The following is a 72,089-nucleotide window of genomic DNA, read 5'->3' as shown; positions in this document are numbered from 1 at the left end:
ATAAAAGTTTAAAAACTTTAGAGATGTGTAAAAGTTCCAACAAATGTAGAAATGACGCAGCATGCTATTCCAGTAAACTGCAGACGGTGACGTGCATCTGTCGTCTTGGATTTCAAGGACCAAACTGTTCTGATGGTATATTTCAACATTATTTCTCATGCTCTATTGACTATTTATACAATCAGTTTTTCTTTTCATAGATACGTCCACTAACCTTGATATAATATTCTAGGATAATTCTCAATAAAAGATATATTCCTTTTTGTTAAAACATTTAACTTCTTTTGCTTGTTCAATACAATTCTGATGAATAAAGAAACAAAAAGATATTAAATAAATAGGAAATAAGAAAGTGACTATTCCTTTAAGTATAAAGGTTTTGCATATCAAACTTTAAGGACTGTCTTAGAGAAAAAAACATTGAGGGAAAACATCTTTTGTAAATTCCAGTAACAGGCGGGAACCTTACGAGCCCATTTTACATAGGGGTAAGTTTTTAATACGATACTATCATAGCAACCGAGCAAATATTTATACTTCATCAATGAAATATAACTGACAATGTCCAGTGAAAGTGAGTGTGAACAATTGAGTACATTGAATTCATTTGATAATATTTACATTTTTATGTTTTTGTCTTCAAGATTCCTTACAAATTGGAATTTTGTTCATTTTTTTCATGAACTACAATGGATGAGCATGAATATTTCCATTGTTACGTCATAATACCATGCTTGGCGTCAAAACTTTAGTGCCAACTGTTTTGCTTTAAAAATACAGTTAAATGGCATAATTTATAGAAAATCATCAGAAAAAAATGTAAATATAAGAAAGGAATTTCATTTCTTAAGATTGATGAGGACATAAACTACGACGCTACACGCCGGTGTGAAGACGAATAATGACCCCCATCGAATAATGACCGGGGGTCATTTTTAAACGACAAAAAATGACCACCACACGTAGAAAATAATCATTTTTTTGTAGAAAAAGAGTCCTAGGGGTCATTATTTTATATGTTAGTCCTTTAAAAAATTGACCCCCATTGAAAAATGACCCCCTTTAAAGTGATACAAAATTTATAACAGGTGAAAGGGGAAAATATGCTGCATATTATAATTGTTCTTCCTTCGAGTAAATTATGCATTTGTTCGAATAAATTTGATCTTTGATCTTCTTAGCACGTAGGGTAATAAACACTTCCGGCTTTTAAAACCAATTTATTTTAAAAATACAAAGTCACTCCAAGTATTTCATGGATTAAACAGGTGTTAGCAAAAAAAAATAATGCAATAATTTATAAAAAAAAAAATAGATAGATAAATACTTTCTGAAGCAATGATTTATTAATTTTTCAGTTATATTTCAGAGTTATGACAGAACTCAATAAGTCTTGTCACAAATAAAAAAATTACTACCATGTGTTTCAAATCTTGTTAAAAATTTCACAGGTAAATAACTCGGTGTAATTAATTGATAATCCCACATCTTAGGTAACCATACAGTGCTCTGGGAGTGTGTATACTTCTTCCTTTTGCTTCGTCGCCCGCGTGGCGCAGTGGTTAGAGCGTCTGCTCTAGAGTCAAGAAGAAGTAAGTTGTCAAATCTTACGTCGCGGGTTCGAATCCCAGTGCGGGACGTGGAGACCGGTCCTTCGGAAGAGACCGTATAATCCGAGATCCCGTGTCGCAGTAGGTGCTGACACGAAAAAGATCCCTCCCTACTTAATGGCCCTGAGTGACGAGTTAAGGACAAAATTTGCAGCTCTCCACCGGCAAATGGTGGCGTCTCCATATGAATGAAAAATTCTCGAGTGGGACATTAAACAGTATACAATCAATCAATCAATCTTTTTGCTTCAATGAACATATACAGGGACGTACTGGGGCATATACTGGGGATTTACCGCAGGTGTCTGTAGGAAACAGTAGCTATACAGTGGCATATTGTAGGCGTATCGGGGCCTACTGTATGTAACTGTGGCATGCTGGGGATACATACAGTGGCCGATATTGCTATTGCTGGCATATCGTACCATACTGTAGATATACCGTTGATTACTGTGAACATGCTGTAGGATACAGAGAAAGACAGGGGATATTCATACGGACAGGGGTTTTAAAGGCCAGTAGTGAAAGTTCCCCATTTCTCTCTGCCGAAATATTGACAAATTATTTTTAAGCAATTAACAATCAATCAATTAATCTTCATTTCTGTGATAAAGGAGCAAACCTAGAAAATCAAAGATGCTACATGTAAATGGATCAAACGCACGCTGGAGATGAAATTTATGAAATAATTTTTTTTTCTTTACTGACTCCGTTGAAACGTAGTTTCAGAAAAAAATTATTTGTTGGGAAAAAGTAGAAATTTGTAGCAGACGAAATAATATCGGTGCGTACAAAGAAGTAATTTTTTAGGATTAATCCTATTTGACAATGAAAGAGGATGAAATTTTTATCCTCCCCCTCCCCAAAAAACAACATTATATTAAATCAAAAGAAATAAAAAAATAAAATAATAAATAAATAAATGAAAAGCAAAAATATAGATAAAACTCTATATCTTTCAATAATACTGAAAGAGGCTCTAGATAAAATATTGAAATGAAGTTAAGCCTTCACACAAGTACTATCATATCATAATTTACTTCGCCATGATTAAAGCATACTTTAAATGTTGGTTGGAGTATACTTGAAAGTATTGTGGCAAAGTAACAGCTAAAAATTAGTAGAATTATAGTAGATTATTTTAAGCTAATTTTTAGTCCCTCCTTATAGAAAAATAAAGGTAAGGTAGTTTTTTTTCGTGCTTTTGTTGATAATTGACTTCCTCCGAAATAAGTAAGGGGGTGGGATGGGTATAACACCTAAAAATATGCTCTGTAAAGCTATGTGCTAGTTTAAAATACACATTCTAATGAAAAACTATACATGTAGACATTACTATTTGATTTAGCACACAGTATTCATTACATTTCTTAATTCTTGTTTTACTCCAGTTCTGAGAATATTTTTCAGAGTATATAATATGAAAATCAGAACAAACATTTTCATTTTTGTAACGTCTTGTTTATACTGTTTCATGATATGAAAAGTTAATTGAAGACCATTTCTTTTTATGTCCCCGTAATCGAAGATTCGGGGGTATATAGTTTTATAGTGTCCGTCTGTATGTCTATCTGGCGGTCTATTTGTCCACAAAAACTTTAACCTTGACCATAACTTTTCATTTATTGGAGCTATGACTTTCATATTTAATATGTGTATTCCTTGTGACACGACCTTACTTTGGGTACCATATTTTAACCTTTTAACCTTGGAGATTTCTGAACTTATGAAAAAAAACTTTAACCTTGGCCTTAACTTTTGAACGATAAGATCTAGGGTTTTCATACTTCACATATGTTATCCTTGGTGCATTAAACCTTTCTTAAGAAACCATCAACTTTGATCCTTTGATCTTTGAGTTTGACCTACCTTTCAAAAACTTACCCGTTACCATTACTTTTGAAAAAGTGGTGCTAGGGCTTTCCTATTTTGCAATTGTATTTCTTGTGAGAAGACCCTACTTTGGGTACCAATATTAAATTAAATTGCATTTAAGAAAAGTTTAAGCTTCGTTATGATGCCATACAGGGGCATAGCTGTTTCACAAACACATCTTTTTATATATATAAGTGGAGTTGCGGATAAGAGATGGATACCCCAAAGCGTAACAGACGGACGGACGGACATCCCGATCACTATATACCCTCCCGCTTTTCAAGCGGAGGATAAAATAATATATAATACTGCTGATTTTTTTCTGTCAGTACGATGATTTCCACCATCGAAAAGCAATGTTTACATAACCATTCGATAAATCTTTTACTCCTTTAGATTCTGAATATTTCTAATTAGCTCAGGTGAGCATTTTGGCTAATATGCTTCTTTATCTCATTTTCTTTTTTTGCCACCCTAAAAATTTCAGCTTTAATTCACAGGGAGTCATTTTTCTACGGGGTCATTTTTCTTCACGTAGGTTCTGCAAATTTTTAGTATGGTGACACTTTTTCTACGGGCAAAAGGGTCATTTTTCGACGTCGAAAAATGACCGGGGGTCATTTTTCGCCGTAGAATATTGACCAGGGGTCATTTTTCGCTGTCGAAAAATGACCCCCGGTCATTATTCGATGGGGGTCATTATTCGTCTTTACACCGGCGTATTTCTTGCAGTGCTTTAGCGCTTCATGATAAAAAGTGCGTAATCGCTTCATGATAAATATCCCGGCGTGAAGCGTTGTAGTTCATGTACCACATGAAGCTTCAAAAATGAAATTCATTTCTTAATTTAGGGATTTACGAATGAATCTAATATGCATCCATCTGGCGCTAAATAAAATTCAGCATCATACAATTTATTACTTTATAGAAAGATTTATCCGACCACTATGTCACTCTATTAAACAGACCAGATTCACGGATAGCGCGCTTCCAAAGACAGTCATCTGTTTTCTCTCACTACCCTGCCATATTCCTTTCACGGTCATCCGTAATACTCATCATATGTAAGTAAATAACATGAAACATGAAGCTTAACAATTGCTTATTAAATTATTTTTTTAACAAGCATGCATAAAAAAGAAAAATACTTAATACTACTTATCACTCTTTCGATATAATTTAGTCAGTGTAATCAAGCAAAAGCTTTAAAGGGTGTAATATATTTCATATATTCAAAAGTTTTATTTTAAGCTTTTTTGAAACTATACTGTTATTTCGAACATCTATAAAAGACCAATAAAAAATTTAATTTACTCAAGAACATACGAGGGTTAATCCAAAAGTAATCTCACAGTGTCCATATCTTTTATATTTGGCGTCATATTATCAAATATTATATACCAAAAGATGCACAAATATAAATCTAATTAAACTTTAATTTTTCATTCAATAATGTTTAACTGAATTTATTTTATAGATTTTTAAAACATATAAGATTGGGGGTGTCGCCGCGTCAACACCGAACGTCACAAATTAAAGTGTACTTTTTTTAGTATAAAAAAGACAAACACTTACAAAGCATTTTTTAAAAGCGCCTAAACGCAAAATACTTTAAAAGACAAAAATTTGCATCATTTTCTAGTCTTAAATTAAAAATTATATGACATCACCGCTATTTTTTATGAAAAACATCGTTGATTTATTCCGGTGCATTGAAAAAAGGAAATGTCAAAATGGACAAAAAAGCCAAAACAAACTGTAACTGTTCAATGAATTTTGACAGAATTAATTTTAAAAAGAGTGAGTGTACGATGGGTACTAAGGGTAAGAAAGTGAAATTTTGTGAACGTGTTCGTGGATATCAAATCTCAAATATTTTTTCATGAAACGAAGGGAAGCGTTTAAATCTATGACGGCGCGTATCCGTCATATGACGTTATTTAGCTGCGGCGACTACCCAAATCGCACGTTATATATAATCCGATATTTTAAAAAGTATAAATCATGTTGAATTGAAATTTCAGGTCTGATTTGAAATAAATGTTGCTTTCATCATTTATAATTTTGTTGTTTTACGTCGACGGATAGCGATTTTATCGAAGTTGTGACATTACTTTTTGATCAACCCTCGTAATACATCTTGCAATTTTTATAAATTGAACTCACCAATATGATTTTAAATAGCTTTGCTAGATGTCAAGTACGGAAGATATTTGTAATTTGAGCATGAAATACTAATACTTGTATTTTTTAGCACGTATAAAGTTTATAATAATATTTTTTGCTCTGCTGTACACATAATAATAATAATAATAATATTAATAATAATAATAATAATGATAATGCTTTATTTAGAGAAGGTTAGTCGATTAGTACAAGGTACTATTCTTCCCCGGGGCCTTCTGATTTCAAACAACATATTAAATAAAATGATACAATCAAAGATAAAACATGTAGAGTTCGTTAATGCATGAATAATTAAATGTAATGTACAGCTAAATGAGATATAGATTCAAAATAAAGAAGTCAATATTAATTGTTCAGGAGACATTGTCTTAAACAATAGTAATAATCAAACATCTTGTACAAAGGACATATTCAAACATTTATTTACAGACGTTGGCTAATTATAATTTTTTCTACATTTCTTCAAAAAATAGGTAAGGTTGGTGATAATTTTACATGTAATGGTAGGTTATTCCATAAATTTACACCTGAATATTGAATAGAATTTGTAAATAAAATTGTTCGATGTCTTGGTAAACGAAGATTATTATTTAATTCTGAACGTAAGGAATAGGAATCATGGCTATGAAAAACAAAAAGGTCCTGGAGATATTCAGGGCTCATACCATAAAAAGTTTTGTACAATAAAATACACTTATGTAGTGTGACTAATTCAAACACATTTAGCCATCCCAGTTTTTCAAACAATGGTTTTGATGGTTCGTCGGGTGCTGAATCAAGAATAATTCTAGCAGCCCGTTTAATTTCTGAAGTTTATGAATTCTTTCGATGCTAGTTTTAGATGCATTGCCCCAAACTGTAAGACAATAGTTTATTGAAGGCAAAATATATGCATTATAATAAAGTTTTCTGGTATTTAATGGAAGAAATTTCTTAATTTTACGGAGTGTAAATAACTTGTATGTTAAGGATTTACAAACTGAATCTACATGATAAGTATAATGAAGATTTTGATCTATATGGACACCTAAGAGTTTTTCAACATTAACATTTTCAAGCTTTTCTCCAGAAATTTCTGTATGAAGTTCTGGAATATCTAACTTTGACCTCTTTTGTTGTGTACACATAAACATAGATTTTGATTTGTTCGTATTCAGAATCATTTGATTCTGTAAACACCAGTTTTCAATTTCGCATAAATCATAATTCAAAAATGTTTCAATATCATGTACATTGTTATCAGATAAATGCAGAGTTGCATCATCTGCAAACATATCAATATTACAGTGAATGACACATAAGGGAAGGTCATTTATATATAATAAAAATAGCAGTGGACCTAAAATAGATCCCTGGGGCACCCCTGCTGTGATAGGTAAGATATCAGAAGAACATGCTCCGATTTTAACACTTTGGGTTCTTTCATTTAAATAAGACTGAAACCATTTAATTGTAAGTGAATCAAAGTTATAGTGCCTCAATTTCTCAATTAAGAGATCATGGCTGACTAAATCAAATGCTTTACTGAAATCTAGAAATGCTATGCCAGTGAGATTCCCTTGGTCCATTGCATGCAACCAACTGTTAGTAAGTTTGGTTAGTGCTGTTTGGCAAGAATGGAATTCCCTAAAACCACTCTGTGAGTTTGTAATGAGGTCAAAAGCTCTGGTGAATTCACGTACTTGATTAGCAACATGTTTTTCAAAAATTTTTGATAAAGTCGGTAAGATTGATATTGGTCTGTAATTACTTGGATCATTTATATATAAGTGTGACTTTAGCTTGTTTCAGATGCAAAGGAAAGATGCCATTAGTAATGCTAGTATTAATTAGATGAGTTATAGGCTTAGAGATTATATCGGCAGAAAGTCTTAAGAGGCGGGGACCAATGAAATCTATACCTGCCGATTTATTAATGTCAAGTGTGCATAGCATTGAGAAGATCTCGTCTTGTCTTATAGGAAGTAAGCTAAATACATTTTCATCACAAAGTTTTGATTTTGTGAATTCTTTTAACTTTTCTAGTTTAAAGTTACGTTTTGGTAATTCAGTTAATAAATTGCTAGAAATTTTTGTAAAGTGTTCATTAAAAACATTGACAATACCTTGTGTATCGTTAATTTCTGATCCGTTGTCTTTAATATGAGTAGGAAAAAAATATTTTGGCTTTGAGGATAAATGGTTCAGATAGCTCCAGAGTTCTTTAGGATTAGAGCTCTCCTCAATTGCTGATTTATAATAAGTACATTTTGCATTATTAATCAAAAGCGTAACTTTATTCCTCCAATGTCGAAAATTTTCAAAGTCTTTGTGTTGATGATAGTAATCTCGTAATTGTCTAGCTTCATTAATTTCTTGTGTTAACCATTTTGGACGAGACTCAGTTTTCACACGTTTAGTCTTTACTTTAGCGTGTCTATTTAGAATAGTATTAAACATATTGTAAAAGTTCGTTAAGATATCGTTAGGATACATATTTACCAAGACAGTTGATTGCTTCTTTGATACTATACTTGAAGTATCGTTCATTTATTTTAATTTGTAGGCCTTCCATTGTCCCTGGATTCATAACTAATGCAATAAAAATAAGAAGAATAGACTTAAACAGCACAGAATTATCTGGCAGAATTATCCACGGGAATGTTGATATCATCGGTTCATCCTTGGGACTTGCAAATGTTTGTCTAGCTTCTGTAGGGAAAGCTGGGTAATTTTTTCTATTATGATATGGAGGATATTACAGATACTATATATTTTCAAGGAGTCCGTCAAGAAGTTGATCTTGATGGCAATTTCAGTTTGTGATATGAATACCAATAGTTTGGCAGTTATGATGTTAAAGTGTCTGTTGATTTGCAACTGAATAAGTTAAGCAGTGACAATAAATTGAAAATATGAAACGTCTCGACATACAAACTGTCATTTCAATAATGATACTTATTATAAATTGTAGGAATGTTAAAACCGAGGATGAAATATGCTTTGAAGTTAAAGTACTCAATGGTGAGTTAAAAGGTTCTTACTGAACTATTAAAATATTATCTAGTATATATATATATATATCTTTTTTTCAAAAACATATGTATCATTTTTTTACCATATATCCAATGTTCTATATATGCAGGTACTTTAAAATATTCTTTTTTTCAAAGTGAGAATGAAGATCGTCGAGATAAAAATTTGCTTTTTTTTTATATATGTAACTGTATATAATTGTTCACTCTCTTATCAAGTTTGAACCATTTACCACACAACAAAACAAACACAAATACGAAGCACAAATCTCTGACAAAAGTTCTCATTGATTTGATTTGGTTAAGCTAACAAAATGTATGACATTATTTGTTTTTTATCTATTTTAGGTCATTATAATGACTCCAAGGTGAGTGAATTGGAAGTGCGGTCTATTTTGAGTTTTTTTTCTTTGTGTTCATTTCTTCGTCTATCTACTAAGATATCCTTAAAAGAGCTTTTTAAGTAAAAGCAAATTTTAGACCCTGGACTCATCCAATGACATTAAGACAACTTAACAAGAAATACTTTGCCTATTTCATAAATTTTTATTTGATATCAGTATAATAAGAATGATTAACGCAATGTTTTTTCTAATTTATTTATTGTTGATAATTTTAGGTTTCCCCTCATTTTTTAAAACCCACCTATGAAAATAACAGTACATTACAGTGCCTAATTGGAAAACATTGTCATTTAAAACTGTCAGCTGCATCGGAAAGAGATTGGTACATAATTAATTGCATTTTTATCTTTACAATACAAGATAAGAGTTTTCTGCCATTTTTTTTCAAACATTTTCAATATGATTATTGCAATATTTCAGCCCAGATTTGAAATCTGACAAGAATTTTGATAATGGCGTCTTCATCATTCCTCCTATAAATCAATCAAGGTCCCCTTGCACATATGATGTCGTATTAAGAAAGGAGAAACCAGCGAGTATCAATGTCTGCTTTACTTTGAAAGGGTATAAATTTTTTCTTTTATTAAGGATTTTACTTTGATAAGGTACATGTATGAAAATGCACTTTTTTCTTTCCATCAATGAACTAAATAAATCTAATATACATGTACTTAGATAAATACCGAATTACAGATAGCTTAAGATGATTTTGTGACTGATTTTTGTATTTTGTTATTATGATTCATGAGTATTATTGATTGTAAAAGTAATTTATTTTAATCGATAAACAGGAATAGCAGTTCGCCTTCGAACAAAAGATGCTACACAGTTCAATTCTCTTCATCTTTGAGTGGTAAATATATCAATGTTTTTCTGAGAACTTTTTTTTTATTTTCAGATGATGCAACTTTATATTTTAATATTCTTTAAAAATTTTCTCCAAATGTAAAAATTTCTAAATGATATCAATTCAGAAAAAATATTGATTTTAGTACAACAAAAAACAGGATTTTTTTTAATCTCTAAGCATTTGTTTCCCTCTTCCATCCCATCTCATTTGTTTAAGGTGATATATACTAAATGTTTGTCAATAGAATCGTTCCTATTCATTTCAAATATAGGGGACAAACTAACACATCTTATATTTTAAGAAACGTCATTACAGATCAAGACCAAATTTATAATTTTTCTATCAAATGTGTTGCGACAAAGAGCTCGAATTATTTTTAATTAATACATAAAAAATAGGGATATACAAAAAAAAAAAACAACAACTGTGAAATACTCTCATATATTTGATTTAAAGCCATGATCAAAATCAACAAATCTAGATCAAGTCCTCCTGCAATGTAATAAACGACGATAACTTGAGTTGTGTTAACCCATGAATTCTGTATTAACGCTTGTGTGATGCCTGGAACAGGAAGTGTTTTTAATAAAAGAAAATATATTTTTTTCCTGTTTATGACTAGAATAGAACGAAAAAATGTATATATGGTAGGACAACATCACTACGGAATTCGTTCCAAATGTGCAAATATTTTTTTTATTTCTCTTGGCATATATACGACTTTTTGAAGTCATATTTACCATTATGTAGAAAAATTGACTTTGTCTGTCTCCCTTTTTACTTCAAAGAATACATATCGGAATTGCCAAAATGAAACATAAACTCAATAATAATTAGTTTTTGCATATATTTTGAAAATGAGGGTAAGATAGATAACATAACATAACATTATTTTTTTGTCGATAGTTAAGGGATCGTGTATAAAACAGTCCTGCTGCAATGGTGGTCTTTGTGATGGTCATGCGCCTCAAAGGACATGTCTATGCCGCCTTGGGTTTTCCGGCAAAAGCTGTTCCTCAGGTAAATAGATTTTATGTTTTTTAAAACCATATGATTTTCCTTCATTTATGTTGTCGTAATATTTTAATGGCTAAAACTAACAAAAAAAAAGAGAGAGAAGTACAGCGTAATATAAAAAAAATATGGATGAGGTATTCAATGATGTCGTAGAGGCAAGTGACTTAATACTATATTTTTTCTTTGTTTACACAATTTCGACAAGTTAGGATGTTGATTAACACACGTTATTTAACAGAACGAATAAACCATCAACACACTTCGGCTGATTTTAAGCTATCTTAGCTGTTTCTTGTAAAACACTATTGAACCGGGCTATTTTAGAAACAATATAGCTGTACTACGTATAACCTGCAGTATATAGTGTGCTTATTTTCATCCTTACACAAACATGGCATCCCCTTTACCATGAATATCTTTAATTGTTTGATAACCAATGACGTATCTTTCTAATAAAATATCCATTTATATAACAAATATGTCAGACTCTGTGATATCTTTTATCAAACGCGCTGGAATACATCGTGTAAACGTATGGTTGGAAATTTAAAAAAATTAAAAATACAGAAACTGATAACAAGCCATCGACATATCTAAATCGCTACAGGAACTGTTTATCTATTTTATTATGTTTACGAATTTGAATAAATTTATGAATATGAAAATAAGAAAGGTAAGATAACAACGGTATCCATGGGAATTCTAACATATCGTTGGAAGACCTTGTCCGAAAAAACATATGTTGGCTATCAGAAACTCAAGAATCTTTTTCATATTAACATTAAAGTACTTGTGTTAACCATCAGAATGTTTTTAACAAAATATTATTGCAAATGACCAACGACAAGGTGAGGTTTACGAGCTCAATCATTATTTAAAAATCATTATTTAAAAAGGTCCTGTCAATGATATAAAAATATCTTGACTTTGATGTAGGGAAGGGAATGGTTGTATACAGTGTTAAAAATTCGTAGCTATATATTTATTATATGGTTTCAATTTTTTTCTTTTGTATTCTTCATCTCACATTTGGTTCTCATGGATTTTCTCTTTCACCACATTTAATATTTTAGTAAAAAGTAATAAAAGTTAATTGGAAAAACATTTACTGGGCATTGCTATGTGTTGTGATGTAAAAGAAATCAGTATATGTAATCTGTAGTCCATGTTTTCAAACAATCTATTGGAATTCCCATGGATGCAAATTGCGCCCAGTTCTTAGCAGACCTATTCTGAAGAAGACTTTGCAGAATAGTTACTAGTGCCTTCAGTTCGACATTTGGATATTTCGACAACGTTATGTCAATTAACAATGGTTATTTCAATTCTGATGTCGATAAGAAATTTTCCCGTAAACTGGAGATAAAAGATACAACAGAGTCTGGCATTGTATATCTCTTTCAATGGTAATCTAACAACAAAGCTATATGACAAACAAATTCCATAAAAAACGAAAATTTTTACCCTCTCACCAATAATGTAATAAACGTATTCTTAAGACTTGTAACAGTAGAAATTTGTCATTTTGCATTAGTTGCTCGGTGAATGTTTGTATTTTCTTTCTTTACTTAGAGTTTAGCATACCTCAAGCAAGAAATCAAAATGGTTTAAAATATGTACGTATATCTTTATATTTGATAGCACTATCGGGGTTTGATAAATCACTATTCAAAATAAATTGACATGAAATAAATTACTTTTTCTCCTTTTCTCTAGCACGAAAGATCTAGTTTCATGCATGTTTGTTTTTCTTAACTTTTTAAATTATATTGACCCAACTGCTTTTTAAATAACTATGTGGTTGTCTCTTTTTGCATATGCGTGTGCTGTCGTGAAGTCGTCCTATAAACATTTTTTTCTTTCACAATGCAGCCTCTATTTGGTAACATGGTAATGCCGAAGCGACTGAGTTGCCCTATGAATGAGGATTGTCATGCACAACTTCTAGTGTCTGAAAGAAATGGGTGAGTTAACAAAACGTTTTACCAGCTTATACGCTCTATTGAAATAAACATCAGGGTAAGCTCTCTTGCCTTTTAACCTAAGTAGCAATGTCAATCTGTCTCGTTTTACTTCAAGTATTTCACACTTTTGATATTGCTCTTTTTACCAAATTTGCATTAAGATACCAGATAAATGCGCAGACATAAAATGACATAAAATAACAGTCTGTAAACTAAAGGTTAAATATTACATTTCATTTCATGTTTTCAATTTGTAGATATTTCGTAACTACAACGACAGATCCTTCTAGTATAGAAGTTGCAGAAACAAAGGAAACCTCAGTGTCCGGTGACTACCTCGTTACCGTAAAATTTGTCGCTAAGAAAACTGGCTCACATCAACTATGTGTGAATGTTTCTCCAGATAGATACAGGCAAGAAAAACTCATTGAAACCAAGTATTTTGCTCCTCCTTAAAATGCATGTTTTTTTTAATCAGACTTTAACGTCTTGTATATCAATATGCATATCTATGAACTTTCTTTGAATCTTTAAAGATTTTATTGCTGAAAACAGTTACAATCGTTTTTAAAATTGTTTATTCTTTAAATAAATCACTACATTTCATTTGAAAAAACCTTGTTATTAACAGTAATGGAACTGACAAAGTCTGCTTTAATATTTCAACGGAAACCTTGGGTATGTTTGATTTTATATCAAAGGCTTCCACATAAACCATTTAATTTTGCTAATTTTGTATAAGAACTATGTTTAAGGTTAAGAATTTGACCTTGTTGTAGATTCTGATGGTGGTACATGTTCGGATGTCTCTGTGGATGACTGCAGGGACCAACGTGCTCTAATCAATGTTTGTTCAGACCCAACAACTGCAACATATTGCCGTAAATCCTGTAAACTCTGTGGTAATAATTTTTTATAATGTAGCATTTCATATTATTTCTTTTATTGTTTTTTCTTTCTTTTCAAAAAAAGTTTTTTTTCTCTTTTATTTTAGGTAATCCGTCAATGAGCCCCCATAATGTGGAGCAGGTATGACTTTTAAAAATGTTTGAGAATGCAGTATTTTATTATATAAGCATCGAAATAAAGATTACTTCTCATTTTGTTCTCCTGGAAACTCTCTACAGGTTTTCTGATGTGTTGATTAAAATTAATGAACCACAAAGTTTGGCATTATTGTGTCTATCATATGTCCAGCAGTATCTACAGCTCCACGCATTTTAAAAGCTTATGTTTTTCCTCACAAATTAAGGACACATTCTTCTTGCAATATAACTTAATATCATTATCGAACTTCAGAACTTCAGTACAAGATATAAGCCTATAGCTCTTGTAAAGGTACAGATATGTTTTATTTGAAATCACTAATCTTAAAAGTTTTCAAAGTCGATATTTTATGGACTGTGAAATTGAATACTATTCGTTATCTCCACATTCTTCTTACAGAGGACTTTATGAATAAATGGAATTATGTTACATTTGTATGATTCACCACAGATTATTAGAAATAAAACCAATCGAGCTTTCTTTGATACATGCACTATTTATTTGAAATTTTCAAATTGACTGACTTCTTACAGTTGAGTATATTTCTAGGTACTTTGCACATTTTTCATACTTGTCTGGGATTTGTCGAAATATAGTTCCGAAAAATGACAATTATCTATTACAAATTTGGATATTTTACTTGAAAAGTACGTTAATGGTAACCTATTAGACAAAATTAATAATAGATGTAATGACTTTAACTTTTCAATCGTCAGCTTCCTTTACTTATAAAGCAATATACCCTCATCATCTGCATATGGGGTTTATATCTCTTAGTTGATTTGATAAGAGAAAACTTCACGTATGAAGAAATTTTAACACGAGGTAAATTGTTGACAAAAAAGTTGCTGAAACATAAAAATCAGCAATCTCGTTTAAAGTCATTATTTTGTACGTTCTATGGTCGATATAATGACCTTGTCAGCAAATACAATTTATCATTAAGTCATACGATTGTTTTGGTCAAATTTTAAGATAACTTGATATAGTCAAGTTTAAGTTTCTTTGGACACAATATTCTGTATATCAGTTTTTTCCATGAACAGTTGAACACCTACAGTTTTTAGGACTTTAAACACAAGTTCACTAAGATGCATAATTTTGTTTATCAGTTTTTGAATTTGATTTTTTTTTAACGGTGTGTTTATGGTTAGTAAAGGATTTGTGGTGAAATTCACTTAAAATTCAACTCATCCAAAAGTAAAAAGATTATTCATTTTCACACAAAGCCTTCGCAAGATATAATAATTTTGAACATTGGTTTCAATTCCCATGACTAGTGTATTCATTGCTCCTAAAATAACGCAATGTCTGTTAAATTCTTCAATATGCTACACTAAACCCCTATACCTTCAGTCTAATTAGAATAAGATCTCCTTTTCCATGTACTTAACAAGCGTGCTTTATTAAGATATATATTTATTTGATTTTTTTTTGTTTTATTGTGTTACGTGCTAAATTCTTTTAAACACTTTTTGTCCTACAGTTTTATTTTGTGTTAAGTAAAAATATATAATAATTCATCATTTTCTTAAATGCATTTTTCTGTATTCCTTTATTGATGACCATTTCTGCAATAGTCACTTAAATGGTGTTTTTATAAAATTCTATAATAGTTAGTAAATTATTTTTAATTTTCTCGCGGGCAATCCTTTTCTACAATAAAATGCTTTGGTTTAATATCAGAATATTTGGTACTTTTAAGAGTAGAAATTTTGGTCCTACTGGGGATGGAAATCCTTAACGTGATTTCTTTAATGAAATAAGATAACAAACAGTGATCAGTCTCAAATGCCCACTGAAATAATATAATTTTAAGCCTATACTACGGTACTTTTATTCGTTTATTTTTCATTTTGATGAATGGTTCTGCCATAATGACTATGAATAGTAATTTTTATAAATTGGAGCTTTATTAGCATTGTTGCAAAGAACTTGCAACACTGAGACAACCAATGATCATTATTCTGTGTTTAAAGTTTAATGTCCGATTGCCACCTTTCTTTCGTATAACTACAACAAATAGAGTTACAGTCTGCTTTGAACTTCTGATTCTCAAGATTTAATCATCATTAAGTATTGCACATGTTATGCCCAAGTCGTTTTCCAGGGACTCTTTGTCGGACCTTCTCCAACAAATTCCTCTACTTTCTCTTGTTCACCGGGTTTGGAGTGCCACATGCTACTTTATCTGAAACAAAGCAACAATAGTCAGTGGTAAGCTTGCTTTCCCATTTGATACATGTATATAATCCCTGAAAGTATAATAATAGGAGGGGGACAGATCGTCAATGCCCCAAATTAACAATTCTTGGAGATTGCCGTTTATTTAATTTTGGAGAATACTGAAATGGTGAAGCATATGAAATAAATAAAAATTTATGATCATAGCATGTGTTTTCAATTAAAGTTTTATTTTTTTGTCTTTATTATTTTTTACTTGTTCAAATCTAAAGAAATCAGACAAGCTTTCTGCATCTGTTAAAATCTAAATTTCTATTCACAGCCCAAGCGTCTCTGTCCTGCCTATCACTGGAATCATGGTGCATATTTTCAACAATTCTGACAGAAGTGGATGTTCCATGGATATTCTTATCAAACCCTCTACCACTCTCAGTGGACAAAGAAAAGATCTATGTATCCAGGCAACACATGACGAATCCAGGTATAAAGGGTTTATAAATATATGTGTAAGACTCAAAGTGCGATGAGATTCCAAAGTCTGATACTCGAGCCAGATCAGCTGGTCTGCGCAAAACCCCGATGGTTCGACACGCCAAAGTCCGATGGTGCGGAAAACAATTACCGTTTATGAAGTCATAGCACTACTACTGCACCAAACTACAATGCCACGCATTGCCAAGGTCCTAAATAATTATTAAAATATATAACTATGCGAAAACTAACCTTAATCGCTCAAAAAATGTATAAAAACTATAACCTAGATAAATTGGATGGGTGCGAAACTAACTCTAATCGCTCAACGATAAATAATGTGCTAAAACTTACCCTAAATCTTTCAGGTTGGTACGAAGCATAGACTAACTGTAAACAGTCGAGTGGCTTGTGAGGACTAATCCTAATACCTCTGAAAGGTGTAAGCAATAGGCAATATATATCAATAAAAATGTTTGCGAGGATGAATTCAGAAATGATGTCTTTGAATGCAGAACAACGGCGTCAAGGATTGACGTCGGATTATTGTGATATCATAAACGTTCGATTGTTTCTCAGCCCCATAGGACTTTGGCATGTTAGACCATCACACTTTAGCGCAGCTTTGGTGTGACGAGCTTTGGTGTGACCATCGGACTTTGGTGTCTTTATTGACAACATACCATCGGGGTTTAGCGAGACTATCGGACTTTGGAGTTTTAAATATATAAGAGCTAGACATTCACTAAAGAAAGCTATCTAATGTCCATTTACTTTGCCACTAGAGGTAAAAATAAACCTCGCCTTCCTAAATTATTCAGCATAAGTTACGTTACATGTATCCTTTAGGCTAACTTTAGGTCACCACAGGAGATATGACTTGACGTACCATAAAAGGATCATTTGGTTAAAATTTATATATGATCATTCTTTTGAACCTTTTCTCTAAACATATGGAATTCAAACTGCGTGTGTTATTGTTGATCTAAGCTATGATATCTGAGCTAAAAAAAAAAAACTAGTCAAATTTGTACCTTAAAATAATATTTATGCAAAGGATCATATAATAATAATATTAAAAATAATAATAATACTTTATTTAAAGAAGGTAGCCCGATTAGTGCACGCACTATTCTTCCCCGGGGCCTTCTGTAGACAAAAAAACAATATACATACATCTACAAATATACACAATCAAATAAATCATCATAAGTTATTTCGACATTGTTTTACAAATATTTTGATTTGATGTTTGAAAGCATTCAGTGTTTGAGACATTTTTATATGTACAGGTAAATTATTCCATAAAATAGCACCAGAGTATTGGAAGGAGTTCTAAAAAAATTTACAGCTACGAGCTGGTACACACAGGTCTAAATTAGATTCTGATCGAAGATTGTATTGATTATTACACTGGAAGTTAAACATACTATTTGAATAAGTAGGGTGAGAATTAAACAATGATTTATATAACAAAACATATTTATTTACAATAAGTTGCTCATACACTGTGAGCCAATCTAGTTTCTCAAAGAGAGGTTGTGAGGGCGCATCAGGAGGAGCATCTAAAATACATCTTGCAGCTCGTTTTTGAACCTTATATACTCTGTCAAGATTTGAGTGCGATGTATTACCCCAAATAGTTAAACAATAATCATACTTTTTAATTCTACGGAGGGCTGAAATGTTACGTGACAGTGTTTTACAAACATGGTCAATATGTACATTGTATTGTAAAGAATTATCTAAATAAACTCCAAGAATTTTTTTCATTTGATACTATATCAAGTTTTTTGTTTGATACAAATAGATTAATTTCATGCTCAGGAAAATTTGATCTCTTTTGATGCGTACCGACTAACATGCATTTGGTTTTTGTAGCATTTAGAACCATTTGATTTTGAGAACACCATTTTTCTATTGAAGCTATATCCGTTGATAATGTATCTACAATAGTTTGAGAATCTTTACTTGATGTATGTAAAGTGGCATCATTTGCAAATAATTCTAATTTGGATTTTGTAATACATAAAGGAAGATCATTAGTGTAAAAAAAAACAGAAGGGGGCCTAGTATAGATCCCTGTGGAACTCCCGCTGTGACTTGCTGATAAGATGAATGTTTGTTGGACAGATGGACACTTTGAAGTCTTTCACTTAAGTATGACCTGAACCATTGTAAAGTTGTTGCATCAAACTTTTAACATTGTAGTTTTTTAAGTAGAATATCATGATTGACAAGGTCAAAAGCTTTACTGAAATCAAGAAAAACAGTACCAACAAGTTTACCTTGGTCCATTTCATTTAACCATTCATCAGTAATTTTAGTAAGGGCTGTTTGGCAAGAATGTAGTTCTCTGAAGCCTGATTGAGAATCTACTATGAGATCAAAATCCGAAAAAAGAGATCGTATATATTTTGCAACATGTTTTTCAATAATTTTTGATAATGTTGGTAAAATAGAAATAGGCCTATAATTATTTGGATCTAATCTGTTTCCTTTTTTAAAGACTGGGGTAACTTTTCCAAGTTTAAAACTGTCGGGGAAATTACCAGTTAAGATACTGGTATTTATAATGTGGGTCACAGGTTTATGTATTATTTGTGAAGTAAGTTTCAATAGACGTGGCCCGATGGTATCAACACCTGAAGATTTACTTGTATCTAGTTTATTGAGTAAAGTTAGTACTTCGTCATGATTTATGAGTCGGATAGAAAACTCGTCTGCGCCCAGTTTAGACTTAACAAAATCTAAAAGATTTGTAAAGTCATTTTCCTCCTTATTTATGCCTGCAAGAAGTTCTACAGAAATATTTGAAAAATGAGAATTAAACAATTCTACTATTTGTTGTGTATCCTCTGTGATATAATTATTTTTAGCAAGTGCAGCTGGAATATAATTACGAGATTTAGAAGCTAAACTGTTTAATACATCCCACATTTGTTTTGAATTTTTATTTAGTTCTATAGCTGTTTTATAATAATTAATCTTGGCATTTTCAATTAGTATATAAATACGCTTATAATTTTCTCCACTTTATAAAACTCATATAACACAAGTCCAAAATTCCACTTCCGGAGATATGGCTGATAAGGCCATTTCAGAATTAATACATGATTCTCATGACTAAGTAGCTTCTTCTTTTCTTGTAGACTTTCGGAGATGAGATGTTATGCTGTTGTGTACGAAGAATCCCGTAAGTTGAAATAAAATCTATAAAATGAAACAATCTAACCAGGTATGACATTTGATTCATTTGCTTGTTGTTGGATCCTTGTAATTGTTGTCATTTCTTTGAAGTTATTAATGAGAATGACGCGCCACCTATATAAAAAAAATAAATTTTCAAATTTCAAACCTAGAAAAAATATATTTAAACAACAAAACAGAGGGTATAATTTGTTAGAAGGATCCAATTACCAACATTTCAGCGGCTCTCTCATACTGTCCAGGTTTTGTGTTGTTTTTTTCTTAAATCAAACCTATTCAAGATTAATAATCATCCCAAAAAGCTTAGAAAGCTAATTAAAACATATGTTCCCCAATTTAACCTTTAGCTTTTTTGGTCACGGGAAATTGATGTCCATCTCTGATATTTGATATTATGAAGAAAACACATCAAATTATGATGATTTTTAAAAATAAAGATATATTATTGATACACTTGAAGGTTTTGTTAAGAAGAGGGAAAAGGAGAAGTTGCCTCTAATAACAACAATGTACATCACATATCTTCCTAAGAATAAAAAAATTATTAGAAATCTAAACAAATGAATTTTCTTTTATTTGTTTAGCACTACAACTACATGTATGCAAATTTATCCGATTTATTTACAATTTACATGACTTGTAACAATTTTAATTCGATGTTGTTAACTAATTAATTTGAAATGAATCCGGACCATTGTTAATCTGGTTTACTTTGGTGATGCGTGATTTACATAAAATATTATATTTATTATTGCTTATTAATCTCTACGATGTACTGAAGCGTCCACATTATATTCTCTGCAACATAGTGCTTCTACTAAACCTCAACAAATTAGTTTTAAAAAGGGAAATATATTAAAGATGTATGAAAAAATTTTTAAAAAACAAAACATTTTGAGTCCCACAAGATTTGAACTATTCTAAAAAGTTATCAAATAGAAGCATTAATAAGTAACCTTCTTTAATAAGTTATGAGTAAATAGTGGTTGATGCAAAATAGTTGGTAAATTTCTCCTTGTAGAATCATTCCAACAAACTTTGAATGTACTGAAGACAACTACAAGAAGACCACAGCGAACAACTGACATCAATAAGACAACTACGACCAGACCACAGCGAATAACTGACATCATTAAGACAACTACGACCAGACCACAGCGAACAACTCACATCAATTACGGAAATGTGATTGGATGAAATACGGTGAAATAATGGAGAAAAAATTATGGAACTTACTTTTCAAAATCTTTTTTATCGGAGTTGAATGTCATCTAAGTTGATTGTCATAATATGGAATACTGTATAATCACATAACTTAACGAATTCCCACATAATTGTTGTATATACAGTAATTTTTTTTTCACTTTTGTTTTTTAATATTTGCAATTTTAGAGTGCATAAACTATACTGAGCAAACATTAATATTTCATTTATTTCGTTACTTCCATTTCCACTGCGAAGAAAATAGTAATAAAAGGACACTGGTACCATAAGGTGACTTTTCTAATAAGTAACATAATCAGTAAGTTTAGGAAAATTAGAAAGAGAAAGACAATAAGGATGAAATACAACAAAAAAAAAATAATTGTCTAATGAAATATAGAGAAAACAAACAGTATTCATGCTCAAAAATCCACGGAACAAATACAAATCGAGAGTAGAACAAACACGGGCCTCTAAAAACATCAGACAAGTCCATAGAACTTACGAAATAACGACTTTGAACGACACTGCTGACATTCTTGTTTCATCAACTTGTTTGTAAAAGAATTACCTCGTTTTCGAAATTTTTTTTGTACAGCATGCTCTGGCGTATCGAATCAACTGAGATACATAAACTCCGTATGCAGGTGATGAAAATATATTACTGCATAAGTAAGGGAAGTTGATGATAGAAAAGATAAAGTCATCACGTTTATCATAAATCTTGATAAACACTGCAGCAAAGAACTTGCGAGGTTCTCCACATCATTTGATATTTTTTGTGAAAAGTATAGGATTGTTTGTTTGTTTCATATTGTTAAACGTCCCTCTCGAGAATTTTTCACTCATATGGAGACGCCATCACTTGCGATAGAGCTGCAAATTGTGGTAATATATTCGACACTTACGACTATTGATCAGTGATGGATCTGTTTTCGTAGCAACACCTACTGCGACAAGTAACCTCGATTTATACGCTTTCATCCGAAGGACCGTTCCCCACACTAGCCAGGTTCGATTTATAGAAAAAAATACTTCTAACGACAAATAATTATTATTTGTCCAGCATAGTTTTTTCACCTATTTCGAGTATGCTGAATCCGAAAAAATATGCTGGCCCTCATAAAAATGGGGTTAAAGAGGTCAAAATGGCGATTCAAAATGGCGGACATCCAATTTTTCAAATTTTCTCTTAATATCGTTCAAAAAGGAGAAATAATGAGTGAATATCTCACTGAGTGTAAAAGTATAAAAATGATAATAGAATACTAACATTATTAGTTTAACTCAGAAAATTAAGCCGTTTCTACACTTAATTCGATTTTTTCTGATTTATTTGACTTTTGTTTTATATTCTGCTTTGATCAGAATTTTACTTATGCAAATATCCATACACTGTAGATTTGTATTTTTTCCTCTGCATTTCACTATTCTACAATTGAATGATGGTGCAGCTGTAGGTTAAAAGTCAAAATGGCGATTCAAAATGGAGGATATTCATTATTTTTTCAAATTATTTCTATATGTCGTTTACATAGAAGAAAGGATTTTTGAATATCTTACTGAACGTAGTACAACTATGTAAAATTCCAATAGAACACTAATATTATCACTTTTATTCGGAAAATTTAGTCGTTTAAATTTAAAATGTGTTAATTAGCTCAAAATGGCGTGTCAAAATGACGTCATATTCACTCAAATTTCGAAAAATACCCAAACTGCTCAACTCTGAGTCGTTTTTTAGAAAAAAAATATTTTTAAAAATATATATAGTATAAGTACCGGGTAGTATATTGGTTAATCCATTAATTATGAACAAACAAGAAATACCAGAAAAGATTCATTTTTTTTCTGGAAATGGTTAAAACAAACTCGACTAAAGAGTTTTCAATTTTTTCCTCTCGTACATATTTTTGACCGTGTTCCAAAACCTTTGAGCCTCCGTCCACCTAAGATCAATCGTTGTCATTATCAACTTGCACTTCTACTTTAACATCCCTCAGTACACCATTAAATATAACTGAAGAAATTCTTGTCCGATTTCATCAAACACTTTGTACTAGCTTTTGAAATTAGCACTTAAAAGAACCTAGTATTATCCCCTAACATCTTCTATTCCAGATTTATTTGCTCTATGTTTAATTTCAATTTGTCTTCGGAATTTTGGTATTTTCAACACTCAAGTAAAATGGTGCCCTGCGTCAAGGATGACACCTCCCCCCCCCCCCCCCTGGAACGTAAAAGCTCATTTTTATGGAGTTCGAAAAAGAATAAGCTCACTAGGGGTCGCCAGAGAAACCAAAGTCCTTCAAAAGCCGATTATTTAAACTGATAGTTTAATAACAAAATAAGGCTGAAAAATTGCCGACTCGGAGTTAAACAAAATAAAATCAATCAATCACTCAAGGAACAATACATTTATGTTCAAATGTTAACAGCATATTTTGTTTTCCAAAACCTTATGCAAAATGAACTAGAAGAACTGTTAGCAATAAGCTTACTATAAATGATACCCCTGCCTCCCATATGAATAAAATAACAGTGTCAAGGTTTTCCTATGGAAAACCCATAATATGTTTCGGATCAAAAGTTAAAATAGGAGGTGCAAAATGGCAATATTTAATAAAGATTCTGTGAAAGTTTCATCAAATTTCATTCAGTGGAATGAGAGGATTTGCGGATAAGAGATGGGTACCCCAAAGCGTAACAGACGAACAGACGGACGGACATACCGATTACTCTATACCCTCCCATTTTTCAATCGGGGGTATAAAAAAAAATCTTTGATATTCAAGACATGTAGCTCTTTATTTTGTGACTGCATGTAGATTTGCTCTCTTTTAGGATAGAAAGGTCATTCTATTAGCAAGCAAATTCTCAAACTGTATCATTTGGAATCACATTTTGAGCATATTTTGGTGAGAAAAGTTGTATTATACTTATGCAATTTTAAAGCGCCTGTAGATTCCTCATGGTTCCTATCACGTACAAGCTTTCGTACCAACAACATTTTCCTGAACACTCCAAGAACTTTACATGTACAAGGCAACGTTGATTTTTTTGTTGAGCTTTTTTTTTAGCTTCTTTGTTAGGATAGTGGAAGGTTGTATCAAGAATCGAGGGGGATTGAACAGAAACATTTTCTTCTTTCAGATTTTGTAAGTTTCAAAAAAATTATATACACTGGTCAATAAAAAATTATCCGTTCACAACATGAAATATTTGAGAATGCAGTTGAATTTTTTACTGAGAATAACAAAATGCAAATGTAGGGACACAGAATCAGATCTGGACAATCAGGAAGTTTATGGTTTACGTAACTATATTTTACTAATAATTCTTAATAAATATGTTTATATTTTGATATTTTGATATATTCAGATTCATTGGCTGTAACAATTACTAGCCCTCTAATTGGCCGTGGTCTATCATTTTAAAAATCATATTAAGTTGCACCAGACCTTCCACATGAACTTAAACATTAATATTTTTCTAACCTGGACTAAAAATAGATCAAGAATTTCCAACAACTATATGATTTAGCAACCCTCGAACTACAATATTCACTCGCCTTAATGCGCAGGGAATACTGCACTTGGGGTAGCTTAATTTTCATATTGTCCTCAAAACAGCAATTATTGTATAATATTATTAACTTTTATATGAAGAAGCATGTTGAGACAAATAATAGGTAAAATGTCTTCGGAATTATTGTCAAGAATTATATATCTTATTGATAGAAGTATAAAACAAAAATCCATGTTATAAAAATAAGTCATTTACAAAAATATTCCCCAACTTTCATTTCATATTTGAACACTATTTCATAAATTAAAAAAAAAAACTTTAATTTAAAGCAGTTTTGGTATTTTACGAAATTCGAGTGTATGTGACGTACTCACTTGAATTGCCAGTTTGAGCTAATTAACACAATTCAAATTTAAACGACTTAATTTTCCAATTTAAAATGATAACATAAATGTTCCATTGTCATTTTACATTGTTGTACTACGCTCAGTAATATATTCACAAATCCTTCTCCTACGTAAATGACGTTAAGAAACGATTTTTAAAAATGAAAATTCACCATTTTGAAACACCATTTTGACTTTTCACTGACAGCTGCACCATCATTCAATTGTAGAATAGTGAGATGTAGAGGAAAAAATACAAATCAGCAGTGTATGGATATTTGCAAATGTAAAATCCCGAACAAAGAAGAATATAGAAACAATAGACAACTAAATCAGAGAAAATTCGAATTAAGTGTAGAAACGACCAAATTTTCTGAGTTAAACTAATAATGTTAGCATTCTATTATATTTGTTATAGTTTTATTTCACTCAGTTAGATATTCGCTCATTACTTCTCTATTTTGAACGACATTAAGAGAAAATTAGAAAAATTTTATGTCCGCCATTTTGAATCGCCATTTTGACCTCTTTAGCGTTATTTTCATGAAGGCCAGCACATTTTTTCGGATTCTGCATACTCGTAATAGGTTAAAAAACTATACAGGACCAAATAATAATTATTTGCCGTTAGAAGTTATTTCTAGCCTTCTTTTTAAAAATCAGGACCAGACTACACCTCACATTGGGATGCTAACTCGCGATGTAAAGGTTATTTCTCACTTAGGGACACAAAGCGCAAAGTTAACGCTCTAACGATTGCGCCATGAGTACGACATGGACTTTGGATAGAGGCTTGGTTATGCATTTGCTCGTTTAGACAATGCATCTTTGTTTGTAAAGATTTTTGTAAAATTCAGGAATTTTGTGTACGAAGGAATGATCGGAGTCGCCTTGGTTGACTGAGATGTTGAATTTCAACATAAGAATGTCAACTCTCTGTATAAGTTGGATTTTTTGATGCTGAATTTGAACCAAGCTCTACTAAAATACATTTATACATTTATAGTAATGAGCCTTAATACAAAGTGATACATCTACAGGTGAATATAAGTTACATATCAACATGATCAATGAAAAAGAAAGTATATACATGTGTTTATTCAACGAAATTGAGACAAAAAAGATAGTAAAGAATAATTGTAAATAAGTCGAGGAGACAATGTAACTTAATGTTTTGGAACGATTCATTGATATATTTCTAAAACACCTCATCCAATTTTACTAAGAGCTCGGGTTTTCAACGTCTGGCTTATCTCAGACAGAATTTATAATAGAAATCAATTCTGCCGCCCATTGTTCTAATATACATTCGATACAAAAACTGATAAAAAAACATTTTAACACCGTGTTATCAGTAAATTGTGACAAGTAACAGCTTTTCAAAAGCTTGCCTGACTTAATCAATCAATATCTGTAAGAGAAGTGATAAACCTTTTGAGTAATATTTTTTGGGTTTGAAATATGTCTTTTTATTTGAGAACCTTGTAAGAATATTTAATTATTTAACTTGTAGAAGAACGATGCCTTTGCTGCGTTCTGAAGAGTTGTTAACAGAATGGTTAATGTATGTGGGTTTTCTGCCAATCGCAACTCCTCGGTCCCACTCCTCGGGCCTTATCTAGGGAAGACCATAAATGTATTGTTAATTTATACGCCATGACCCCCCCCCCCTTTTCACAAACTTTGAAATAAAAGCATGGATGATGTATATATATAGACCTATTAACTGTGGAATATGGAGTTAACTTTATTCAATGTAATGATATTATCTAAAATATACTATAGAAGGGACTTCTAACTCCGTTTTTACTATGAACAGGAAATGTATAAATTTTTAACATCCGATGATGTCGATACATTCGAGTTTGTTTTTCGACCTCTGACGAAAAGACTTAAGATGATGCGATTAACTTTTCTGCAAGTAGATTGCTCTACCCCTGGATCTAAATATAAAGCTACACCTATTCTGAAATTGTCAAATCATTCATTGTGAACATTATAGAGAATGGATATAACTAAATACATATGTTGTAGGAAAGTATTTACTCCAATGAAGTAAACAGTAGTAGTTTGTGTTCATTGATTTTTTTTTCCTGAAAGGTGGGTACTATAAATTTTGGAGAACGAATTAGGAAAAACCAACATTTAGGCCTTTGTGGAAAAGAAATCCAAGATTTCGCACAGGTAATTTCTTTCGTCAAATCGTCTGGAATCTGGTTAAAAGCGGATGAGTGCGTCGATCGTTTGTGGTGATTGGACTAGTCCATTAAAATTTGGAATAAACCAACAGAAGGGAAACAAATGAGAGAAATCATTTCTTTTGTTTTGCATGTCCATATTCTGATACATACGATTCATATATTGTTTTAAGGAATAAGATAAAATTTGTAATCAGAATTTCTGAATCATAAGAAGGTGGAGGTTACAATAACAAACTTTATTTAATTCCATGGAAGTTAGCACCCCCATTCTTACAATAGAACAATCCAAGAAAAGGCGCGAAGATTGCTTACTCGTGACATTTGGCGCGAAAAGAGCGATTCACCCTTTTCGTAGAATGTAAATGGACTGATCCAGTAGTATAGAAATGGAGAAAAAAAGTTACACGGACACGTTGAAACGGTAAATCACTTGGAATGATCTATTTCATGCAAACAGAGTAAACAAAGTAAATACTGCATTATTTTGCATCAGTAAAATCATTGCTTCCCTAAAAAATGTTTCTTTTAAAATACAGGTAAAAGATTTCCAATGTAAATCAGCTTGCACAAAATCTAGCTCTCTGGGTATGATCTATTAGATCAAGCAATTATCAATCCTTATACAGCCTGACGCCGTGACGTCAGGCGATGATGATAACATTTTCATCGGCATTGATTTATGCTTTATATATCTTTTTTTCTCTTTTTCCTAAACACTTGCGATTTATGAGTACCTGCCAATTCTTTATGGAATCTATAATATGTCAAAATAACAAACAATATCATTTCCAACTGTTTGCTTTAATTAATAATTTCGATCGTGAAGTTAAACGTTTTCTGAGATATCCCTGTATTTCGTAATATCAAGTGTATTCTAAAAGAGATACATGCCATAAGCAATAAAAACAACATAAGGTATTGACTTGGATGAATGTTAATATTAATATACACTATTAAACAAGAGAGAACGAAGAATTCATCCTATTTGTGCAGTACATGTGTTCAAAGAATGTTTGGAAATAGCCGCCGCATGAATCGATCTATTATATCTCATTTATTATTTGCCTTAAACCAGGGTTGACGGAGGATATTTTATAATTGATTAAGGATCGTCTTTATTGTCATATTATGTAATAAAAGGTATTTTGATTCTGTAATTTGTTTTGATAATCCATGTTGCCAGGTTTTTTTTAATACAAAGGGATAAACTACTTTCACTGAAAACAAAGAATCTTTTTGAGATTAAGTACAAATTTCTCAGAAAAAATATCTTTTATTGCAAATAAATGTAATTGATATGCATTACTAAATATAATTGTGTTGATGTGTCCATTTTGATATAACATGCCATTCAAATGAGAAGGCTGATGATCAATCATCAATCATATTAAAATGATAAAGTAACAAAATTATGTAAACAGTTGAAAGGTTTAGTATAACTACAAATTATGAATACCTGAAAGTGAGGTAGTTTGAAGCTATGCAAAAATGAGAGTGAAAAATTTATTTAGAATTTAGAACTACAGATTTTTACCATGCTTAAGGAATCATTGTTATTTACTGACCTTGATTGTAATCGACATACAGCGACCCTTTATAGAACCAAGAATTCCAACAACATCTGAAAATACATACAATAGGGAACCAACGTCTATCTATAAAGGTAACAATATTCGACCGTCTCTCAGTCATGCTAATACATAGTTACATACAGATCAGGGGAGCATTTTAAAAACCTACAATAATGAAGTGCAACGTCCATTTCCAGACCATATCCAGTTCCGGACATCTATGGTTTAATAACGTTCATTGCTTTCACCCCAGTTGTCGTTTTACACGACACGAAATCTAATGTAAGATCGGGGAAGTGCATGCTGATGTGTAGATCAAGTTGCTTGTAATTCAGGAGAGATTGCTTATTATAATCATAAGTCTCGTATGAATAATACTTAAAATACACATGTAAACGATTACCAGCCTTCAAAGTTTATACATGTAACACTTCCATTTCATAGTCCTGATATACGATAATATGCTTTGTTCATTTTAATTTTACAATGCTGATTTATCTTTTTTGATTAAAAATCTAAATGTTAAGTCTAATGAAAGAATAACGGTGAGATCTATTCTAAGAATAGACTTGTAGAATGATCCGTGTTTGCTCTGCTTTTGTAGACTTTAACTTTGATAATTGTTTTATCATCATATTTCATTTCTAGGAGAAATAAGTTTATTTCCTTTTTTAAATTGTTAAGACTTGGTCCAATAATTGGCTGATTTTTTGACATGTTACGACGAAGGGCTTCAGAAAACATTACTAAAAAAATTGTGTTGATTTGTCCATTTTTAAATTTTATGCCATTCGAATGAGAAGGCTTGTGATCAATCATTTATCAAATTAAATTGATAAATAAAAGTAATAAAATAATGTAAACAGTTGAAAGGTTTAGTATAACCACAAACTATGAAACCCTGTCAGCGAGGTAGTTTGAAGCAATGCTTAAATGATCTTAAAAATTTATTTAGAATATAGAACTACAGATTTTTATCATGACTAAGAAAGCATTGTTATTCACTTACCTTTACCTTGATTGTAATCGACATAGGAACCAAGGAGAACTCTTACAACAGGTAAAAATAGTCGCGCATGGCACGCATTCAATAGGAATTCAACATCTATCTATAAATCTAAAATATTCGACCGTCTCCCAGTCATGCTGATACATACAGGTCAGGGGAGCATAAAAATTCTCCACACAACATTAAAAATCCCCCTACAATAATGAAGTGCACCGTCCAGTTCCAGACCATATCCGGTTCCGGACACCTATGGTATAAAAACTTCCATTTCCTTCACCTTAGTTGTCGCCAACTTTTATACGACAAGATATCTAGTGTAAGGTCGGGGTAGTAGATCAAGTCCCTGTGATTTCAGGAGAGATTGATTATTATGAGTCTTGTTTGAATAATACTGAATACACATATAAACGATAACCAGCCTTGTCCATTTATACATACAATACTTCAATTTCATAGTCCTAATATATATACGATTATATATTTTGTTCATTTTAATTTCACAATGCTGATATACCTTTTTAAAATTAAAAATCAAAATTTTAATTCTGATGAAAGAATAACGGTAAGACCTATTCTAAGAATAGACTTGCAGAATGATCAATGTTTGCTCTGCTCGGATTGACTATATTTTTAATATTGCTTTATCATCATATTTTATCTAGAGGAGAAATTAGTTTATTTTCTATTTTTGATTGTTTAAAATAGGTCCAATAGTTGGCTGATTTTTTTAACATGCTACGGCGAAGGACCCCCCCCCCCCTTACATCCCAAATCATACAAATTATATAAATTATATTTATAATTTTGTTTTTCGCGCATCAAAAAGAAATTCTTGTATTATGAATTAAAGTTACCGTATATAAGTCCAAAAAGCTTTTTTTTCATATTTATGTGTTGCCCGCCGAGCGGATCTCTTTACCTGGCTTCTGTTTGTTTGTCTAGCTGTCTGTCCGTCTAGCTGTTCATCTGTCACAACCTTTACTGTAGAAGGTACGGATGTGATATCATATATTAAACTTGTGATTAAGGCTTTTGTATTTTATCTTGGCTTCTGACATACTTATCCTTGAACTTGTCTTTCGGTCCATGGTATGAGACCGTTTAAACCGAGGTCCTGTGTTGAAGAAGGTGCTAACTGGCATGAAAAAGATTCCTACCTGCTCAATGGCCCTGAGTCACGGGTATAGGACAAACTTTGTAGCTCTCCACCGGCAAGTGGTGGCGTCTCCATATGAGTGAAAATTCGAGTGAAAATAAGAGAGATGTTAAGCAACATACAATCAATCAATCAATAGAACTTACCTTGCCTAAACACTTGCAGTTTTTAATATGCTCTCATTTTGAAATTGTAGTCATATGACAAATATTTCGGCAGGGTATATAGAATGGTTTAACTTTTGCAATGCTCTTTCTTCTCCAAAAGCCGTATGTGTAGAAATGTTATGTAACAAAATATACATAAAATATTACATGATTTTGTCAAGACTACAATTGATCTGATTCCTCTGCAAATTTAAAACGTTTGATATTTATTCTTGAAGTGGTCAATTTATTGAGCCAAATGGAAAAAAAAGAATTTTCTCATTAAATACAAATGTTGCCGTTCTACCATGGACTATTTTTTATGTTGGTCCTCAAATTTATCATATGCTTTCAGATTCGTAGTCAAGATACTTAATATCATAAGATCTTTTTATCTAATTTTGAAATATTTTGTATGTCCTTTTATCTAATCCGATTTTTTAACTTAATTCTTGTTAAACAAACTTGTCGTACCGAGGTATCCAATGTATACCGGTGTTCAACTTTATCGGGGTATTACCAATTATTCTTAATGCATGTTGGAAGGTCTAGATCTGTACAGTTAAGAATTATCTGATGGACATTTCACTCGATATAGCATTCCATTTACTCCGCTTACTTTTTACAAGTTAAAGGGCATAATGAGTGAATACTATTTATTTTTATATATCCAAGAACTATGCATATATATAATGATGAAAAGATTACATTCCTTAAAGTTGAAATGTACGGTAGAATTCTTTTTTTTTTTATAAAAGGATCTATCGTTTAAACTACTTGTATATCAGTAGTGATTTAGTTTATGAAATTTTATATTACGGAATGTTGAAGTATGAAATGCAGTTGCATAATAAATGGACCAATTTCTTGTCATTAATTTGAATATTATCAGATAGTTAGGTCGACATAAACCATGTTGCTCATGACCAAGATACGTCTTTAATGTCATTTACTGCGAATACATAAGACTTTGATCTGGTAATTTGTTGTCAGGGTTTAGTCTTTATATCAGGTAAAATGATAAATGATGAATCGATTGGACGAGACACCAATCTCGTCCTTTAACATGGTTTAAACAGAATTATTAGGTATCAAGAGTACGCAAGGAGGATCGAATCGATCTTGTAAACAAACGTTATAACAGATATAACCTGCACGATAATGTAATTTTCCGTAATTGTTCTTTGGGTAAGTCTCATGTTTTTTGTGATATTTTATGATGATAAAAAATTTTGAATTTTACACTGAAAAGATCTTAATTGAGAAAGAAATTCGTATTCTTTCAGTAGATTTTAAAGTATTAGGGCTACAAACGCCATATTTACTCAGATGAGAATTATCTATTCCCAAGGAAAAAGCATTTAAATTTTCCAGGAACATATTGGTTTTCTTCATACTCTGGTTTATACGAAGAGTAAACATCTACTGTTAAATCATATATTTTGTGGGTTCAAATTTTCGTGGGTTAAGAAAAAGCTATTGCGACGTAGGGATTTGATTTCACAGATGAAGAACTGTTTAGTACTGTTTTGTATTTTAAATGTTAAATTTTGTGGTGATCTTGAATTCATGGGTCTCTGTATACCTCGAAAAACAACGAAAATTTACCACCACAAAATACGTTTTTTCACAGTATATACCATTTTATTTTCATATGCAATATTATACGTTTTCTTGTTGACTAAAAAAATTGATTATCCTTCTAAAAAGTATTTTAAAATAAAGGATGAATAAACCTTAGTTCAATTAAATAAAAATGATACATTTGTAGCGTAAATGAATCACTGGCCAATTAATTCAAGCAAATTCAATGAATGCAATTTTTATTTTGAAGTGAAATTTCATAATTTCGGGACATTATACAGTCTATTTGAATTAGTGTAGTACCAACAGTAGAATAAGACAAAGGTTTGTCCTGAGTAAAACTGTTTTTATTAGATAATCAACAAAGGTTATTATTCGTGATTAATTTGCTCGAAATATAAAAAACATATGGTGAAACTTGATAACTATAAATAATGGTTGTTTGTAGTGAAATGAAGATGTTAATAGTGGTCCTTCTACTAAGTTTTGGAGCTCAGAATGTTGCCGGTATTTATGGAGGATGCATGAGTTACTCCACAACAATAGAGTCTTCTGGGCATTTGAAGGTAAGAGAGTGTATATGTAGTAAATTTTATGAAAAAAAATTATCATTTCAAACCTTTTCAAATTTGCTTAAGATGGTTGTATCCTTGTTTCCTCAAAAGTACTAGTAATGATTTTTTTTTCAAGTATATGTTTGTGATCTATACACATAGCTTAACTAAAAATCAAAATCAAAACAGGGTCAATTCGCTTCTTTCGGCGCAACGTTGCATTTAATTTGACCGTTTTGCACTGTAATTCCATATATGTCAAACACATGAATCAATTTTTCAAAATCTTCTCTAATATTTTTTACCCAAATAAAAAATGGGAACAAACAATTTCCTCTTTCGTCTTGAAAACTCACTTTAAAATTTGTGACAACAAAATATGTTTTAATTCCTTTGCATGGTTAATTATTTGATATTTTTGCACTCAAAAATGTCAAAATGTCACTTTTCTGGCATAAAAAAATTAACAAACAATAAAAACATTTGAAAATAATGAAAGCAGAGTGGTAAAAATTATTTCTTATTATTCAGAAAATAAAATTAAAAGTGGACTTCTGTGATGTTAAGTTTTATATTATTATTTAACAAAAATAGTGCTAATTTTTATCCTAAAATAATATATTTTTTCCACAGGACTTTAACAATTTATTTCATTTGTTATATTATGAAACATTTCACATAAAAATATCTTAATTTGTAAGCTGCATGTAAAAGAGGATATAAACTGAACAATACTGTAAATATTTCGAATGGGGAAAATTGATCATTTTCGTATATGAAACTTTCAGACACAAAATATAGTTCATATTTTTAATTATTGGGTTTTGACTGAATACAGTTTAATGAGCATTGCAGAAATCCAAATTTATCGTAAGAACTGAAACATTATGCATGATTTTATAAATACACTATAGAGGTATAGACGAAAATCTGCTCAAAAGCTCAGGAACCAGTCTCTTTAAAGACCCCTTGGGAAGCAAGGGAAGGAAAATCTCGATACATAGACCTAGTAGCCTTAGTGTTTGTTTACATGATGTTCGAGTTACTGTTTGACGTTAAAGGTAAATCTGGAAATTGTCGATGAATTCCGAGGACGGAAATGATGGGATTGCATGGATACAGATGATTCAGCAGGTAATCAGGGGTGTGTCCCCATACCAAACCAGGTTATACAGAAATAATTTGAATTGTGTTCCCTTTTGGATATTAACCAGTCAGAGACTAGAATAAGCAAAATTAGATTATATAAAATAGAACAACACAGACCCCCGCTTTTTTCACGTATTTCATTTTCTAGATATGTAATTAAGATAATTTTATCCTTTCTTCTTAAATGCTTAAATTCAGATAAATGTCATTACATTCAAATGATTTTATCAGGGACTTGATTTTATTGCTTTGAAAAAAATTAACATAGATAACATTTTTTGAGTACAGAAAAGTCAAATGATTGATTATTTCGAGGTAATTGAAACTATTTTTGTTGTCAAAACTTTTAATATGACAATTCAAAATGAAAAAAGACTGTGTTTGTTCCAATAAGTCATTAGGATAAAACCATTCAAGGTAAAACCTGATTTAACAAAAAAAAAAAATAAATAAATGACTCATTTAGAGTGAAAAAAGGTGATATTAATTGCTCCATATTGCTAACACAGGCGCACTGACCCCTACTTGACACGAAAATTTAATACTTTTGAGAACAGTTTCCCGCCTCCTGAAAACTAAATGTTCATTAATTTTATTAGTTCAATATTCAACATTCTAGCACTATGAAATCACTAATTTTCGTTGGGGTATAGGTTTAATTGATTTTCTCGAAATGTGAAGAGACCCATGAATTTATGACCACCACGAATTGTAAAATTTTGCATGCATAACTTCTTATTATGCAACAGGATACCTTCATCACCTGCATACGGAGTTTACATACATTGTATCTCAGTTGATTCGATACGCAAGAGTATGCTCTACGTATGAACAATTACTAAAACAGGGTATATTATTAACATTGATGAAGTTGATGAAACAAAAAATTTCAGCAGTCTTGTTTAAAGTCATCATTTCGTAAGTTATATGGTCGATACAATGACCTTGTTAGCAAATACAGTTTATCATTGAGTCAAATGCTGACTGAGGCTTTTCATATGAATTTTAAGTCCATTATTTATACACTGAATTGACGACGGATTTTTCCGTTATTTCCCGATCGTGACAAGGAGCACATGGCAGGTGTGACCGGTCGGCAGAGGATGCTCACTCCTCCATGGCTCCTGATTCCACATCCGAAATTTTTGGAGGTACAACTTTACACTACTCTTATTTTGTATTTTTTACGGACTTTTGATTTCAAATACTGTTCGTTATCTGAATATGTTTCATTTAAAACCATTGTCCAAGCACAAAATCAAATCCGTAAAAACCAAACTTTTATCTCAGACCTCGAAATCTGACTTCACGAAATATTTGATATCCTCACTTTGATGTGCGTAGCAGCATTTCTAAGCATGTCCGATTGCGTTTGTTGCCGCATATTAACAAAATGATTTTAAAATAATATTACAATAATAGACCATGTTTAAACAATGTTTACTGAAATGAATCATCGGATCCACCCAAAAATTTAGGACCACAATAGGTGATAACATCTGTGTGTCTAAATAGTAGGAATAATTGGTTGTTAATCACAGTATACACAGTCACATGCGAATGTTTCACATGTCTGGGTGACGACAGGTTAATTACCGTATGCATAGAACATTTGGAATTTTTTCTGAAAAGTTTTTGATAAGAATATGTACTTTAATATAAGAAAAAAAAAAACACCCCAGTAACTGAGTTCGATCGAATGCCCGGTAAAACGGGTAGTCGTTGACATCCCTAATTTTCTGCTAGTGTGATTATTTTATTTATTCATAACAGGTAAAACTATTTTTCTTGAATGGTTGGAAGATAGATAAAGGTCCGTGTCGTACATGTACTGCGGCAGATAAAGGATCAGATGTGACACAAAGAAGAAAGCTATTAATACAACAGACAAATAATCAAGAAATGTTTGGAAAATGGGAAGCCGAAGTTTACAGTCAGAATGGGAACGCATCATATATTGATAAAACAAGAATAGTAAATAATGTTTCTACAGACGTAGTACTCATTGTAGGTGAAAAAGAGGGATGGGAATTGATAGGTTCCGAGATATCTCTTGACTTTGATTTAACAGTCAAGGAATTTGACATCACGTAAGTTTCTACTGAAGTTAGAGATAATTGAAATAAATCTTACAAATCACGTACTAGCAACCCTTTGATGTATTAATCTTTAGTTTAACGTGAGAAATATTGTAAAATCAACTTTGACGATTTATCTGAGTTAATGTCGTTATGAAGTCATCTAAATATTGTTAATTTCCTTGAAACTGTTATGTATCTTTTTTAATAGGCTCAATAGCTCTTTAGATGTCTCAATGACACTTTTACCTGTAATTCGTCACATCAACCTTCAAGTAAAGGTGGAACCAGGAATAAGAAATGACACAAACAGACCTAACAGAAGTCCAATAGTTCTTGTGAAACCTTTATATAGGTAAATTTATCAATGTTCTTTATCCTATTACATGCTTATATAATGTACATGGCACAATCAGATTGAATAAACCTATATAAAATGGCTTCTTCAAATTAAATGGTAACTAACTAATTACATTTTTAGAATCGTTTTTTTATGAGTAGAAACTATTGAGAATTCGGAACATTTTCTTTTTCCTTCTATTAAAGCAGTAATTGAAAAGAACAATTCAGCTCTTAAGGAAGGCCCATACTTTTACGGATCCGGTTTTAATTTTACACATCAATATAAAATTCTGATTATCACTTATCTCTTGAAATAAAATCTTTATGGGTGATTGAAAATAATTTAGCAAGTATTTTTTTGTTTATTATAGTGTTATTGTGCATACAAAGCATTTAATATACATTTATGGAAATTAACACTTTGCACTCTGTCCATAAGATCTATATGTCATTTGGTACATACACAGACACAAATTTCTAAATTGCTTTTATATGAACCTAAATCTTTTTAATTTTCTTTTTAGCCATGGCCAACTAACCTGAGATCTATTTTTCTTAATTTGAAGCCTATGTCATCCATTTAATTTTTACTTTTTAAAAATTTTGCAATGAACGATTGAAAAAAAATTATATTCCAAAAATGGGGATATACGTCTTCAAAAGACTTTTTGTTAAAATTCTCTGGTCAATCATAATAAAGTATGTTTTTTTTGTTAACTTTGAGATATAATTCTTAATAGTTTTAAAGAAAAAATGGCATCTAAACAGTTTGAATTTTGAGAATTATAAAAAATAAAGATATTTTGAGATTTTTTCTGGAAGACATGGTCAGATTCAACATCAATTTGCTGATGTTTTGCAGTAAAGATTTCAAATATACTCTTGGCAAATGAATATTTTTGATCTTCATAAGTTTTTACATAAATTTGATGTGATTTGGTGCATAACTAAATAAAATATGATATCACACTTCTTTATGTTCAATTGTGGCTGTAGAGTTTTTAGAGGTATGTGCTCTGAGACAAGTTGTATGAAATTAACCTGCAAATATACACTTAACAAAACTTCTAAGTGTTCACTTTAATAAATGTTTTTATTTAAAAACTACTTAATAGAATTGTATGATATTTTCATATTATTACAACAAATGAGTCTTCTCAACAATTTTAGAAAGAAAATAAACTATCACCGATGAAAACCAATGTTCCGTGTACTTTGCGGCACTTGTTCTGTGTAATAAGCATATTTTTGTGATCATTCTCAAATTCTAAAAACTGGTTTCACTAAAGAACACAAAACATTGGAAAAATGACCATTGAGATAGAAGGGAGAGCCATTGGAATGTTGATATCTGGACGATCATTGCACCACTTTTACTTACTTTTATTTTAGTGCTTAATTGTCCTTGATATTACTTTTAAAAATTAAAAACACGTATCAAAATCCATTAAAACACATTTTTCAATAGGCTATGCGTCATTTTTCATCGCCAATTATAACAATTTGAAAGTTTTGGACAAAATTTGACCAAACCGGAAGTGACCTTGATTTTCGTCTGAGGTCAAATTTTCGCGTCACACTGGGTTAAATGAGTGTTTAATTGTCCTGAAACAATCTTAGAAACATGAAAACAAACAATTTCAATCGTATGAAAATGATAAGAAATCGGTGTTCGTGACAGTCAAATATCATCTCAAGCAGTCTGAATCATGCTCAAAGCGGTGCACTTGCGTGCTAAACGCGCAAGGATATTGTCCAAAAGGCATCTGTGTGATGATGCAATGTCAAATTCCCAGATCTGAATCCCATTGAACACATTTGGGATTTTTAAAAGGAATATCAAAGCCCCCCCCTTCCACAAAATTTCAATGGTTTGCAAAGATCTATGCAGTAGGTGTGGCAGCAGAGGTGTCAATCTCCTATTCAGGGGTACATGGTATCCAACAGTAAAGGATGTCATGCAATAATTAGAGCAAGTGGTGGTCTTACTCCATAGAGATTATTTTGTGTGAATTTTCATTTTGAGGGTACGTCATTTCCTTAACACTTTGCTTAAAATTCCGACGAGATACTTACATGAAATTTACGTAACATCGAACTGAAATATGCATCATTAACCATGAATTAAAGAAATTATTTATTGTATGCATTTGTTCTTTAAAACTAAAAAAATGTCAGGTGAACACTTAGAAGTTTGGTTCAGTGTATGTCTTTTATGGGTGTTTTAGTTAGTCTAAGACTTATTCAAGTTATTCAAATTAAAAAATTATCAGTTTTACAGAAAATTTTGAAAGTACGGACCTACCTTAAATCGAGGCAGGCCACTGACAGATCAGTTAATGTTACAGAGATATCAACAACCTTCTTAGAAATGACAAAAAAGGAAAATAATGAGTTTTTTTCAAGAATCATCGAGTCTAAAGAGGCGATGCTTATGTGAAAGCTTACATACATAGAAAACATATCATATTATTCATTCTAATACGCTCTCTAAATAAGGATTGGTTTACACTAAAGGATCATCAAATTATTAAAATAATTGTATTGAAAAAAACATAACATTTTTTTTATTTAAAAAAAAACCAACAAGATTAGAAATGGATTTTTTTTCAAAGCTTTAAATAACAATTTTCAATCTCATGATTTCATTTAACAAAATGAATATTGGACTAAATAAGGATTTCTATGGAGACACCCGATCAGGAGTAATTTCCCCTTATTGACTGGTCACGCCCTCCTCATATACTAATTTGATTAATTGATTTGGGGGCAAATTAGTGGATAAGCATTTTATATAATATAAATAAATGTTTGATGAAAAAAGAATTCCAATCGAGGTAAAGCCAGCAACAACATAGATAGTGAAAACAATTTCCTTGTATGTATATTGGGAAAAGTTTTTTTTTTAAGTTGTGGACCTCAGGGTCAAAATAGAGGAATCAATTTTCATAATGAATGTATACAGGACAAAACTATTTTCGTTATCTCCATATCCTTCTTGATTCAAAAAATATCGTTTATGACCGATAGGGCCAAGGATTATGTTATTTTTAAGGGAAAAAAGAGTAGAAGAAATTTGTTTTCTTTTTAATCTTCCTCTGAGGAACTAGATGGCCAAAGTTACTCAGATGAGTGTTGAGGATCACCGACATCACTTGTATTTGTGATTTATTTTTATGCGCCCGGATCGATAGATCCAGGGCGTATATTGTTTTTGTCCTGTCTGTTTGTCTGCTTATCTGTTTGTCTGTTTGTCTGTCGTCAACTTTAACCTTCACCATAACTTAAGAACCATAAGAGATAGAGCCTTCATGTTTGGTATGCATAGTAGAACTCCACTAATAAAGTTCTTTCAAATGACATCAAGGTCAATGACCTTGTGACCTTGACTGTGAACTATATGCTAAAAATATCTTTTTCGAATTTTTGCCATAACTTTTGAACCATAGGAGATAGGGACTTCACATATGGTATGCATACTCCACTAATAAAGTTCTTTCAAATGACACCAAAGACAATGACCTTGAGACCTTGACTGTGACCTATATGCTAAAAATAGCTTTTTCGAATTTTTGCCATAACTTTTGAACCATAGGAGATAGGGACTTCACATACGGTATGCATACTCCACTAATAAAGTTCTTTCAAATGACACCAAAGTCAATGACCTTGTGACCTTGACCGTGACCTATATGCTAAAAATAGCTTTTTCGAACTTTGTTGCTGCCGGGCGCATAGTGTTTCACAAACACATCTTGTTTAAATTTTAGTTTAGAAATAGGGATGATACACACGATACATCTTACTTCCGTTGACAATGATGGAGACGCAATACGCTGTGAGAATTCGGAATATGTGGAATCTTCAGGCATGGGAAATTTTGTAAAGAGCTTAACAAATCAAAGTCTTATTTCCCTTAATCGAACGGTGTGTATAAATTAAATAAGATACTGGAAATGAATCATATGTATAATATATCTAAAATCTTTCCTATTTCATAAGTTGTACTTTTTGGCTTTTCTTCTAGACATGTGTAATGAATATAGATGTCAATCAAAGCTATTTTCATGAGAATGACACATTCGGTGTAGCAGTCACGGTAAAAGACTACGGCACACATCCGTTAACAATTCAGACTACAACACTGGTGCCTCATATTCCATATAAAAACGTTATTGGAAGGGTTGTGGCATTGGTATGTTTAACGATAAAAGAAAAAAAATCATTCCCATTTCATAAACGGCATAAGATTGTCATGTTATTTGGTATCTTTAATGCACAAATCGATATTTTGGGATTAATCTTTTTTTTTTTTTTTTTTGCAAAACTCAAATTTTAGATGTACTTCAAAATTACGGGAAAAACAGATCCCCCTACCATCATTCCACCTACACCAGGTAATAACCAGGAGTACACTATTTATGTTGGAGGAGATTTTCATGTCGATGTTTATGCCAAAGCAACAGTTGGCAGGTATAGTTTGGAAATATTTGAAAAGTCTCCATATTTTCAAAAGTAATCACTTCTTGACCACTTCTTGTTTTTCTTTTGAAGGAAGATTGTGCGATTTGATTTTCTTCGACGGGATGGTAAACCGGTCAACCATACAGAAATTCAAAATGCATCTAATATCAGTGATAATGCTGTATTTATATCAATGAGCTGGTCTCCAACAAAAGTTGACAAAGGCCATCATATCCTATGTGCAAATGCTGAAGATAATGAAAGGTGACTTCAAAATACTAAAATATAACAATATTGGCAGAGATTATGAAGTATGTTTGAAAAAAAGTGTTCGTAATATTCTGACAGATACTTTCGTACCTACTGGTAAACAATTTTTAAAAATATAATTCGACTGCACCGTCTTTTTGAGCAGTAAATGAGATTCACGGTGGGTTTAATCGACCGAGAGGAAATTCATTCTCTCAATAGAGAAACACCGACATCTTACAAACGAACGTAACTCGCCCTAACTTCCCGTATAGTTTTCTCGGGACCAGTGGTTGCACCCATATAAATTTTAAAATCGGAAGAAATAAGTATATGTGTAAAATAGAACAGATAGTGTTTTAACCACGTTGTATTTGAAAATTGCTCATGTCAAATTTATTGTAATCACTTACAAAGTTTTAAAAAAGCGAACAAATAGTATTAGTTACACAGTCAGTTAGTGACCTAATACGGATTCATACAGGGTGTGAAATGGACATCCGTATTAGGTCACTAACTGACTGTGTTACGAATTTTTCCCGCTGAAGACCTTTTTCAATATAAAAAAAAATATTTGTATATTATGAAAATATTAAGTTTTAATCCAATAACAATCAACATATAATGTCGTTACGGTAACAAGAAATTTAACTAAATTACCTACGTAAACCGTTTCAAAGACGCCATTTTCATTTACAAAAGCAACGCTTCGACCGTAATCACGTGGGCGATTTTCAAATTACTCCTTGACGGCGACGTAATACGGAAAATTTCAGGGCGTCATGTGATCAGCCTTTATCCAATCAGCAATTTACAAATTTGTCTGAAGCGGGATAAAAGAAAATACACCGTAATACTTTAGACGGATTAGGAAACACGTTTGTCATGCGTCAGTGATTTTACAAACTACTCGTAGTGTACGCCTTATGGAGAAAGATTAATTTTTACAGCTTGAAAATAAATAAATCCGTGCAATCAAGTAAATAAGTAGTGCGGTACATGTTTATAAGAAGAAGCTTTATCAACGACAAATTACGAACGGGCTTCCCCTTGGATTTATAATATGGCTATAATACCTGTGTATTAAAGCCATATTAATTTTATTTTTCGCAGCATGTAGTATTTTGAACAAGAATTTCTTTTAAGTTTTTAGTTTTATGCAATTTAGTTTTAGACCATAACTCCTTACTGTCCCGACCGCCCTTCATAAAGTGCCCCCCCCCCCCTTTTCGACCCCTACTAGATCCGCACATACTATTTTTTTTTATTTCATGCCACAGAATGACATTTTTAAAATTTTCCTTTCATTTCCCTTCTCGAACCCCTTTGCTCGTTTATATGTCCATTGAAATGTATTGTAGCGTCACGGTAGCGACTACGACAAGACGTGGCTTTGAGGTATCTTGTGGGGATTTTATCTATCGAAATCCCAATAAAATTGAAGAATTCAATAATGCAACCGTGAATACAATAGACTACAATGACTGATCCCCGTTTTTGGTTACGTTCGTTCGTAAGATGTCGGTGTTTCTCTATTGGCCTTTGATCCCAGCTCTGAGATTTCCGGTTGTCCATGTTTTATGCCATGATCTCGTTTTACGTAACCTTTTGGTTGAACTAATGCCTTCATTATCAAGTTATGAACCCTTTCGATGGCAAATGGGTTTTTTTTCCCCCAGAGAAACCATATTCATCATCGAAAGAGATCATGATTGCTTGATATATAGTCAGGACGTGAATGATATAGACACTGAAAAGTACCTGACGATTCAATTTATTTACGAACGTATGTCGTAGAAAAACAATATGCCCATGGGCTTTATAGGTCACCTGAGCATCATGCAACAACTTTCCATGCATTGAATTTGGTTCCTGATTTGAATTAGATGCCATGGCATTCACAATTTTGAAAAAGGCACCATTGCTCATCATAACTTTATACTAGCATTCTTATTTTGGTTACTTAATACCCATAAGCAGAGTAAGGGATCAACAAATGCCTTCCAACTAGTAAGTGATATTCAGCATTATTCAGAAGTATCCCAAACCCAAAGAATTCCCCTACCCTGGGTCAGAATGGGCACCTTTGTTCATCATAAATATTTGATTGATACCAAGGGGCAGATTTCAATGCATTAATTATCTTTCAGTATATATTTAGAGTCCCCCTCTACAGTTCCCTTGAAATTCACAATTCTCACAGAGGAACCCTTGTTTTTTCATGGCTATATAGATAATTCATCTGCTTAATAAGCAGGAACATAGGGATATACTTTCAAAGAATATTGCATTTTCATTTTTATTTAATCAATGGAGTCCCGCCAAAACACCAGAACTCCTGACCCTTTGGCAATGCAATTCATAAATTTCGAAGAGGAATCTTCCTTATCATGACTATGTATGTAGTTAGTTTGTTAAGTTATCAGGAGCAGGGACTATTTTCAAAGAATTAATGTATTTTGACTATATAATCAATAGAGGCCCGCCCTAAGACCAGTTACCCTTCATCCATACATGCTTTATTCTAAAATTGGTCGAAATTGGTTGAGCAAATGCAGAGAAGAAGCTGAAAATGTAAAATATTTAAAATACAACGCACGACCGACGACAACAGTGTACTCATGTGATCTTATAACAATAATATCCAGTTTACAATTCTTAACTTCTCTATGTAGATGATAAATAGAAATTTTAGGAGCTAGGTCCGGATGAAAGTCATCAACTTCTTTTTACTCTTGGATCTTTCATACTTAAAATATTTGTATATTTTGCCTGAAAAAATTGCACCCCATCCCTTCTTATACGACTTTAAATACAACTCGATATGTTTGGACGTTGCTGTGTTGACTTTGGTTTTACGGGACTCTCATCCCTCATCGATAAAACACATTTGATTTAATTCAAATTTTCTTTAAGTTGATACTGGCAAAGAAAATATGAGCTTGTTTAAAGATAATTAATTTTAATCATATTGTTCAAAAAGTGAAAGTAACTAATAAAAAATAACATAATACTTTATTTAATATTTTGTCATCTATTCTGAACAGGACAATGACTGTGGATTTACACTGCTTTCGCATTGTTGTCAAAGGTTTGTGAATTCTAACAAGATACAAAAATATATTTTGGTAGGGAAACTACTGTGAAAGTATGACATTTTATAAGTCACTTGGAAAGCAGAGAATATTGACTATTTGATTTATTGTAAATTGTTTTACGTCCCATTCGAGAATTATTAACTTATACAGAAAAGTACCCATATACCGGGCAATGTTTTCAAAATTGACCTTTAATCGGCACTCAGGACCACTTAGCAGAGAGAGAACATTGTAAGAAAATTTTGAAATTTCTGTTTTCATCCGGAGTCAACTATTGGCAAATACTGACGATTTTTTTTATGAAAACTTTGTTTGAAGAACCTGTTTCAAAAATGTGAATAGTTATCTAAAATTATTTTCACTTTTTTAAAGAATCATTGCGGCTTCCTATAATAACAAGGTATTCGATAACTAACCTAACCCTAACATTACATTTTTTAAATTCAGATTTTAGTTTTTTATGCATAATATTTATGGTATATAGTATAAATATGGTGGTTTCCTTTCTGGTTTCCTATGTAAGATATATATATAGAATATATTTTGGTACAATACAAATTGTCATTGATTCAAATGCTGACTTTTTAAAAATTTATTGTTAGTCCATTATTTATACACTGAATTGACGACGTATATTTCCATTATTTCCCGATCATGGCAAGGAGCTCACGGCGTATGTGACCGGTGTGCAGGGGATGCTCACTCCTACGTGGCACCCGATCCCATCTCCGATGTTTTGGAGGTCCATGTTTGATATGCTCCTATTCAATATTGATTTATTGACTTTTGATCTTGAATACTGTTCGTTATCTTCTGTGTTTCATGCAAAACATTTTTGGATAGAGCAGTAATTTTTCAAATACTAAAGTATTAAAATGATCAGATTTCTTGAAAAGAAAACGATATTTGAAACATGCCTTTCTGTATTTCAGAAAATATATTTCGTCCAACAGCTAAAGAAACAGTAAGTCCAACATTTAATATAAAATAATTTTTAAAAATTTGACTCATTGGTCTAATTTGAAATATGGACCAAGAAGTATTGAAAATTGAGCTTTACGGGGAAAACAACTATTTTACATTTTGCTTTCATCTTACTTTTTAGGAAAAGCCCTATTTTGTGTCATTCCCAGAGCCAACAGATTTAAAATGCAAAAAGGACACCTATTGTCGATTTCCTGTTTATGCGACTACTACACATGCTGGGTATGTACATAAGCAAAACATAAATGTCCTATAATCAAGGTTTAAATAATAATTTTATGGTAGGATTCTTCTCACATTTCTTGTATTTAAAAATTAATGAAATTTTCACAAAATCAAGAGGACATTATCACTATGTGATGGTATCAGTGAGATTAAATTTGATCGTTTCATATTAGAGGCAAAGTCAGGTCAAAGTCATTACCTTTTTCCTGGACATTTAGAATAAAAAATTACTGTTTCCAATCATCCCCATCTGTAATTCAAAAGCTTGAATGTTTTTCTTTTTGCATAAATAATACTACCATATAGGGCCTATAAGATGATATTATCAAATTGACATAGATAATTTAAATAAAATGGATATTTGCTAATCCAAATATCCTCTACTTTTCTTAGATTATTAGGATAGTTCAGTTATTTTCATATGCTGCCTATATTTAACTTTTCCTCATTTTCACATATAATAAAGTTGTCACATAAAGGTACAAAATGATGCAAAAACTAAAAGTTTTGATCGTTTACTAAGATAGAAATAACACTTTTTAAGGATTTTTGGCTCAAATGTGCACTTGGATTTGAAGCATTTAAAAGCCAACATAGTTTTAGTATGTGTGAAAAATCTTATTTATTTGATGTATTTTAACACTTTAGTCCCTTATCATTATTTTAACTTACATTTGAAAATTTCGTCTAGTCTTTGATTGCGTAAAAATTATAACTAAATTCAAAGTTCTATAATAATTTTGAGAGGCAGAAAAGAAGATATTTTCATACGTCACCATTCCGCCAAAAATATGGTCCCTGCTAGTTTTCAAACGCAGTTTACAGTTTCTATTTAAAGTGGTACAATTGTGACTAGGGAAGAAAAATATGGTCTTTTAAATTTCTTACACTTAAATATATAAGAAATATAATCAAATATACTTTAAATATTCCATCCAGTCAGAAACTAGAGAAGAATCCTACCTTAGACTTGAAATATTTTCGTCAGTTCTAAATTCAATTTTTTTAGTTACTTTAACTAGCTTTCTTGCTAATGTTAAAATTTCCTTTCTTAACATTTGAAAAGGAATAAATTAAAATAGACGCAGTTATTATTATTATTATTTTCTGAATTCTAGATAAGCTCTCCCCAATAATAAAAAAAAGTTTAAAGGACATTTTAAGCAAAATTCATCGAATGAATATATACATATGAAGTGTATCTAGTTCATTTTTTTCGCAGAGTGTACGTGCTTTTTTAAAAAAAAAAAACTTGTGTTGAAACGTGTACATTCCCATTTGTCCCCTTTCCAAAGGAATTTTCAGCCCTACAGGAAAAAAACTACCCTACCAATAGAACACTTTTGTGTCCAGTAGAAGTCACTTTTTTAGAGCATGTTAGTACTTTAAGGAAAGGTATAAAAAAGATATAGATTTTTTACAGAGTCAAGAAGACAATATTAACTAAAAACTAAGGTAGCATTCAATTAGATATCATCAGAAGCTACATGCATGTAGGTCATATCAAAACATTTTCAAAATACTGTTACTTATTAGTTGATACTGTTCCTTTTTCAAACATCTATTCTTACATAAAAAGTTGATACAATAGTGATCTATCACATAACAAATTCACAAGGTTACCTTGACTAAATTGAAATTTACTAATCCTATTTTTTTCTCTACCTAAAAAATAATAGGGAGCATGAGTTATTTTTATATCTTTTGCATTACTGCAAAATAATAAAAAAAAAATTATTTTCAGATATAAAATGACACAAAGATAAAAAGTTTTGAATATAAAATAAAAAGAAAAGCATTTTCCCCTTAAACATGTATTGAGATTAGGAGTTTTTCAAAGGCTGACAGAAAGGTGTTTGATATATGTTGTTTGCATAATATCTTACTCTATCTACTTCCAAAATGTCTGTTTGCCTTATTTCCTTTTTTTCAAAGGATATTTTCAAAACAGTAGTACATGTAAATGGGGATGTTTTCATACGCCGCCATGCCACGCCAAAAATTATATAGACGTCTCTTGATTTCAAAACACGTTCACTATTTCTATTTTATGAAAAGGAAAACAAAATATGTTCGAAATCCTTACTTTAAAGTATACATTTAGTAGATACCTAAGTAAATATACTTCAAACACTTCGTTTAGACAGAAACCGGAACCGCTCGTAAACAATAGGCATGTTTATATATCGTTATTATCTAGAGGCATCACAAGTATCATTAGCACACCTGAGAGCAAGGAGAACGTAACCATTCAATACAGCAGGGAACTCGTTGATGGAACAATTGATGCTAAAGTGGCCCAAGTAGAATTTTTTGCCAGTCAGGAAGGTGCCCGGCAAATTTGTTTAAAAGCATCAGACAGGTATTTGGAGTATTTTGCATATATAATAAACTTTTTAATTTCCTTTTTACCAGTACAGAAGGCTTTTCCTTTATTTATTTGTAATTTTGTTAAATGATTATTCGCTCCACATGAAATGTTTTTTTACACAATGTCAAACGTTAAACAAATTACGTGTTAAAATAATTGTTAACTTTAAGTAAAGATGTTCCTTAAATATTTACATTTTACCAATAATTTGTTGTTGAAGTACCAATTGTAACTATATTAAAAAGTTTCCTCCCAAAAAGCATTTCAAATATGGTCATTTGAATTAAAGAAATACAATTTTTGGTATAGTATACAGTCTATGCATGTGTTTTTATTTGATGATGCATTTTGAGAAAGTACTTTAAACATTATGCACAGTGTGACACAATAGAAGACTTTAAGGAACATTTGTCAGATTTTAAACGCAAAGTTTTTTTTGCAATTAAACACATACTGTACTAAGAGAAATATTTACGCCCGAATGACGACATAATAAACACGAGGGCTGGAGGAAGTACTGACTTCATAATAAAACATAGGTTCTCCGAATTTACTATCGTTATCTGTCTTTCTGTCAAACATGCCGTTTACATTCAATTAAAATGACTGAATCATCCAGCTGATTGTTTTTCATTTTCTTCATTTTTATTTCAGTCATGCTTTCTCAGACAGGTGTCTTTATGTTACGGTAGAATTACCAGGTAGAAGCTTCTTTTCAATCTGAGATAAGATCAAATATTCATTTAAAGTTATATTTACAGTTAAACAAAACATCATTCATTTTATTCTTTAGATCCCTGTGCATCAGAACCTTGCCAAAATTTGGGAAGCTGTCAGTCATTCGATAACAACACCAGATATAACTGTTTCTGTAGGAATGGATTCAGTGGAAATCTTTGTGAAAAAAGTAGTCTGACCTTTTGCACTAATGTCAAGTAATAATTCAAAATTAATGTTGATTTAAAAAGAAACAGTGGACAGTAACTGTAACCTCGGCAAAAGGGATACTAAATTTCTTTTGGTTCATCTAATATTTTTAGATCATCTGTATAAACTCAGCTGACCTATTGCTATTCGTTTTTTCGTCCTCGTGCATTGTGCGTCGTTCATCGTGCGTTGTGTGTTAATATTTGAACATTTTTAGCTTCTTCTCTGCAACCACTCAACCAATTTCAACAAAGTTTAGCATAAAGCATCTATAGATGATGGGGAACGAAAATCTTTAAAAATCTTCTTCTTTACTCCTGGACATCAAACAGTCAAATTGTTGGCATGATTGTAATAAGCATTAAGTCATCTACCACAAATTGTGAAATTCATGGCCCCTGGGTCAGGGGTTCTAGTGCTAGGGCGGGGTTAAGAAGATTATATAGTGAAAATGCATTAGTTCTTTGAAACTCCTGCTCCTAGATATTTCATAATCTTTTCAAGTACATAGTTATGTTGAATAAGGCTGTCTGTTCCAAACTTTTATGGCCCCAGGGTCAGGCTTTCTGATGCTAGGGCGAGGCTGCTTTGATTATATAATGAACATGCATTCTTTGAAAATCTTCTTCTCTGCTCGTAGGAATCAAACTATCCAAATACATAGTTATGATAAGCAAGAATATCTCTTCTAAACTTGTGAATTTCATGGCCCCAGAGTCAGGGGTTCTGATGTTAGGGCGGGGCCTTATTGATTATTAAGTGAACAGGATTGAATTCGTTGAAAATCCTCTCTGCTCCTGGGTATCAATCAAAGTAACCAAATACATATTTATGTTGAATAAAACTGCCTTTTCCAAAACTGTGAATTTCGGGGCCCAAGACAGGGGTTCTGGTGTTAGGTTCTAATGACTAAATACTGAAAAGTCTGAATTCTTTGAAAACATTTTCGATTGGTCCTTCGTATCATGCCAATGATATAAGTACATATTTATGAAGAAAAAAGGTGCCTCTTCCAAAGTAGTTAATTTCAGGACCCCTGCAAGGATCAAAGGTACAGGGCAGGGGTTGCATAGTCTGAAAATAAATTAATGCTTTGAAATCTGCTTTTTGGTATTTATCAACCATTTTTTCAAGAATTAAGGTATCATTTTAAAACATCTATTGTGATATAAATATGGGTTGGTCACGAGATTAAATCCATAAATCCTGAAGGGCTTTATAATGAGTTTGATCTCGTACCAACCCGTATTTATAGCCCGATATATGTTTTAAAATCTAATGATACCTTATCATTTATATTTACATTTGTGACTTATTCATACTTTAAATTTGCCTGATTGTGACTTTTAACGTGTGAAATGCATTATTTTTCAAACCAAAACGGCATGTATGTAATCCACTGAACGCGCGTCGACCCTTTATGACGTCACTGAGAAATTACATCGAACGTTTATCCATACGCACATCTATGACCTTTTGACCCCTTACCGGTATTTATGCAGTTATAGATACGCATTGCTTTCAGTAGTGTTATATAAAGGAAAACATTTGCAAGGGTAAATAAAATGATATAAAATTTATATTAAAACTTCCGAAATCTTAAAATATGTGGCCCCAGAGACAGTGGTTTGCCTGATTGTGACTTTTAACGTGTGAAATGCATTATTTTTCAAACCCAAACGGCATGTATGGAATCCACTGAACGCGCGTCGACCCTTTATGACGTCACTGAGAAATTCCCTCGAACGTTTATCCATACGCACATCTATGACCTCTTGGCCACGTACCAGTATTTATACATTTATAGATACGCATTGCTTTCAGTAGTGTTATATAAAGGAAAACATTTGCAAGTGTAAATAAAATGATAAAAAATTTATATTAAAATTTCCGAAATCTTAAAATATGTGGCCCCAGAGACAGTGGTTCCTGTGGATTGCACAACTGGTTATAAATGGAAATTTATTTTCTCTTTGTTACTCTGAACTACCTCTGGGTATTAAGTACCCAGAGTAAGAATGTTAACTGTATACTTATGATAAACAATGGGGCTTCATTCAAAACTGTGATTGTTCTGGCCTCTGGTTTAAAACTATGGAATCCGGATAGGGCCATGCAGTTAACTATCGCACCATCGAGTATCGACTAATAGGTCGATGGCGCGATAATGCGATGGTGCGATAACGATGATGCGATGATGATGGAGCTATGGTGCGATAGCGCGATGACGATGATGCGATCAAGCGATAATGCAATGACGATGGTGCGATAGAACGATAGAGTAAAAGTGAATATTGCTTCATCGTCATCGTACCATCGCGCCATCGTCATTGCACTATCGAGCCATCACTATCGCACCAACATGTTATTGCACCATCGCTTCATAGTGCTATCGCACCATCACCATCGCATTATCGCGCCATCGCTTCATCGTTATCTCACTATCGCAACGTAACTTCATCGTTATCGCATTATCGTGTCATTGCATTATCAGCCCAAACCTCGATGGTGCGATGATGCGATAGTGAACTGCATGGCCCTATCCGGATTCCATATAAAACACAGACCAAATTCTATTGCTGGAAAGTTGTTGCATGATACTCAGGTGACCTTTCAGGCCCCAGGGGTCTCTTGTTTTATATTTCTAGATTCTCAACACACTGTTGTTAAAATTGAAACAGGTTTATTTGATTAAACGCCTATTTTTACATAACAGTATTCAATGGCGTTGTACAATAATAGATAAAAATATCAACATTTAATATGTACAAATTTACATGGAAAGTAGTCGTTATAATAAAGCGTTAAAGTCCCTGAAGAAGTAAGTTTTAGGATATTTTTGAAAGTATCAATTGATTTCGATAATAAAGAATGGTAATTCATTCCACAATTTTGGTCCAATGCTCCTCAAACTTTAAAGTCATCATTTCGTAAGTTCTATGGTCGATACAATGACCTTGTCAGCAAATACAGTTTATCATTGAGTCAAAAGCTGACTGACGTTTTTCATACTAATTGTTTGTCCATTATTTATACACTGAATTGACGACGGATTTTCCAGTTATTTCCTGATCATGACAAGGAGCACACGGCTGTCAGCAGGGGATGCTCACTCCTCCATGGCACCTGATCCCACCTCTGATGTTTCGGAGGTCCGTGTTTGCTCTGCTCTTATTTTGTATTGTTTTATGGACTTTGAGATTGAATACTGTTCGTTATCTCCATATCCTACTTCTACTTCTGTTGTATTACACTTAGGTGACCATTTACATGTAGGCCCTTTGACCTCTTGTATAAGCTTTTCACTGGTCTGGTTGAATTTTGATATCTTTTATTGAACGTGTCATTTGTCGTTATTTAAGCATTTTTTGTATATCGTATTTTTTTTGTACTTTGACAGGAAATAAGCCATGTGACCCCAATCCATGTCTTTTTAACGGATCATGTCATGAAGTTCCGTTGCCTCCTTATTTCTTTTGCATATGTGTTGACGAAAGAAAAGGCGATCTTTGCGATATTGGTAAGATTATGGTTGTTCCTTAATTACGAAAAATCTGAGATGAAGAAATATATGACGACATTTTCTTATACATTACTTTCATTGTCCTGCTACATTGCGTTTTAACGTAAATCTATTAGAATAGTTTTATACATGGATCAATAATTTAAAAGCCTTATTTATTACTTTAATCCGTCATTCATGTATTTTCATTTACATCATTTGTCTCGTATGTGGCATGATATTATTTATGAACAGTTTTTCTATGAGTACATGTAATTATTTATTTACTTCCCTTGAATGTTGAAATATCTTGCTTACATTGGTTTCAATATGGCAGGTGACTCACAGTTATATTTCTATACAGGCAATTTCGCCAGATATGATCCACCTATGATCCTTATTTGAAAGACAATCATGTGTGGCGAAATTGCCTATGGTATGTCCGGCATGCGTTGAGAATAATTATTCAGCAGACGCATTGCCAAATAATTTTTTAGTATAAAAAATGTTTCTGAAACCTTTCCTATAATATTCTCAAATTAATTGAAAATACAGTAGTGGAGCTCTTCAAAAAAGTTGACTTATTATATATGCAGCAGTTAATCAAATATTGATCAATCAAAATGGAGCAGAGCCGTCTATGAGATTGACCAATACGAAATATTTCTGAAGACAATCAGTAACAACCCAATAAGTCATAGTAAACAGTCTGCGTTTGCCTGTTTTGTTCATCGTCCTATTGAGAATGCTTTAATCACATTGAGTCCCCTCCACTTACTGGAGGGCTGTACTCGGTACTTAAGGCTTTATACCTTTTTCCTGCCAGCACCAAATGTGACACGAGACTTCAGTGATACAGTCTTCTTCGAAGGATCGGTCTCCATCTCCCGCGGTGGTATTCGACCCTGCGATGCAAGGATCAATCCCTTACTAACACTATTGTGAGGGGATAGTAGTAGCATTTTCCTCCTTTTTTATTTGATTCTGTTTTGAATCATAATATAACATATACTATAATAGTATACTTGAACAGTACTAATAAGTGATCTGTTTATGATAGACCGATGCCAGGCACATCCATGCAATGCTACTCAAGTTTGTCAGACGTCTGGATCCGATGTTTGTATTCCCAGTAAGTTTTTAAAGTAACTTCAAAGGACATTTGATGGGGAAGGTGGTTTTATAATTAATCAATCTATACTTTAGTTGGCAAATTTACAAGTTTTATTTCAGCGATGGCTTTTGTAATCTTTATAAAACTTCGCAGTAATAACACCTCAGAGTGCACTTAACATTCAAAATGTCGCTGTTGATTTTCTATTTGTAACTGGTCGACTCGACAAAATATTCATCAGAGAGAAAAAATCATACATACATGTATTTTGTGAAATATATATTGATGTTACTTTAGAAGGTGTTAAAAAATATTTTAACCTTCTCTAGGAAGTACGTAGTTATGAGAAAAAAATTCTCACTGTAGAATAAATTTACCTCTACTTCATTTATATAGCTCACTTGCATTGAAAACCCTAAACCTAGCCTTCTCTAACTTGTATCATAAACTTTGTCAACAGAACAAGAGCATGGACAAGACACAACAACAGTAGCATCTGGTACTCATGACCAAGGAACTCCAGTATCAAATGTTTATTATAGAAATAATACAACAGTTTCTGGTTCTGAAAACCAAGGGGCAACAGCACGAACAACATCTGGTCATAACGCAACACAAGCAGCATCTCGACCTGTTGTAAATACACCAACAACATCTGGTTATGGTTCAATAACACCAAATGCGTCTGGTTCTGGTGCTATTACATCAACACTATCTGGTCATGTTGCAATTACATCAGTAGCATCTGGTTCTGATGATGTTACAGCAACTAGATCTGGTGTTAGTACACCAATAGGATCTGGTCTTGGCGCTAATATACAAATATCATCTGGTCAGGGACAATCTGCACCAACATCAACTGATCATGGTGCAACGACATCAATATTATCTGGTAATAGTGCAACTATTCCAACATCAACTGGCCATGGTGCAACTACTCCAACATTATCTGGTAATGGTGCAACTACTCTAACAACATCTGGTTATGGTGCAACTACACCAACATCATCTGGTCATGGTGCAACTACATTAACATCATCTGGTCATGGTGCACCTACATTAACATCATCTGGTCATGTTGCAACTACACCGACATCATCTAGTCATGGTGCAACTACACCGACATCATCTGGTCATGGTGCAACGACATCAATATTATCTGGTAATGGTGCGACTACACCAACATTATATGGTAATGGTGCAACTACTCCAACATTATCTGGTCATGCTGCGACTACATTAACATTATCTGGTAATGGTGCAACTACACCAACATCATCTGGCCATGGTGCAACTACTCCACCATCATCTGGTCATGGTGCAACTACATCAACATTATCTGGTAATGGTGCAACTACATCAATATTATCTGGTAATGGTGCAACTACTCCAACATCATCTGGTCATGGTGTAACTACATCAACATCATCTGGCCATGGTGCAACTACATCAACATTATCTGGTAATGGTGCAACTACATCAACATTATCTGGTAATGGTGCAACTACACCAACATCCTCTGGCCATGATGCAACTGGAACAATCACAGAGAGTCATTGTGATGTTTTGAAAGGTACGTATGTGTTTAGAAACTAATTTTACTTTAACTTATATCATTCGAGTATTACGATCAAATATTATATGTCCATCAAAGGTACATTTTTATATTCTCTTTTCAGCCAAAGAAAGAGCGGTATGTCCTTTTTAGCTCTACTTGTCAGAGCCCAGAAGAGTTTATACGATAGTAATGCGTCCGGCGTCCGTCCGTTTGTCTGTCTGTAAACAATTTTTTTTAATGCTACACCTACAACAGTTTTGGACTGGTTTCAATATAACTTGGCATACAAGTAAACTACACTAAAATACATAATTCTGTATATCGGTTGTTGATTTCAATGAGCGGTGTTGTCATGGTTACTGAAAATATAAATTTCTGTAAAATACTTTCAAAATGATACATCTCCTGCATTTTTGGTTTGATTACAACACAACTTGGCACACAAATTGACTAAGATACATAATTTGGTACATCGGTTTTTGATTTCTATGAACGGTGTTGCCGTTGTTACTAAAATAGAAATTTCTTTAACATTCTATAAAAATGCTACCCCTCCGACAGTTTTGGTCTAATTCCAATATTACATGGCACACATGTAGACTACACTAAGATACATAGTTCTGTGTATCAGTTTTTGATTTCCATGAACGGTGTTGCCATGCTTACTAAAAATAAAAAAATGTTAAATACTTGTTAAATTCTACTTTTCTCTTCCTTTGTTTTAAGTACAAACGAGTAAAGCTACAATATCGACATAGACTTCTTCTTCTTTTTTTTTTTTTTTTTTTTTTTTTTTGTTTTTTTTGTTTTTGCTTGCTTTTGTTTTCCTTAAAGTACGACGGCGTATTCGTGCCATATTGATAATGTAGAAAAAAATTTTAAAATCGTTTGAACGATTTAAGAAAACGTTTGTACAATTTAAGAAAACGTTTGTACAATTTGTTAAATCGTTTGTACAATTTGTTAAATGTTTGTACAATTTAATAAATCGTTTGTACAATTTGTTAAATCGTTTGAATAATTTGTTAAATCGTTTGTACAATTTGTTAAATCGTTTGTACAATTTGTTTGTTAAATCGTTTGTACAATTTGTTAAATCGTTTGTACAATTTTTATTTCTTGTTATTACACGTAGAAGAAGCGTAGTAGAAAACCTTGCACAAGTAGAAAATATATTCACGCCTGGTTTTAAAAATTATGACACGATGGATGACAGAGAATAATGGAACATGGGATATTTCAAGATGGGTTTCACTTTTTCGGAAATTGCACAGATCCTTTCTCAAACTCACCGAGTCTTTGTTAGTGAACGAACGTTGAAAAGGACAACAATTAAGTTGGGACTGTTCACACGTAAAAACAAATCCGACATAGAGGGTGTAGCTCTTTTCATTGAGGAAACAATTGAGTCATGTGGTCAGTTGCAGGGATGCAGGTGATTGTACTAAAAAGCTATTATGGCAGGATTTACCGTTTCTCAAGAATATATTCGATGTCATCTTTCTATACAAGGGAAGGGAGTGTGTTCGAGGAAAAGAAACAGATTAAGACGAAGATTGTACACTTACAAAGGTCCAACAACAACAATATTCAATTTCATACCGTTTAATGAACAAGATACAATTTATCATAAGTGTTTCTGTACCTGTTATAGTCAGCAGCGAAGGGACTTCTCTATGCAATAGCTTTACCAGGTTTCTTATCCAGTACGCTTCTGTTCCGAATCAGAAGAAAAAAAATCGTACAAACGATTTTCTAAATCGTACAAACGATTTTCAGAATCATTCAAACGATTATTTCTAAATCGTACAAACGATTTAATAAATCGTACAAACAGTTTAACAAATCTTACAAACGATTTTCTAAATCGTTCAAACGATTTTTTAAATCGTTCAAACGATTTGTAAAATTGTACAAACGATTTTTCAAAATTTTCTCTACATTGTCAAATTGGCACGAATACGCTGTCGTATTAAAGAATCTTCATTGGTTTCATTTATTTTGAATACTTTAAAGTAATGAATTAAGGTAGGATTCTTCCCTGGTTTCGAACTAGATGATATATCAATGTATGTGTGCTTATATCTCTTAAATAATAAGATGTAAGAGATTTAAAAGATCATTTTTGTTCTTTCCTAGTCACAATTGTACAACTTTAAATAGATATGGTAAACTGAGTTTGAAATCTAGCAGGCACTATGCATTGCATTTTTGGCGGAATGGTAACATGTGAAAATATCTTCTTTTCTGATTCTCAAAATTATTATAGAACAATGAATTTAGTTAAAATAACTTTTACAAAATAAAAACAACTTGAGGATTTTTCAAATGCTAGTTAAATAAATAACAAGGGGCTAAAGTTTTAGAATATATAAACTAGATATGATTTTCCAGACAAACTACAATAATTTATTATTAAGCTTTTTAAAGCTTTTAATCGAAGTACATATGAGAGCTAAAAATTCGTAGAGAGTGGGGTTTTTTTCTATTAGCAAACGATCAAAACTTTTTTTGTTGTTTTTTTTTTTTATCATGATAGCATTTACTAAGTGATATGTTTTCTTGTTTCTGGGAAAATTCAATTAATATTCAAATTGAAGAATCACACCTTACTGCAAACACACTCTCTCTCTCTTAAAAACAGTCATAAAAACGATCTTCCTATAAATATATTATTTATTTTTTCATCTCAAGTAAGGAACAAACCTGACACATGGCAAAGGAAAACAATTTATACAAATATATCCCTCCGTCACTGTCTGCCCAATGATTAAGGATTAAGTTTATTAGTTCTCCTTTTTTTCCAGAAAAAGGGACGAGTGGAGTGTTTTTGTCCATATCCAACTTCAGGTGCAAGGACAAAGGTGATTACTTTGAACCCTCGAGTTTCACTAGAGAGGTTGTTACTGGCAGCGGCCCTTGGATCAGGAGCTATGATCATAATCCTTGGATTGGTTGCTCTGTTATACGTCATCACTCAAAAATGTTTCACTTCTAACAAGACACACACTGAGCTTAATCCAGAAGAAAAACCACCAAAGAAGAAAATAAGCACTGTTTGCATGACTGACAAAAAGAAATAGATTCAATGTGTTTTTCATTGAATAATGTGTATATTTAATCAAAAGTATTTTCATCAAGAATTTTATTACTAATAAAAATGATTAAATTTGCACGATTAGTTTATTGATTTGATAGTTTAATGAATATTTAGAATTCAAATTTTTTGTAAACTTTTATTTTTCCAAAAACAAAACAACAAATTTGTTCAATAAATTCCTAACGCAGATATTGTAAGCAAAAACAATATATGTTGTTTTGTTCAATAAGGACATTCTTTTCGTACAAATTGTTAGGCCTTTATTATAACACTTATTTGTGTTATGTTTTCTCTTTACCCAATCTTAACAGGAGCACTGGCAATAGTGACTGGTTGACAAGGAATGGATAGAGAAAATAAAGAGTATTCAAGATTAGAAGTCCGGTAAACAATTCAAATAGGAACAGAGCAAACACAAACCACCAAAGCATCAGAATAGGGATCAGGTGAGATGAAGGAGTGAGCATCCCCTGCCGACCGATCACAACCGCCATGTGCTGCTTGTCAAAATTGGGAAAAATACGTCGACAATTCAGTGTGTACGTAAGGGTTAATGTACGAGTAGCGATTCATTCCTTAAAAGTAATGGAGCCGAGGCGCCGAAGGGGCCGAGGCCCATTACTTTTAAGGAATGGAGCGCTACGAGTATATTAACCCGCGTAAAATCGGCCTTTCTGAATGCTTGTTTTTATTGTTTGTTAATACATAATAAAGAATTTTTATATGATACATTGTAAATACTTTTTACATATTAGTAGTATTGTTTATATATAATAAAGAAAGAAAACTAAAAAAAAGTGTACTGTAGTTAATCTAAACCTTTTCATCTCAATAGTTTCGTTAGCTCAGTGAAATGAGCATCGGACTGCTATGGTGAGGGTACTGGGTTCAATTCTCATCATGGGTGCACTAATTTTCTTAATGTGAAACTTACCTTTACAATTTTCTAGAACTCTTCTCTAAAATTTTCTAAGTTCTTTCCTTAGTAGAGGCACGGAAAGGAGAATAAGACCATAACAAATTCCGTTTTCAATGTAATTTGCAACTCTCCATTCCTTATAAGTAATGGAGCGCTCAAACAAAAGAATGACGTCACAGGTGGATTTTACTAGTATATAATGGCCTAACAATTGGTATGAAAAACGTCAGTCAGCATTTGACTAAATGATAAACTTCATTGGCTGATAAGGTCATTATATCGAAAAGCTGTCTCCTTCATGACAACTGATTCAATCTCAAATGTCTTAGAGTTCAATGTTTGTTTTGCTCCTGGTTTTTAACGAGGGGGGGGGGGGGGGGGGTGGCAGCCATTTTCAGACTATTTCGATCTCCTTTAAAAGAAGAGGTCCATATAAAGATATAAAAAATGATCAAATTTTAAAACTAAAATGTATGAATTTTTTCTTTGCCAAATAAAAGCTGACGGCTTAAGACACCGTATCTTAAAATATAAGTTAAATCTGGTGGTTAATTTGTGATTAATTTGTTGACCCCCCAGCCTCCTTAATGTTCCAATGGAGTTTGATTTGGTTACTGTTTACTATCTCTATTTCTAAAATTATGTCAAATCGTTATGACTAAGTTTAACTTCAGCAAAACAAATGTCTTCTGTTTGCAATAAGTTTTAATGACATCCAATCAAGATAAATTTTTACTCATATGAAGCATGTTAAGTCTCAAATTAAAACCGGTCATCAGCCGGTACAGGGCTGCAAATTAGACCAATGGCCTTTGAGCAAGGAAGGTTTTTTTCTCATGACAGCACCAAATGAGACATGTTGACTTAATGTCATATTGTATTCATTAACTCACTAGGTTATTCCATCGAGCATAGAACATGAAAAATGATGCCTTAAGCTAGCGTATTGAATTTACATCTCTGTTTCATCTTCTTGTATAAACAACTAAGTATGGAACACTGACAAATCAGCTATTGTGGTATCTTTTATTTCAAAGTCATTGGGATATGTGTGCTACATATGAATGGTAGAAAGTTCTATTGTTAATTGGTAATATGGCATCAATTTGTTATAGTAAATGCCAAGTTGACGACCCCAAAAAGAGTTCTTTGTTAATCATTTCCACCTTGATTTACGGTAGATCCGTTGGTAAAGCGCTCGCTTACAATCAAAGCTGCGAGTGATCAAGATGTACAGTGTAAGGTCTAAAAATATAGGTAGGAACTGTTCTTTTGCAACGTGAACGGCACTTTGAAGTGATAGGTGGGGGTCTTTCGGATGAGACTTTTAAGACCGAGGCCTTGCATCTCGGTAGCCTTTGGCGCGATAAGGATACGTCACTGCCCGATGAACTTGAGTGCCGAGTAAATATGCAAATTTGAAGCCCTTCATCGATATATGATAACTATATGATAAACTATATGATATGATAGCTATATGATAAACGTGATGACTTTAACTTTTCTATCGTCAACTTCCCTTACTTGTGAAGCAATATACCGTCATCACCTGCATACGGAGTATATATATCTCAGTTGATTCGATACGCAAGAGCATGCTCTAACTTATGAACACTTTCTAAAACGAGGTAAATTATTGACAAACAAGTTGATGAAACAAGAATATCAGCAGTCTCGTTTAAAGTCATCATTTCGTAAGTTCTATGGTCGATACAATCATTAAGCCAAATGCTGACTGACGTTTTTCGTACTAATTGTTAGTCCATTAATTATACATTGAATTGACGACGGATTTTTCCGTTATATTCCGATCATGACAAGGTGCCCACGGCGGTTGTGACAGGTCGGTAGGGGATGCTCATTCCTCCATGGCACCTGATCGATATCTCACCTCTGATGCTTCGGAAGTCTGCGTTTGCTCTGCTCCTATTTTGTATTGTTTTATGGACTTTGATATTGAATACTGTTCATTATCTCCATATACTTCTTCTTATGGTAATATCTCTATGAGTGAAAAATTCTCAAACAGGGTGTAAAACAACATTCAATGAATCTTCTTATATCTAGCTTTTAAAAACTTGTATGATATTCTCCTAAAACATTTCTTCCATATAATTTTTTAAGCATTTTTCTTCTGACGAATTTTCAATATAAATTAAAAACATGTACTAGCTGCAGATCTGTAGCTCTCCGAAAAAAAATTATTGATAGACCGGAGAGCTACAGAGTCACCCATTGAAAAAAATGTATATTTGTTGCGCACAAAAAAATGCGCTCGGTTCTCGATTTATTTCTCCATGTTTTTAATGCTGTAATCTTAAAATATTACTAACCGTGTGTTCCTAACATATTCTTTGACTCTTTCCACAACAAAACATTCTTCATAATTGTTGTTAATAGTCCTCCTGGCCCTGATATTGCAATCATCGGACATTTCGCTGATTTATAATGCCATTTTGGTTTCAAAGATAATTCGGTCCAATATGCTTCGTTCATATGTCAACTACGAGAGAACTTGATAGAGGAGAGAGGATTTTTTTTAAATCTTCCATTTATTTGCAATTGAGGTAAGAATTTGGAAAAATTAATCAAGAATCGAGCGCACTTTTTTGTGCGCAATAAATATACAGTTTTTTCAATAGGTGGCACTGTAGCTCTCCGGTCTATCAATATATATTATTTCGGAGAGCTACAGATCTGCAGCTAAACATGTACATGTACTAGGTGGCAATGTTGTCATGTTTTTGGTTAATAAAGGACTAGAACAACATTTACATGTATAATTGAATAACGTTTTTTTATTGTAAAGGTGTCAGATGAAGAAAATGTCACGTGTATCACGTTGATCCTTGCAAGTATATTAAAACGCCTTTTCTGTCTAAAATTCTCCGTAATGGTTGTTTTGGCATATGTTATACACAATATCTTAGTTCTTCTTTTGGTATCATCGTATAACCCGTGTTTCTATTTTGAGATCAGACAACCAATAAACTCCTCTACTAGTTTTATTCAGTCTGATAATCAGTTCGTTTGCCCCCTGCTTCAACAGATCAACTGGAACGTTGAAAGTATCTTCTCCAAAGTTATCCCACCTCGCATCTGAATAACCCATCACAAGCACCGAATCGTTCACAAATATGTCAATCACCCCGTCACAATTTGTCCGACAATGGTTCAATGTTAGCACCATGTCCTTCACAAGCTGATTGCCAGGTAAGTTGATTTTGATGATGGCAGCACTTTTATCAGGGTAGAAGAGAAGTTTATATGGTCTTCCTTTCCTGTACTGATCAGTCGTTTCCGTCATGACGTATTGTATTACGTCACTTGTGACGTTATTGGTGTCTATCAAGACGGTTTCATTCACTTCTAAAATTATATTTTAGAAAAACATGATTAAGAAAACAAATTATTAATCTCTGTACATGAAAATCAATTAAGAGTTTGTGAATATAAAACATCTTTTGGCATCAAGATCTTAAACGTTTTGACCATAGAAAACCATCGTCTCAAGCCACGGTCCGGAGTCCGCACATAGCTCTCTCCTACCCGTGGCTGCTTGATCACAAAAAGTGTCGAAATCTTGAATATTTACGCCTCTCTATCGTGACGTCATATTCAGTCAAAGACAAGTTTTGTTTCCATTGCAATTGAAATCAACAAATTGTATCATTGTTGCGGTGTTTTTCCTTTGATCGAGGATCACTGTGTTTTTATTTTTGATATATCATGGCTAACTGTGATCTAACAACCCGTGATCTATCAAGATAGAGCACGCCATGGTGATGATGAAACAATTCTAATAAATGATCCATGACCTTACACCGAATAATTAGGGGAAAAGTAAATACAAAGTCATGTAAACATAGTGAAGGAATACCTTCCCTAAAATAAAAAAAATAATTTTGCACGTCGATTTTTAAATCCAAAATGAAATTCAATCACACAGCGCGTTTTGAAATTAGACCCAAATATTTTTGACTCTCATAAACTTGTAGCGTAACAAAGCATACAATGAACTAGGCCTACAAGTACAGGAATTGAATTGGGTAAATATTCCGAGCAGTCTTGTTTTATTAATTCCAACACAAATCGACACATCCAGTTATTTGGAGAATCGCCGTACATCTCGGTCAAAAGTGTCCATTTTCCCGTGCATTATTCCCGTGAAAGTTTAAATTGCCCATTGTATTTTTACGAGTGTTAAGATTAAATAACATAAAGAATTTTCCTTCATAATTTCAGTTTGCATAGAGAATTGCAATGGCATAAAATCACAACCGTCAACAATGGCGTTCAGACTTGAATGGCGAGGTAATTCTAAAGTTTAAGAAATGCAGCGCGCTCTACTTTTCCAATCACGTGCTCCCTTTTCATTCGTCAGATAAAATTGTATGATGAAATTTTGATAGATCAAAGCTAACTCAGTGCGTGAGAATACAGTCGAGCTGCATGCTTTTAACGTAAAAATGATAGATCATGGATAACTCAGTTTCTGGGAACAATGAAACAAAACATATAGAGTACCTTTTCACTCGTGCATCTTCAGATATCAGACTCGGGGGACAAGCCCCCTCGTCTGATATCTGAAGATACACTCGTTAAAAGGTACTCTACATATTACTTACATCAGCAGTATTTCGTACACTGCGATTGGGTATTGAAAGTTCGCATGAAAAATCAATTTCCGACTATGCTTTACTCGCATTGGTCAATATATCATGTTGTAAATTTTGAATTTACTGGGGGGAGGTAAATGCAAAATTTACAACATGATAACTAGTTATCACGTTGTAAATTTTGCATTTACCTCCCCCTAATAAATTCAAAATTTACAACATGATAAATACTTCAATGAGCTAAGAGAAAATCTCGTCACATGCAACCACGGCCAGAATGGGAGATGATCGTACATTTTGGCCGTGGTTTGCGACGATGATAGAAAAACCTGTCTTTAAAATTGAAACATCAGTCATAATATCAACAAATTAAATCGGCACTGAAAAGGTTTCAGGACTATTGGCCTTTGACACATTTAAACTGACGACCTTAATCTTTATTTTGTTTACGAACAAACCAAAACACCCCTGCTATATTTAGTTTAATATAATTACATTTAAATGGTCCGTGCCTGTTTTCAGAAAGTTTTTAATAGAGTTTTTTTTAACGGAATATGAATGAACCTGTAAAGAAATATTGATCTCATTCTATTTTTTAATAACCTCCATTAATAAATCAATAAAAAAAATTAGCTGTCAAACTAACCGTTCTGCCTCGTACACGAGATTTTGGTGGGAATCTCCGGCGCTCCATCTTGCGGGAACCAGTGTCGTTTCTGAGTTCCAGACATTACTCACTGCGCTGGTCTCCCTTAAAAAGACCTTTGTTTTGACCTGAATCGCGAAATATGCATTATTGCTCAATAAGAATTTCATCAATAATTTTCTCAATGGCCGACAGGTTTTTAAATCCCCGTTCCCTTTAACTTTCCCGTTTGTAAATACACATGTTCACACTGATTAGGCGAAACGATAAGAATTAATTATCAAGCTTTTATCCCGTGGACAATACATATTTCATTATTTACAATCCTAGCTTTTTCCTAGCTTTCTTTCAAAATTAATGAAAAAGTTATTTCATTTTTTTAAACCATTAAACCCCAGTCTTTATTAATATTGCAATCTCTTCACAAGCAATTGTTCTCCAGCATTATTTTTCTCAATATTTCGTGTAGTTTATAAAACTCCCTATAGAAAAGCAATACATTAATTCCTTGTGTTAAGTGCGCTGCATTAAACTTCCACAAGCATTCCTGCGTTCCCCAGAGTCTTGATTGTCATTTAAAGTTTGTCAAATCATTATTTGATAGATATTAAATCTACCTGTTATTATTGAGATGTTGATGATACCCTATATAATACCGGAATTAATGTCGCTCAATAGAGCTTTTATTGACAGAATTTTGACAATTTTTCAATATTTCAGGTTTCGGTTCGTTTAGCCTCTTGTTCTGCAGTGATTATGTGTATCACTAAAGCACGATTGTACATTTTTAAAGAGGCCCTATGAAGTTTAACATCCTTTCTTTGTTTATCCAGTCTCTAAAGGAATTGCTAATCGACTCTGTGTTTACCTCAAAGAAGGCAACTTCAGAAGTTTTATCACAGACAAATGTATCACAACAGCTTTTCAAAGCGGGGAAATAGTACAAATCTTTACCCGCAATTTAAATACCCCAAGTTCCCCTGGCCTATATCAGATTTCATGTCTGGGGCTAGAAAAGATTGTAGTATATACCAAAAAACCGGACAGTACTAGCATAAGATCGTTCTATCATCCCTGGTTCTGAATCAGCAAATTCACCGGTAAGTGTGTCAAAGTGTACAGAGACTATTGATTTAGTGAAATACTACTTGCAATTTCGGTGAATATTTCATGAATTTAGATGTTAATTAGGTACTTAAAAACAACGTTACTATATTTTTTTTCACAAAATGCTATCGTGTTGATTTAGTTTTAATGTATTAAACATCTGATCGATACCTCTTATCCGTGGGCATCTTTAGTGACGATTTTCATTCGCCAGAACATTTTCAAAACTGAAGGTTGTAATTTTTTATTAGTTCATTGGAAACTGTTGAAATGCCTTGGAAGTGGGGGAAAATCAGCGACCTTGACCTTGAGTTGGAGGTCAAGCGTTGTTACCAGTCGTTACTTGAAGCACAGGAAACCAATGACAACTGCGCTAGGACGCACGAAAACGTTGGAAGGGTAATGGAGGGAAAAATAGATGAGAATTTCTTTCCCGGAAAATGGCGCTTTTCGAAACCCAGTACGTAATTATATAAGCCAGTTACATAAATTAATATCTTTATATTCTTTTTCTATCTTTGCATTGTTTAATTTTAAATTATTTGTTTAATTTTTTAGGAGAAATTTATACAGACAGTGAAAAAATGGAGGAGAAATATTTCACTAGCTTTGAGATACCTAAATTTGAAAAACCTCTAAGTGTTTCGTCGCCATATCCAAAAACTACCTTTTTGAAATCCAAGTTTTTAGTTCCCAAGACAGCTCCATCTTACGATGAAGTCGAAGTCCCATTCACCAAAAGATCAATACACAACGGAGACTTGGACAGCGAAACTTCTTACATTCTCCCCTCAGTAAAACTGGAGGAAGAAAGGTCAATCTTAAGTAGTATCTCCACAATTCCGGAAACCACACTAACAGATGAAATATTCAGACAAGGGGAGGACGTGAATTTTGCCGACATTGAGGGCAAGACGGGACTACATCATGCTGCCAGGCGCGGACAGATCCTGACGGTGCAGCAGCTGATAAAAGATGGCGCCATGGTGAACGCGGTGGACGAATCCGGGAAGTCGCCTCTCATTTACGCGGTGGAAAACGGCTTCACTGCGGTGGCCAAAGAATTAATCGAACACGGCGCTTATGTGAACCAGAAAGATCAGGACAGAGAAACGGCACTGAAGCTCGCCACTCTTAGTGGAAAGAAATACCTGGTGAGTGTCCTTTTAAAGCACCGTGCGTCAGTTTATATTCTGGATAAAGACATGAAAGCAGCTCTTCACTATGCAGTGGAGAAGAATTTCCCGGACATTGTGGAGCTGTTGATTGAATTCGGGGCACCTGTTAATCAAAGTGACGGACAGCAACGGAAGCCTTTGCATTATGCCGCAGAGAAAGGTTTTATATCAATTGTAGAACTACTACTAATGAAGGGCGCTTCCATCGACAGTATGGACCGAGACTTGCGAACTCCGTTATTCCTGGCCGTAGAAAAGGGACTTGAAATTATGACAAACATCCTGATATCGAAGGGGGCCAACGTGAACGCCGCAAACCGGCGACGCCAGACACCGCTACATATTGCCGCAGGAAACGGATTCATTGGCATTGCTCTTGAACTCATGACAAACCGAGCAGGTGTCAATAGTCAAGATGACCTAGGACGGACACCTGTATTTTATGCCGTCCAAAATCGAGACGTCAACATGCTAAATACGCTTATACGACACGGTGTACAAATGGATAGCTGCGATACGGCGGGAAAAAGTATTTTGCGATACGCCATTGAAACCCATAGTGAAGCCCTCATTTACATAGTGGCCAGAGCAGAAATGGACCAGTATACACTTAAGCGCCATGTTTATCATCGTCAGCTTTTGACTGCCATTGAAGAAAAGTGTGAGTTTTTGGGGAAGACGGTATGGAACTACGTCATCGATCAATGTACACGTCACTGTGCTGACGAAGTGGAAAGTCGACAGATGACGGCCACTGTTCATGTTCTTCTGGAAGCCACTTGTACAGCCTTCTCACGTGCAAACAAGCACATGATTCTAAAAGCAGAACCGCATCTGAGAAATGATAAACCTGAGAGCCCGTATATTGTGGCACACGTGATCACACTGCCGCCAAAAAGACCTCTGACATTTATGGGATTGTCGATTGTCTACAAAGTTTCGGATTTCAGGGAAACTTCGCTTTCAAGTTCCTTCAGCAAACCAAAGTAAAATGAGAACTGGTTACGAACGTCTACATCCTTCTAGAATTGCCAATGAAATACATGTTACGTTTATAATGTTTTACTGTTTTGCATTGTGTATGTTTTTTTAAATAAATTTTTTTCATATACTCTCCTTCATTCATATAATGACAATCTGTTCTTATTCACTTTGATCAATGAAACCAAATAACAGTATTTTGCACCTCTACCACTAGAGATTCTGTCATATAATCACAAGTAATGTGCAGGTACAACTCTGTAAAGGTACCACAGAACACAGTCCCCTGGACATCCTAGAATTAAGTGGGAATCAGGTGGATAGGAGGAATAAGTATCCCCTGCCAAAAGGTCGCAGCAGCCATGAGCGGCATTTCCTGCTCCCATTTACATTTCCCATGCACCTTTATTGTCTATGGGCGAATTTACTCTTAAACCCTCGTACTGTCAGAAGGGTCATATATGGGCTCTTCGAACTGGATGCCTCGGAGGTCATATATAACCAATCAAAAATATTTCGTGTGAAGCCTTGATATTTTCAATGATTAGAAGCCAGTTGTGTTTGAGAAAAATAAAATCCTTTGCTAGTTAATGGGCAAAAAGAACAAGTGGCAAAAATAATACTGAGTAAACAAGAGGCCCATGGGCCACATCGCTCACCTGAGAAGCTTTGACCATTCCGTTCTTTACCAGATTTCCTTGTAATACTTAATGCACTCCAGCTCTACCCCACTGATCATAATTTAGACATTTTGAAATCTACACTACCCCAGGATGCTTCCATGTGCACAAAAGTTTCAGCTTTTTTGGCCCAGTGGTTCTTGAGAAGATTTTTTAATGACCAAACCCTATTTTTGTCTTTTCTTGATTATCTCCCCTTATGAGGGGACCTTTATTTTAACAATTTCAATTCCCCTTCACCCAAGGATGCTTTGTGCCAAGTTTGGTCAAAATTGGGCCAGTGGTTCTTGAGAAGAAGTCGAAAATGTGAAAAGTTTACAGAGGGACAGACAGCTAGATGGACAGACAGATGCATGACGGACAAAATGTGATCAGAAAAGCTCACTTAAGGCTCAGGTGAGCTAAAAAGTATTTGGCATGTATTTACTTATTATACTTTACGGCTTATACTTTACATAGGGTGCTTCATTAAACAATGCTGAAAGATTCAGCTATAGGAAATTACCACCTCTCTCTATTAATTAAGATAAGGGCGTGGCAATTTACACACAAATAAAATTAAAGAATGATGTCATGTATAGAAAACACACCGATTTATTTTAAACATTTATTCTGAAATAAAAAGTTCTAGTTGAACAAAACAAACAGCATTATACACTTAGAACTACTTCATAACAAAAGTCAACTCGATTCAAAAAGGTTTGGACACACAGCTAAAAATTCTGAACTGACAAATTTGTTTGTATTGTTGAGAGTATACATTAAGGAAATAAATAAAAACACCGGTAAGAAGAAATGTATCAACAGATGGAAGCTACTACATTAAGTTTGAAGAATTCGCAACTCAAATCATACTTTACAAAACTTACATTTTAATTTGCTTATTTAAATATAATTATGCATTTTGAAAAATTTCCAGCACCACACGAAGAATTTTGCAACATGAACTCAAATATTATACATATATATGCTGAACACTATGCATGTGAAAAAAAATTGAGCAAGACTTAAAATTAAATAATTACCTTTTTGATAACTATTAATATCAAAAGTGATTAAAAGTGAACATCATTTATTGCAGAAGTAAATTTAATTAGAAATGAATATCATAGACTTAATTCAGTTTCCTAATCAAGATGGCCAACAGAGGAAGTTTTATAAAATTCAAAATACTTCACTAAAAATCATTCTACGTGCAAAAATTTTTCATATAACTCATTTCAAAATAAAAATGTAAACCAAGATTGGAATAAAATAAATAAGATTAATGCCACAGGTACATATAGTTAAATATCGAGTTTTTCTACTGATGATAAAAGTTAGTCCCAACAGATTAACTTTTCCCCTCCATCCATGACAATTTGATCATCACAGAAATTATTGATTTTACAGAATACCTACCGAGTAAAATAGTCATATTTCAGAGATAAAACAAATAAAAAAGAAACATAATATTACTGTTAACCAACTTATAAAGATAGCAGGTAAAAAAAAGTTTTAAATCCTTTGTTATAAAAAGGATATAGATAAAATCAAGCATTTCTAAAAATATATATATATTTCATCATATTGTTTGTACTACACACAGATAATTCTTAATTCTATTCAGCTAAACACAATGAAATAATATCACTCTCTTAAATTAAAAGAATAAAATGGTCCATTATTCTTATTCACTGTGAAAGGAAAGTACTCCATAAGGTTTTGAACATACAAGAACATCAACAACAGAAAACAAGCAAAGGCACAAGACACATACATGAAAGAGGATTTACTTCAGTTTGAAGAAAAAGTAATTCAGCTTAGAGCAGCAAGATACAAAAATATTCACTATGAAGCAAAGACTAATAAATAGTGGAGAAACTCTCTTATAACAATGATCTCTAATATCACAAAACAAGATCAAAATTTCAAGGACATGACACAAGTGTGAAATTGCATTGAACATGTGCACCCTGGTCGGTGATGTGTGGAATTCTTTTTGGTCAGTTGAACATTGAATTTCTCCTGGTCAGTCAAGCATGAATTCCTCAACCAATTAGAATCCTGCAATGTTTCTATGACAACATTTCCCTCATTTCATTCATAGATTCCACAATAGCATCTCCTAGTTTAGCAGATGAGGTTTTTTCACAATTTCGGTGTGACGTCACATGGAATTTTACTAAAAAAATATAATATAGAATGCAATTAAAAAATTTTTTTTGCTGATACAGTAACTTACATAAATAAGGAATTTCTTAGTTACCAGAAATTTAATGTTAGAAATTATGAACAATTATACAATAACAATGCTTGTAACAAAATTAGACAGTGCATGAGACAGATTAGTAAAAAGGCTGCTATTTTATAACATGTGTGTCCCTATGCATCTAAGACAAGAAACCATCCCTATTATAAAAGTATTTCAACTTATAAGTACATGTACAGTAAAAATTAAACATTATCTAATCTACTGAATACCAATACTTCAGGGAAAATAGACCTGGTTAGACATCATTCTAAATAAGACAACCTTTAAACAAGAGATGTTTGTAAAACACTTATGCCCCCCTCCCCCCAAATTGGATTTTTCCTAAGTCCAAAAGTGCATAACTCTGTCTAAAATGGTGCAATCGTACCCAAAACAAAACTTGACTTAGATATTCAGCTGAAAAATCTGTATACTAAATTTTATTTCATTATGTGCAACCTCTGCAAAGAAAATGAACGGAAACTGCAAATAATTGGAATTTTTCTAAGTCAAAGGGGCATAACTCTGACAAAAAGGTTGTGACAGAACCCAAAACAGAACTTGTCCTAGATATTCAGCTGAAACATCCGTATACTAAATTTCATTTGAATATGTGCAACCTCTGCAAAGAAAATGAATGGAAACGGAAAATAAGTGGAATTTTTATAAGTCCAAGGGGCATAACTCTATCAAAAAAGGTGCGATCAAACCCAAAACAGAACTCGACCTAGATATTCAGCTGAAACATCTGTATACTAAATTTCATTTCAATATGTGCAACCTCTGCAAAGAAAATGAACGGAAACTGCAAATAAATGGAATTTTTCTAAGTCCAAGGGGCATAACTCTATCAAAAAAGGTGCGATCAAATCCAAAACAGAACTCGACCTAGATATTCAGCTGAAACATCTGTATACTAAATTTCATTTCAATATGTGCAACCTCTGCAAAGAAAATGAACGGAAACTGCAAATAAATGGAATTTTTCTAAGTCCAAGGGGCATAACTCTGTCAAAAATGGTGTGATCGTACCCAAAACAGAACTTGACCTAGATATTTACCTGATAAACCTGTATACCAAATTTCATTTCAGTATATGCAGCGGTTGTAAAGAAAATGAACGGAAACTAAATGGACCGACAGACCGACCGACCGACCGACCGACAGACCGACGGACAGCAGCAAAGCAATATGCCCTCCCTTCTTCAAAGGGGGGCATAATAATAAAATTAACTAAAAGGACAAGATCGCATTCGGGAAGATTTCAAACTCCACATTTTTCAAGCTTTATTGTATGCATGTATGATTATGTATACATGTAACACACCATATTTATCTGGATCTACATCTAGAGTTCCCCCTCCCAACATACAATATACTAAGAGACCCTCCCC

At 32.8% G+C, this 72,089-nt stretch overlaps 6 protein-coding genes and 1 long non-coding RNA gene across 7 annotated transcripts in view; 6 read left to right on the top strand and 1 right to left on the bottom strand.

The window, feature by feature from the left end:
- LOC134260839 (uncharacterized) overlaps window positions 1–8,383 on the top strand; it is an 8,585-nt gene extending 202 nt beyond the window's left edge. The window contains exons 2-5 of the mRNA XM_062743372.1: window positions 22–135; window positions 451–488; window positions 4,452–4,549; window positions 8,218–8,383. Coding sequence (XP_062599356.1) covers window positions 24–135; window positions 451–488; window positions 4,452–4,549; window positions 8,218–8,383 — 414 coding nt within the window. The 5' untranslated portion in view covers window positions 22–23. The remainder of the gene's footprint in view (window positions 1–21; window positions 136–450; window positions 489–4,451; window positions 4,550–8,217) is intronic.
- Window positions 8,384–8,624: 241 nt separating this feature from the next.
- Window positions 8,625–12,573, top strand: LOC134260836 (uncharacterized). Its single transcript, XR_009990648.1, has 7 exons — window positions 8,625–8,675; window positions 9,035–9,054; window positions 9,306–9,412; window positions 9,511–9,654; window positions 9,882–9,943; window positions 10,847–10,960; window positions 12,530–12,573. It is a non-coding gene; the product is annotated as an uncharacterized LOC134260836 (long non-coding RNA).
- A 3,508-nt stretch (window positions 12,574–16,081) lies between these two features.
- LOC134260835 (uncharacterized) lies at window positions 16,082–21,242 on the top strand. Its single transcript, XM_062743368.1, has 4 exons — window positions 16,082–16,185; window positions 16,475–16,633; window positions 19,776–19,819; window positions 20,855–21,242. The coding sequence occupies exons 1-4, from the start codon at window positions 16,148–16,150 to the stop codon at window positions 21,028–21,030; spliced, it is 417 nt and encodes a 138-aa protein (XP_062599352.1). The 5' UTR covers window positions 16,082–16,147; the 3' UTR covers window positions 21,031–21,242.
- An 11,809-nt stretch (window positions 21,243–33,051) lies between these two features.
- On the top strand, window positions 33,052–37,283 carry LOC134260838 (uncharacterized). Its single transcript, XM_062743371.1, has 4 exons — window positions 33,052–33,183; window positions 36,094–36,410; window positions 36,610–36,753; window positions 37,265–37,283. The coding sequence occupies exons 1-4, from the start codon at window positions 33,052–33,054 to the stop codon at window positions 37,281–37,283; spliced, it is 612 nt and encodes a 203-aa protein (XP_062599355.1).
- Window positions 37,284–40,516: 3,233 nt separating this feature from the next.
- On the top strand, window positions 40,517–58,315 carry LOC134260837 (uncharacterized). Its single transcript, XM_062743370.1, has 15 exons — window positions 40,517–40,667; window positions 40,768–40,935; window positions 41,080–41,213; window positions 41,295–41,468; window positions 44,501–44,544; window positions 45,484–45,515; window positions 45,657–45,757; window positions 47,961–48,122; window positions 48,786–48,832; window positions 48,925–49,038; window positions 52,459–52,578; window positions 53,621–53,692; window positions 54,135–55,247; window positions 55,354–55,367; window positions 58,040–58,315. The coding sequence occupies exons 1-15, from the start codon at window positions 40,524–40,526 to the stop codon at window positions 58,313–58,315; spliced, it is 2,715 nt and encodes a 904-aa protein (XP_062599354.1). The 5' UTR covers window positions 40,517–40,523.
- Window positions 58,316–62,050: 3,735 nt separating this feature from the next.
- On the bottom strand, window positions 62,051–64,646 carry LOC134260834 (uncharacterized). Its single transcript, XM_062743367.1, has 2 exons — window positions 64,517–64,646; window positions 62,051–62,620 (listed from the first exon to the last, which is right to left on the bottom strand). Exons 1-2 carry the CDS (start codon window positions 64,599–64,601, stop codon window positions 62,196–62,198), a joined length of 510 nt encoding a protein of 169 aa, XP_062599351.1. The 5' UTR covers window positions 64,602–64,646; the 3' UTR covers window positions 62,051–62,195.
- Window positions 64,647–65,595: 949 nt separating this feature from the next.
- LOC134260833 (serine/threonine-protein phosphatase 6 regulatory ankyrin repeat subunit A-like) lies at window positions 65,596–67,879 on the top strand. Its single transcript, XM_062743366.1, has 3 exons — window positions 65,596–65,616; window positions 65,875–66,083; window positions 66,182–67,879. The coding sequence occupies exons 2-3, from the start codon at window positions 65,894–65,896 to the stop codon at window positions 67,789–67,791; spliced, it is 1,800 nt and encodes a 599-aa protein (XP_062599350.1). The 5' UTR covers window positions 65,596–65,616; window positions 65,875–65,893; the 3' UTR covers window positions 67,792–67,879.
- The last annotated feature ends 4,210 nt before the right edge of the window (window positions 67,880–72,089 follow it).

This window comes from Saccostrea cucullata, unplaced genomic scaffold, assembly GCF_032062105.1.
Source record: "Saccostrea cucullata isolate Sc308-1 unplaced genomic scaffold, CSIRO_AGI_Scuc_v1 ctg1302, whole genome shotgun sequence".
Lineage (NCBI taxonomy): Eukaryota > Metazoa > Mollusca > Bivalvia > Ostreida > Ostreidae > Saccostrea > Saccostrea cuccullata.
This window is presented reverse-complemented; position numbering and strand designations above follow the sequence as displayed.

Excerpts from the sequence above, each read along its gene's own strand:
- LOC134260835 (XM_062743368.1), top strand. The coding sequence starts at position 16,148 with ATGCTACTTTATCTGAAACAAAGCAACAATAGTCAGTG. Across the intron at positions 16,186-16,474 it reads CAAAGCAACAATAGTCAGTG|CCCAAGCGTCTCTGTCCTGC; the intron begins GTAAGCTTGCTT and ends TTCTATTCACAG. Across the intron at positions 19,820-20,854 it reads TGTTGTGTACGAAGAATCCC|AATCATTCCAACAAACTTTG; the intron begins GTAAGTTGAAAT and ends TTCTCCTTGTAG.
- LOC134260838 (XM_062743371.1), top strand. The coding sequence starts at position 33,052 with ATGGTTGTTTGTAGTGAAATGAAGATGTTAATAGTGGTCCTTCTACTA. Across the intron at positions 33,184-36,093 it reads AGTCTTCTGGGCATTTGAAG|GTAAAACTATTTTTCTTGAA; the intron begins GTAAGAGAGTGT and ends TATTCATAACAG. Across the intron at positions 36,411-36,609 it reads GTCAAGGAATTTGACATCAC|GCTCAATAGCTCTTTAGATG; the intron begins GTAAGTTTCTAC and ends CTTTTTTAATAG.
- LOC134260837 (XM_062743370.1), top strand. The coding sequence starts at position 40,524 with ATGATACACACGATACATCTTACTTCCGTTGACAATGATGGAGACGCA. Across the intron at positions 40,936-41,079 it reads TTGGAAGGGTTGTGGCATTG|ATGTACTTCAAAATTACGGG; the intron begins GTATGTTTAACG and ends CTCAAATTTTAG. Across the intron at positions 53,693-54,134 it reads ATCCGATGTTTGTATTCCCA|AACAAGAGCATGGACAAGAC; the intron begins GTAAGTTTTTAA and ends CTTTGTCAACAG.
- LOC134260834 (XM_062743367.1), bottom strand. The coding sequence starts at position 64,601 with ATGTCTGGAACTCAGAAACGACACTGGTTCCCGCAAGATGGAGCGCCG. Across the intron at positions 62,621-64,516 it reads CTCGTGTACGAGGCAGAACG|AAGTGAATGAAACCGTCTTG; the intron begins GTTAGTTTGACA and ends ATATAATTTTAG.
- LOC134260833 (XM_062743366.1), top strand. The coding sequence starts at position 65,894 with ATGCCTTGGAAGTGGGGGAAAATCAGCGACCTTGACCTTGAGTTGGAG. Across the intron at positions 66,084-66,181 it reads ATGGCGCTTTTCGAAACCCA|GAGAAATTTATACAGACAGT; the intron begins GTACGTAATTAT and ends TTAATTTTTTAG.